The sequence below is a fragment of the Meleagris gallopavo genome, chromosome 22 (genome assembly GCF_000146605.3).
Source record: "Meleagris gallopavo isolate NT-WF06-2002-E0010 breed Aviagen turkey brand Nicholas breeding stock chromosome 22, Turkey_5.1, whole genome shotgun sequence".
Classification (NCBI taxonomy): Eukaryota; Metazoa; Chordata; class Aves; order Galliformes; family Phasianidae; genus Meleagris; species Meleagris gallopavo.
This window is the reverse complement of record NC_015032.2, coordinates 2,341,002-2,403,139: the sequence shown is the minus strand read 5'-3', so window position 1 is coordinate 2,403,139 and position 62,138 is coordinate 2,341,002. Positions and strand designations below refer to the sequence as shown.

The 62,138-nt window shown below is 48.0% G+C and overlaps 1 protein-coding gene across 1 annotated transcript; it reads left to right on the top strand.

Annotated features, from left to right (window-relative positions):
* Positions 1–23,780: 23,780 nt before the first annotated feature.
* LOC100543893 (TOX high mobility group box family member 2-like) lies at positions 23,781–45,841 on the top strand. The gene is given in 7 exon segments (XM_019622074.2): positions 23,781–24,056; positions 27,284–27,317; positions 27,320–27,510; positions 36,077–36,157; positions 37,942–38,343; positions 40,447–40,577; positions 45,514–45,841. Coding segments are annotated over 7 exon segments (1,152 nt in total). The 3' UTR covers positions 45,551–45,841.
* Positions 45,842–62,138: the final 16,297 nt, after the last annotated feature.

Genomic DNA, 62,138 nt, shown 5'->3' with positions numbered 1-62,138 from the left:
AAATAGAAAAAGGCTCCAGAAATATCCTGGAAGTGTTTCATTTCAGTTTGAGCAAAACCAGATCATCTGAAAAATGTTCAAAATCACCAGTGGTGAGAAGCATGTTCACAGTGTAAAAGATGTCAGATTTCTGGTTAGGTCTGGAACCTGATTGCACTGGGTTACTGTCTTTAATTATAATTTCCTGGGTGTTCCCTCCAGGGAGGAGAGGTTAAAGGCAGGAGGAATCAGAGCAGCGAGGACAAATGCAGCTCTGAAATTTCTGGAGTTGGTTGGCTGGCTTTGGGTAGCTTGGCTTTGGAAACCAGACTGCTGTTATCTAGCACTATGGGGCTTTTCTATGGAATAGAAAGAAAGGGAAAATAAGAAAGAAAATAAAACACAAGACCAAGAAAAATTTCAGCTGTAACACACCTACCTGTCTTCATGTGAGAAATGGAAATGAAAAGCAGCCACCTCTCAGAGCCAGGGTTGTGTGCCTGCCTGGGCCACGGGGATGGTGGAGGTCTCCGAGGACAAGCATCTTGCTGGTCACCAGCAGAAGACCCTGAGGAGGTGGTGGAGTCACCATCCCTGGGGGCTTTCAAGAAGAGGTTGGATGTGGCAGTGAGTGGCATTGTTCGGTAGGCAAGGTGGTGATGGGCTGATGGATGGACTTGGTGATCTTAGTGGTGGTCTTTCCAACATTAATGATTCTGCAGTTGTATAACCTGTTCCAGCACTGGCTCCTGCATGCAGGCTGCTGGCTAGAGCATCTCCCTGGCCAGTGCTGTGGGTTTCTCTTCATCTCCCATTCTTCCCATCTTTTTGACTGGAGCCCAAGTCACATGAGGGCAGGAGGATCTCTGTCTGCGTAGCTCCAGCATGGCCTCAGTTGTGGGAACGTGGTGAGGACACTGGGCTGGATACGCACAGAGCTGCAGCTCTGTAGGTGATAGAGATGCTCCAGCAGGCAGTGCTACTTACACGTTGTTGGAAAATACTTCCAGTGCATAAATATTGCAATAATTTTAAATCATTGCCTGGTGAAATAAGTTATTAGAAACAACTCTGTTTCCAGCAATGTCCTGAGCATGGGCTGGCACCATGTCACCATGTCACCGGGAGCAAAGGGTTAGCAGATCCCTGTGCCCTGGCACTCCCATGGTGTGTGCTTCAGGTTTTGACTCATTTGCCTTTCTGCTTACTAACAGTTCAGTATTTAAAAGCTAAACTCCAAACACAAGCCTTGGTGGAAAATAGCAATAACACAGCCGTACGTGAAGGGCTCTTTGTATTAAACAGAGCCCTGTTTGCAATTCCCTGCTAGTGTTTTTCTCAGAGGCAATAAATGAAAGAAATATGTCTTTTTAAATTTTATAAAACTCAGAAAAATGGTTTTAAACAGCTTTTCTTCACCTCCTATAATTATTTATTTTCAAACAGTCCTTCAGGGTAATGTTCCGTTTTCTTATTTCACACTCCTTTTTCTCATAAATGAACCATCACTTCAATAAATCATTATGAAAACAGAGACTAACACAAACCCTGAAAGGTTGAAAGATTTATGTAACACATTTATGTTTTCCATTTTCTCATTCTGGTACTCCACTGCTAAAGCTAAGCTAATAAAAGCTGCTATTAATATTTCTTGTTGCCTAGCAACCGCAGAGAGGGAGTAATAGCTTTAGCTAGAAAAATAGATGACCGATAAGGAAAAATTCAATTCTTTTATTATCTCAAGGGAAAATGGGCTTTTACTGGAACATTATGATGTACGAGTGCAAAGTTGAATACAAAGGATATTTTTTCAGTTGTTTTTCTATTTTTAATGAACGTTATTTTACCTTCGCAAACTTGTTTAAGGCGTTTGCCCCACCTACTCGTGAGCTTAATTTAGCTACTCCCACACATGCTGCTGGCTCTGATGTCTGTTGGCATTTCATTTGAAAGCCCCTTCCCTCCATACTTCCCCCCCCCCCCCAGCCCTATTGCTAGTAACGTTTCGCTCCAGGTCTGACAAGATTCCCAATCAAAGAGCAAATTGTTTGTGTGTGTTTTTAAGAGCAGGAAGGGGCACGGTCTGGTAGTTACTTGGGGAAGTTCTAGCAGCTGTGGCTGAGCCCTGTGTGTTTGCAGAGAGCAGACGTCCTGTTTCTGGCCACGCGTGGTGCTGGGTGCAGAGCTGGTGGTCTCTATGGGGACATACCTCCTCCTTTATGGGAGAGCATCCCTGGGACTTCTCATCCTGAAAACCAGCCTGAGCTCTTTGCTCGCAGCTGCTGCAGCTGCTCCATGATCCAGGCCAGGTGGAGCAGGAGAGCTCCAAATGGTGATGATTGCACCAGGTCCTATCTGTGCCAGTGCTCAGACGGCAGCAGGGCTGGACATGCAGCGAACACGATAAACTGAGCTGCTACTAGGGTGATTGTGTGGTTGGACCTCAAGTTTACCCCTGGGTATCCCATCTCTGTGATAAGAGAAATAAGAGATACGCTGTTGTGGGTATGTTGTGACAGCTGAGAACAAAGCAGATTTGCGTTTTGGTTGGTAATAGGAGATTGACTCCAGGGAGGAGACAAGATGCCACCTTTGCCTGCTGGCTCTGAACACATTGATCTTCTGCTGGGACTGGGGATCTCACATGGAATCTGCTTGGCTTTCCTCCCACAGTTTCCTCCTTGCAGGATCTCTGCTCTCCAGCAGAGCTTATGGTCTGCACATCTCAGCCCCGGATCCCCTTTAAGGTCTCTGTACAGAGGAAGGCTCTGAGACTAGCAATATGCACGCAGTGCTTGATGTTCCCTGGGATCGTAGCCACAGAAGGAATGGCCTTCCTGAGCCTTAGGGCTTCCCCCAGCCAATGCCAGGTTCTTGCCGAGCTGTGACAAACTCTACCTGGCACAGCAAGGGATGAGCTGCGTGGAATGTTGGCATCTGCTCCTAGGTATCACCTAGCAGATTTTCCTGGGTATTCCCTGTAAATTACCTTTGCTATTGTCAGTGTTGTATGCTGTTATAATAACAATAAAATTGCACATCCCTGGGCCAGAGCCACAGGGTACAAAGCCTATGGGAGGAGATACCTCTACCTTGACAAACTCCCTACCCAGCACAGAAGAATATCACTTAGGAGTAAGGTAACAGCCAGAGATGTGCTGGGGGACCTCAGCCTGCAGAAGCACAGTGCTGGTTGCACTCTATCTAGATTTCTTCTTCCCCATCCATCCTTCCTGCCATATGCTAGAGTAACTGCCGCACACTCCTGTCTGTCCTTTTCCTTCTGTCCATAATCAGGGGGTGGAGGAAAGTATTAAGGTGTGCTTCTACCCAAAGCAGGAAGAGGCTCACATTGTGCGTGTGCGTGCCTGCAGCGATGCCTCTTGTCTCCTTTGCTTTTGTTCTGCATACTGTTACCCCATCTCCTCCTGCTCATCACTTGACCAGAGCTGCGGCAGGTCTGATGCCAGTGCTGTAACAGCCATGGTTATAGAATTATAGATTCACAGAATGGCTTGGGTTGGAATGGACCTTGAAGATCATCTAGTTCCAACCCCCTGCCACGCGCAGGGCTGCCAGCCTCTAAATCAGATCAGTCCAGCAGTGCTTCTGCACCACATGGGGAACCTTTTCCCTATCCCATAGCAACACGCCCTGCTCACCTTTCCCTTCTCCCCTCGGCTGCTCAGTTCCATTGGCAGCTCCACCACTTGGAGTCACCCCATCGGCCACCGTGGCCCCATGTGAGCGTTGTCCCCAGACCCTGTGCCTGATGGCAGTCCTCCTGCTCTCCTCACGTTGCACACAGCCGGCCATTAAGCAGTTGCAAAACAATTTGCTTTGCTTTTACGGCCATTTAAAATTTTACTGATTTTTAAATGCGAACTTCTCAGGAACAATCATCAGCGCAGTAAACATGCAGCTTGTGCAACACCACCGAGGAGGCTCGTTGTGAACAGCATGTGTATTAGTAGTGTAATTAAAATATCAATTACGCTGCGCTGACAGGTTGCCAAATAACTGGCTTTTGTGCACAGTAAACTTAATCACTCCTCAATCCACTCGCAAGACCCGCTGCAATCTTGGTGCCAAACCAGCACAACATAAAAACAGCATTTGCTAAAGCGCTGCTTCAATATTACTTTGCGTAATGGTGCTGCACTCCATCGCTGGTATCATGTTCTGAAAATTATCTTTTAATGTACAATTTGTATTGCTGAGAAATGTCACTTACGTCGCAGAACGTCTCGGCGACATAAAATCCGAGATTTATTCCTGTCATTTTTTGTCTCCTCTGCCATGTTGATAATAAGAAGCCTACTTTGTGTGTGCAATGCTCATGTCAGTTTTGAAATTTGGGGTTTCATAAAAGACAGTAGTATAAATAAAACATGATATAAATTAAAAATATAGTGGAAAATAAAATCTGCGAGTTACAGTCGCAGATAAAATAATACGGCGTGAAGGGGGTTTTGAGAACAATACCGAGTAACTGGAAGTGTGCAGGGTAAATATGCTAAAGATGTGGGATGGGCCTTTTTTAAGAACTGATTCTGATCTTAAAATGCGTTCATCTCTGCATACACAGACATGCAGATGTATTCCTGTCGCTTAGCCTGGTTTTACCCCGTGGATTTGGGTTGTCTGTCTCCCAGTGATGACATTTTCCCCCTGGATTTGGAAATTCAGGAGAGGATTTCTTAGGAGTCTGGGATGTGGCTTTAGGAAAAGAGTGCCCAAACATGGCCAATTCTCACCTTCCCTTGGAGGATCTGTCACTTTGGTCCCAGAGAGAGAGCCAGGGATGTGGTTGGAGCCCCATAGGCTGTGCTGTGCTTGGAGACCATCTCTTCTCTCTCCTGCGGTGTTTGAATCATATCTGCCATCTTCTTCCCTCCTACTCCAAAAAGAGTAGGAAATGATGTAAAAAAGTAAATATCAGATAAAAATACAAAGGCTGAACAGTCAGAATATGTCAGATTTACCTTTGCCCGTGCAAATTTAAGCGGGACATTGTAAAGCATCGTGCCTTTAATTGCAGTGTGAGATAAACGGTATCCAATCATCTCTGCTTAAATATTGGTCTTTGGTGTGAAGCTTTCAGGTCCTGCTTGGACCCTGTTGGGAACAAGAAGTAAAATCAGAGCTGTATGTTTCCAGGGGCTCGCTGCTAACCAAGCCCTGTGTTTGGTTACAGTGATTTGGTTGCACCCATTTGATCACACTAATTGAGTTTACTAATTTCCTGCACATGAGCCAATGGCATAGGATATATAAGGACTTGGGCCATGCACAGGTAGATGTGGTGATTTCCAGCAGTGACAATCCCCCAGACACGACTATGCACCCTGTCCTGCATCATGCTCCATCACTTTTGGCAACGTGGGGATGTAAATCAAAGCCAAGCTTTTGCTGTCATCTGCCTGGGTTGGTAGCAATGGCATGACCCAGGGATGTGGCCTTGCCAAAGAGGCATGGCTAGCTCCATCCTAGTGGGTGCTTTACCTGTATTCACCCTGCCTGCTGCCCTTTCTGTGCTGTGCTTTGTGACGTGCAAAAGACCCTGCCTTTTTCATGTTCCCATATGCATCTATAACCCACTTCCCTGTGCAACATAAAGTCACTCTGAAGTGCATCAGGAAGCTGAGAGAAGAATGATTCCTGCCAGCTTTAACCAGCAGCACTTTGGCTGCAGGACAAACCGTGCTGTCAGTTATCCCAGCAAACTAGCATGTCTGTCAGCTCCTTGCACTCCATTCTGAACATTTTGATCAATGTTGCAGCCCCTTTTTAATTACCCTTATCCCCCAGATCCACCATATTTATCTCCTAGCTGTCATTTGCCTCCTCTTTGCACGTTACCGGGTTGCATTATCCTGCTCTGGCAATTACTCATTGCCTCAGATCTTCATTGTCAAAAGAGAGGATTCATGTACCTTTGAGGAGCATTCCCAATCCAAGCTGTGCTATGCTAAGTGGCTCTCAGTATCTGTCCAGAAGTTCCATTCACAAACAACCCTACCCGTTTTGGAGGCTGCTGAGTGCACACCTGGGGCAGGAGAGCACAAAAAGGATGGAAATTTCCACAGCTTTTGTTTCAGACAGAGAAGTTACAGTGACTATTCACTGCTGTAGGTGTGTACACGTTGAGTAAGTCTATTTTATTATTAAAATGGGAGCCATTTTTAGAGGCAAGTAACAGAAAGTGCTTACAATAAAAATAATAGGCTGGAACTGGCTTTGTTGTGCAACAAGATCAAAGAGCTCCACCAGCCACGTGGCTCAGCTCGAGGGAAGGGAGAGGGTTTCTAATTGGTGGTAAGATTTCCTCCACTGGTAAAGGTGTATGGTAGTCCCAAACTTGTATTAGGAGTTCTTTCCACCTGTCAGGTGTGCGGTGATGGTGGAGAACAAGTAACAGGAATGGGAATCTTGAACCAGATTTCCCATTCTCCATCCTGATTCTCAACCAATGGGGTGGGTGTGAATCTGGATGGGTCCAGAAGATGCAGAGGGCTTCTCTGAAAAATGCATCTCCTGGCATCCCTCCCATCTGCCTTGCTGCTGCAGCTGAAACAGTTCTCAACCCCACAGCCCAGGAAAAATCAAAGTTACCATTTAAATGAAGAATACTGCTGGAGAACTGCCTCTGTGAAGAGGTGTGGGATGCAGTGTCAAGAGAAATTATAATGATTGCTACAGATGCAGCTTGTCACAGAAAGAGAAAAATGTTCCTGCATCTGATGCATGGCAGCGAGCCAGTTGGTAATATGTCCGAGTGTTTCACTTTGGCTCTGCTGGCTGGAAAGCATTCTGTAATGCTCTGCCTGGCGGTTCGATTCGTCTCTCAGCTCTGCAGAATCCCATTACAAACTCTCCTTTTACACCGTGGAAATTGTTTGCTCTCTCTGACCGGCTGCGCGAGGGAAGGAGTGTATTGCTGCAATTCCTCAACATCCATGGAAATTGTTGGTGTTATACTTCACACTTATCTCCTTGCAGTGGGCATTTCTCATTATAGATCGAGACGTCCTGTAAGCAGCACGAGGCAGCTGTAAACATTGGAGGATGCTGCGGTGCGTGGAGTGGCTGCTCTGTGCAGTGGCAGAGGCAAAAATGGGTGGATTTGGGGTGAATTGAGGTATTGCATCAAGAAAAGGGAATAGCAAAGAGTGGGGCCAATCAGGGGGTGGCTGGCCTGATCCAGGATGGTTTCTGTAGAGAAGGAGCATGTTTTGCCCAGCTCACCCTGTATGACATTGTTGTCTGGATCAAAGTTGAAAGAAGGAGCTCTTAGGGATCCTTGTGCGCCTTGGTTTGTAGCAGGCTCTCAAAGCATTGCTGTGGCCCTGGATGCATTGGGTTTATGCTTTGTTAGTAACAGTGCTGGATGTAGGCAGTGAGGGACAAAATTTGTGGGTGGCACAAAGGAATGAGACAAATTTGGAACAGGAGAAACAAAGTTTGGAGAGAGTTAGACATAGGAGGAAAGTGGACTGCAGTGTTTCTAAGGGAGCTCAGTATTGTTAACTGCATAGAGATGAGTGTATAGAGTAAGCCTGCCAGAGGAGTTGAATTGGGATCATCTCGTAAGGGAAGAACAAGGAAGCTTCAAAGGAATTGAGATTTGGAAATTAAGAGCAATGGAAAGCAATTTTTTATTTTTTTATTTTTTTCTGTTCAGGTCTATAGAAATTTTGGGACTCCCTGCCTCAAGGAAAATGATGCACCAAAGAGACATTTTTTAAATGCTTGTGGGGATACCAAAACCATGGGGAGTTGCTGTACTAGATGTTAAACTGTGGATGAGTAGAAAAGGAGGAGAAAGTTGTTACATGTGGTAAACCTGAAACTGATGTCTAGCTGGAATTGATCTGAGCTGTGAGAGCACCAAGTCCCATCCAACACATTCTGTGCCTCATGTGGGGAAGGATGGAATTGGCCTGTGTCTGTTCTGGGCTAGACTTAACTCCTACTGATTTGTTGTAAACTGTTGATAAAACTGATGGCTGAAGCAGTGCTAACTGCTTTCCTTTCCTTGGAACACCACCAGGCAGCTCTCTGTTGCTTCCTCTGCATCCAAAGCCTGGGCTCTCTTTATCCTGACGATGTGGGGATGGAGATTTGGGCCTGTTCCCAAATTAAACCTTTGAGGTCTGTCCCACTGCTATCTTCCAGCACGCAGTAGTGCCAGCCCGTGAGGACACACCAGCTTCTGCCAGCCACCTCCTAAAGGTGCATGTTCAGGTTTGCATGTGCAGAAGTGGTCTCTGCAGGGACTGAGCCCCAGCTGTGAGCACAGCATGGATCTCATGTTCTTAACACAAAGCATCCATCTGCCAGCACCAGCCCACCTGCTGTATCACAGAGGTCTTCTGCCCTGTGCTGGAGGCAGTCCTGCACACAGCTCCAAGTTCCTCGCAGGCTGGGCTCTTTCATGGCTTGTTTCCACTTCTCTATCAGTTTTCTATGTCTGTCCTAGAGGCTCTCTGATTATTTCAGCCTGTGTTTTTTAGCAACCGACTGCAGACAGCTGGCCATCTGGTTAGCATTAATCTGAGGGAGGAGGCTGTGCTCTCACCTGCAGGGAAATCACTTTCCTTTCAAGATGAGTTCTCTAACTTCATGTTTATGTTGAGCTGAACTGAGGACATCCAGTTTGGGAGAGAGGGAAGCAGGGGTGAAAACAAGATAGATAGGATGCATTCCTTTCCCATCTCATCCCTTGCAAATCTAAGGGCTTGCTCTGATTTCTCTGTCTTGGTAGACGTGGTGGGATGGAAAGTCCCTGCCCTACCCCAAGAGATGGGGCAAGGCCATGGTCAGCCCCACTGGCGGCTGGGTTAGGTCTCTTGGTAGCATTGGCCAAGTTCACTCAGATGGAAAATCCATTCCTTTTTAAGGTCACATTTCATGATGGGATTTGTACTCCTGGAGGTTACTGCTGCCTCAGTGGCTGCCCATTGCCCAGCCAAATTCAGCCCCTCTGTGATGGGCAGTGGATGCTTGCAGCAGTGGATGCTTTACAGCGTTTATGGAGCATCTAAGCACGACTTGCCCCAAAGATGAATTCCCAACAGTGGAGCCCAGATAGGATGGAAAAGATTTTTTAATCCTTTTACAAATGACTGAACTGTTGGAGTACTGGCTGTGCTGGAACCCATACAGATCGTGTTAGGGAATTTGTAAGGCGGATTACAGAGAACTCTGTCCCACGCGGGGCACAGCAGATTTGGAACTTCCTTCTTTTGTAATTTAGCATCTGTGGTTCTGCCATGCTGTTTTACAAGGCAGAAATCCAATTCCTGAAGGGGTAGAAGCCAAAGTTCAGCACAGAGTATTATGCCCTGATGAGGGTGTTGTATTAATGCCAAGTGGAAGAGCAATATCACTGCTGATTTATGGGATGTGTCCATGTGTGGCTAAGCAGCATGGTTCTGTAAACATTTCCTCTGCTATCCTAGCGAATATTTATTTTGTAGTTTAGAGCTGTATGGACAGGCCGGCTGTGGAAGGCATTTCGTGTGGAGCTGGACAAGGTCTACCAAGGGGCATTTTTAGAATGCATTTTTACTCTGGCTTCTCACAGTCCCAGAGGTGAGATGTGACCTAACAAAACTCTGCTGTGAATTCTCACAGAATTAAGAGGGAAAAAAACTGGATCTGCTGGGATCGCACAGGGCTGCACATCCAAGCTTCATCCTGCAGGAATGGCTTGTGTGAACCTTTCTGCTGTGTGTTAACATCTTTAGGTTTGCACAGAAAAACAACTGCCTACAGAAATCCTGCCTTTTGCTTTTGTGCTTTGGGACAAAAATCCAGGACTACACTGAAGTCCCTTTGAAAATTTGGACTTCATGATCTGTAATGAGTGAGCGAAGCTGGAATTCTCCTGAGTGACAGTTTGCCTCATTCCCTTTTGCCTTACCTTCTCAGTGAAGTAGAAAAAACGTACACAGTACAGTAAATTTAGTTCAGCCAACAGCAGCTCAGCCGTGCTGATTTATTGGAGCCATTCACTGGGAAATGCTGCACTTCTCTGGAAGTGGGAGCGCCCATCAGTTTCACGTGGATTTTTACTCTTGCCCATGAGTGGCCAAAGGATTTGGTTATCACAACCAGATTTTTGCTCTTTTGTCCTCAGCGTGATGCTGCACTCCATCAGCTGTCCTTGCAAGTGTGTGTGGAAGCAGAGGAAACATGAGTAGAGTCCTCGTAGTGGTTTTAAATCATGTCCCATTGTATCTGCATGTTTGTAGTGTTTGTTTGGTATGGGAAGTTGGCCATAGGATGACAATAAAGAGGTGCGAGGAAGTGGCCAGTAATGTTTTAATACCCCTTTGATCACTTGGCACACTTAGATGCCATGTGCACCACAAATAATAATAACTGGACTTCAGTCAGAGCTTACATTTAAGGTTCACAGAGGAAAAATTAGATGAATAACTGCAGTTATTGCTGTGGTAAGATGGCTCCTTTGTAGTAACGTATTCTGCTGTAATTTAAAAAGCATGGATCATTAAAATCAATACATATTGCAACCAGACTTCATGAGCTCCATTCTCACTCTCACAAAGACGTGTCAGTCTTGTCAAGAGCTGAGAACTGAAGTTATGGGAAACAGCATTAGCTCAAGGAAGGCTGGATTTAATATTTCCTCAAATAAACCTTTCTCTAGCTTCTTTCTGGGCAGAAGTGCAAGTATTTAACATGAGCAGAGCAGACTTCCCAGCCTCTCCAAACTGATTATAAAGTAGGGCAGGCAGCAGTGCCATGAAACTGGTGAGATGTGAGCATGTCTTGTTTATGGGCTTATAATCGGCTTCTGGGAAAAAAAGCTTGGTTTATAGCCCCAAGCTGGAACTGGGAGCCTGTCTGGTGGCTCTACCAGGAGGAGCTGGGGCTCAGGGCTCCCATCCAGGGGCTCCTTCATGTCTTGTCTCCCTGAGCCCCTTCCTTTGGGGCCAGGGCTGTGAATTTTTTCTATTTTGGGGCAGTGGGAAGCTGATCCTGCAGCTTGGTGCAGGGGATCTGACGAGGGTGTTATGAAAAGTCTTTAAGAGACAGTAGTTTACAGAGTCCTTTGGATAAAGAAATACATGTATGTGGAAAAAAAAAATCAGCTTTTCTATCTGAAGCCATCAGTATGGTTGCCAGGTACTGGGTAGTGCAGACTTGAGTCATAAGCATAAGAACTACTAAGCGAAGAGCCCAGCCACTTTGTTCAAAACATTGCAAATGTAGACAATGCCAGCTTTGTGGGGTGATAGCCAGGTGGAAGCTGCTCTCCAGGACTGAAGCAGTCACCTGGCTGGCTTTGGCAGGGAAGAGGCAGATGCTCTTCTGCAGTGTGACTCAAAGACCTGTCTGAGCCTTGGGATGGGATGAGCATCTCTGTGGTGTTTCGAGGAGAGCTGGACACTGAGCTCAGATGCATTAGTCCACGTGTCTGCAATTGCACAGATGTTGATTTTTCCAGCTATTTAGCAGAGAGGCCCAGAAGCACATTGAAAGCTGCCAGGGAATTAGAAAAAGTGGAGAACATCTCAGCTGATGTCATCACTGGTGTAAACAGGTCCATGCAAGTGCAGCCATGGGGGAGAAAGGGATGTCTTGCATTTCGCATCAATCCCAGGGACTTGGATCCTCAAAGGATATGTTTGTATTGCCCTGTGAGGCTGGAATCCTGCAGAAGCAAAGGGCTCACTGGGAGCCACCTCTCTGGGTGTGCCACACTAGTGTCCTACTGCGCTCCTCAGGGCTTCGGGGAGAAGCAGCTCCCAGCTGAATGAAACCAAGAGCAGCTTCCAGAGGTGCGAACGCAGATTGCAGAGCTCACACGGGCTCGGCAGTACAGCCCTTCCCAGAGGCAGAACCGGATCCAGGATCAGAAAGGGAGTGAGGCTGAGTCGCACACTGACATCACAGCAGCACATGGCTGGCGTCAGAGCTGAGCTGGCGCAGTTGCATGCATTTGGTATTCCGGGCGAGCTGCCGCAGTGGCAGAGAAAATTATTCACAGATCAAAAAAAGAAAGGCATTAGCAGTACAAAGTGTCATGATTTTCTCTGTTCCACCACGAAGTTGAAACAAGACGCCAGCTGCGGTACATGAGAAACAGCTTGAAGGAACACCAACAGAAATGCACTGATTGCTCCTGAAAGCCCCATGCAGTTCTCACGGAGGGATCGCTCACTAATTCGTGGGGCGGTGCGGCCCTCCGCCGGCTCAGGGGGTGGATCTGGAGCTGAGCATCACAACAGGAGCGTGGCAGTCGTGTGTGTTCTGTCACTGGGAATAAAGGCCGGGGTGAGCAGAGGGCTGCCAGCCACCGCGCCGTAATTGAGAGATGTCAAACCGGCTTTTTGCCGTAGAGAGATAGAAGAAAATAAAAAGGAATATAAAGTTCACAGCGGAGATGCTGGCTGCTGCCATGCGCACAGCGGAATAGAGGAGACAGTCTTCAGAAATCAGATGCAGATACCAAAAGCAAACGCCACAATGAATGCTGGGCCCCATGATGAGGCTGTACTTTTAAAAAAGCGTCAGATATAACACTATGTTGTTGCCTGAAGTCTTTTATCAGGGGCTGATCGGCCCGAGGCGGCAGCTCTCAACAAGGATTTGCCGGTGAGGCCGTGGGCTGCAGGCACCAGTCCTGTCCCCAGCGGCACAGGTCCAAGGATGCAAAGCACTGCAGGTGTCTGTGAGTGCCTTCCATTTGCCTGAAACATGCATAGCTTGCTGTAGGCAGAGGCATGTATGGAAGTGACTGTCCACAACTCTGAGCCTAAAAGCCCCCGAGCCAATTAAAATGCCTTGATCGGTAAGAACTTTAGAGTTACATTGTTTTGCTGTCGAGGTACTGCTAAGCAAGCACACTGGCTTTGCTGTGTCCATGAAGATGGCCTGGCTGCTTGTTTCTCTGGAAGCAGAGCTCTCTAAGATTGGCTGCAGAAGCTGCCTTTCCATTGAGCAGCATGGCTCGGTCTCTGTGCCAAGGAGGTGGGCATCTGCTCTGCCTGGCACAGCACCCTGGTGCGTGCAGCGGGGCTCTGAGGCATTCCAAAACCAAGGATTTGCCCAAGCAAATATTTTGAAGTCCCTAATTGCTGCTACTGCTTCTCTGCTCCCTTCACCTTCACATCACTGACCCTCGTTGGCAGGGCTGGCAGCTGGGGGAAGTATTTTAATTTCCACACCGAGGGAGTGTGGCTTGGTGCCGCTGATGAGCACAGCTGCAGCACCCCACGATGCCATTTTACAGCCTTTCCTCAGAGCAGGACCGTGCTTTGAAATGAAAAAGTTCCGTCTTAAAATAGAAAAACACACTGAATTATACAGCCACTCGATAATTATTTTTTAGTGCTGCTGCTAAAAACACCCCATTGTAAGATGAGAGTGCCATCAGGCTACCGCACACAGGGAGCCTATTTCCAGATGTGTTTTATTTTCTAACTTTGGCCAAGCGTTGGGAGTAAATATTTACATCTCTCTCTCCGTTCCTACCGTCTGTGAGGAGTGCGGCATGGGGCACCCATGGGTGGCACCCATGGTGGGGGGAGATGTGCACGTGGATAGGAATGGCTATGCACCCAGTATTAATGATGAGTTTGGAAGCTTTGCCTAATTGCATTGTCTCTCTTAAGATGATGAGACAAATATTTATGAGTGGGACTTCTTATTCTCATTGTAATCAGCGACATAAATAGGAAACACCTTTATAAAGAGTTAATAAAAATGTGTAAACACGGGCTCGAGCACAAACTATTGAGCAGTGTGCTGTAAAACATTCTGGTGTTTATTGTATTAATTGAATATTCATGAGATGCCAATTTAAATTACAGTTCACAACTGTTGCTGTGTCTAATGAATAATTTAAACAAGTGTGGCCAAAGAGATTTCAACGCCGCATTAGCAAACTGCAAGGGATTAAGCAACAGAGAATTTATAATTAGCTTTGTATATCCTATAATAAATTCATTGGAAAGATGGTTTTAATTATCCCACATGTTAATTCAGAATTCAGTGCATTAATTTTCGATTGAAAAGTAACCCTTTCTTCCCAGATAATGTATTTTGTCTTCGTTCCCTGAATCTCAGGGAATTGCAAGTGTGCTGATGCTCAGTCCCTGAAACTCAGTGCACTGTTGCAGCCCTGCTTCTCCCATCCCGTCCTCCTCATTGCCCTGATGGGTACTTCAGAAATGCTGTCTGTTCCAGGAAAACATGTCTGCAAAAGTGGTAAAAGTTTTTGCTGGTCATCTCCTATACGCAGCCCTAAGTTTTTAAACAAAAATGAAGGTGGGTGTCAGTGGAATCCCAAGGTTGATTTGCTGCATTCTATAGAACAGGAACAAGACGAGTTTGCAGAGTTTGGGAGAAAACCTGCTAAGTAGGCTGGAAACAAAATGCATTGGTCTTGGAAGATTGTAGGAAGGCTTTGGGCCACTGCAAGGCATGGCCCTGCCCATGGCTGGGCTGCAGGAGACAGCAGCGTCCTAATGAACTGTGAGCCCTTGGGAGGGCGCATGCTGTCTGTGCTCTGCCTTCCTCCTGCTTCCCCCCACCTCCCGTCTTTGCTGTGTGGCTCACTTGTTTTTAAAGAACCTGACGGCGGTGTTTGCTGTTGCCCCGTTGTGTCCATCAAACGAGGTCAATGTGATCAGTGCTGAGGAGGAGCTGCTGTGGGGCTGGGTGTCCCAGGCCGCCTTCAGGCCACCCCACGCCTTCGGCTGCTGCTCCGATGCCTCTGCCTTTGGGTGGCTGCAGTTAGTGAAGTTGATGAATGGGCAGCATCGCTGTAATGCAGTGCATTATCGGTGACATTTATTGATCAAACCTCAGGACTCCATCGATCAAGCTCCCCAGTGTCAGCTTGTAATCCCAGTGGAAAAAATTAAGCCTGTAATGGGGTCGTGCGTTGCTTGTGGTTTTAAAACCAGTAGGTTATGTGTTTTGGGAGGGAAGGAAGTGGTTTCAATGGCCCAAATCCCTCCCGTTACCAGGATTAAATGAAGGCTGGAGGTAGGAATCTGTGGTGGTGGCACTGCAGGCTGGGCAGAGCCAAACCCCATGGCATCGTTCACTCCAGCAGTCAGCTCTCTCCATGGTGGAAGGAAAGAAAGGATTCTGTCGGGTGCCTGTTATCCGTCAGGCAGCAGCCCAGCAGGACAGCACGCTGCTGGACGGAGCAGCTCTCTCTAGCCCTTAATGCAGTGCAATAATCCAACAGCACGGACTGCACAGTGCAGGCTGTATGGAAGCACAGGTTAAGGTTGCTGCTGGAGCCTGAATAAACACTCTCCGAAGTTGTATAGCTTTAATTCTGCACTTACGTTGGTTTTTGCACGTCTGCTGTTTGTGCTGGAATAGCATCTGTGGTTCTATTACTAGTGGCAAAATGAGAAGGTCTGCTTCTTGGTGAGGCAGAGCAGGAGTTATCACATCTGGCTCTCGTGGCTGGAGACAATGCTCTCTCGGAGTTGAGTTTCTCTTCTCTGCTCCCTCCTGCAATTAGTTTTATGCATAAAGCATCATTCGAGCTTTTTGCACCTCTTTTAAAAGTGTTCATATTCCCTCTAATTAAAGACAAGCAGATAACAGACGGCGCCTTCTGTTAACAGTTTATGTGATGCAGCAAAGTTGCTGCAAACCTTGCTGCTCCCGGAGTTTCCCCTCTGCAGAGCAGTTCTGTTTTGCTGGTGGGGAGCGGATGGGCAGGGGGTGCCGTCCCTGTCCCACGTTGATCCAGGAGAACTGGATTGACAGACTCACAGAGTTCCCCAACCAATATTCAGTCACAGAAGTATTGTTTTTCCCTGAGTAATGGTGTTCCCCATCATCAGTGACTCTTACAAGACATTTATCACAGACCAGCACAATAATCCCAGCAGTATTTGGGTACTGAGCTGGGGTCAGGCAGTGAGTAGCTCCCTGCAGGTGTGTTGATGTGATGTGGTTTGTGCAGATGTGGGACCAGCACTAGGGGAATCAACTCTTTCTGATGCTGCCAGCTTTTCTTTTCACAGAGTTTGATACCACCAGGATGATCTCTGTTTGTATTCTTCCCACTTTGTGTTCGTGTTCTAAAATTACTTCTTTTTTTCTTCTTCTTCCCCTTCTTTTTTAATGCTCCGTGCAATAAAACATGGAAACCTGTTTTTACTGTTGAGTCTATTGCTTGATGTGAATGCAGTATCTAAAATATCTGCAAAGAATCAGGCGAAACATTAACACAAAGTGAACTGCACCGTGCAGCAAGGCTTCAGTCATCAGCAGGAGCCAGGAAAGGCCATAGGGCAATGGGTCCCAACGCTGCATTTCAGTGCAAGTCTTCTTGATGGTAGAAGGGCCATCTCCTGTACTCCTTTTTCCTTTTCGCTCCTTTTTTTGAATCTCATTTTTTTATTTGTGGGGTATTTTGTTTGTTTTGTTTTGTTTTTGACGTTGTCCTCTGTTATGCAGGCAGTGTAAATGGACGTTGTATCCATTGTGTTTTCTGAGAGGTGACTTCTAGCTGTGTGGCATCCCTACTGCTTCGATAGAAATGCCAGGAGTGCCACAAGGTCTGCAGGAGCAGAGCTCATGGAGAGGACTTCTGTTCATCTCAGCAGTTCAAAATCTTTTAGAAAGGTGACTGAGACTTTCTGTCTGAGTTAAGACATAAAACATGTCGTAACTTCTGTTTATCCCTAAGGCTGTTTGCACAAAACCAGATTGCTGCTTCTAGGGAATCCATCTGCTCTTCCCAAATCCTATGGGACAGCTCTGTGGGGCAAGGGATGGTCCCCCTGCACTGAGCTGCACTGCTGGAGAGCAGCTCCATGGCCAGAGGTGACCTGCAGAGTGTGTCCAGGGCTCCCTGCATACGTGACCCTGGGAAGCATTCAGCAAGCCCTGCTACTCAGTTAATTACTCTCTTAGAAGATTTTAACTGTGGATTATGGCTCAGTCTTCCTATATCATCCTTGGGATTAAAAGGTAAAAACTGAAGCAGAAAGAAAACTCCAGGTCAGGCTGTTGCTTAAATGTGATGATCTTGAATATCTTTTCCAAGCTAAAGGACTCTGTGATTCCATGAAATTTGGATGGATAGCATCACACTGGAGAGACTTCTCCTCTTGATCCCCATGGGATAGCTTTGACTGATACGCACAAGGACTTCATATTCCTGTGCACTGTTTCCACCAGAAGCAGCCTCAGACCTTCTCCATGACTGCCTTGCAGAAGCAGCACCCAAGGGGACCCAGGTGCGGCCATCCCCTTGTTGGCATCCCCAGCAGCGTGGGCCATGGGATGTCACCATGGTATCTTGTGTCTCCATGCTGGAGAGCTCCTTCCAGTTCCTCCCATGGGCTCAGCACCATTCCCACTCCCAGGGCTCTCAGCCCCTCAGCCCACACACCTGCACAGATTCCTTACCCACCCTCCTTGCTGCTTTGCACCAACACACACAAAGGGCACGTGGCAATTTAAGTTCTGTACCCCCTGTGGATGGTATAGATGGTGGGTGGGCAAGAACCTTGTGCTATTGAATATTTTCCCATCACGGGGAAGTTCTGGCCCCTGCTTTGGGGACGTGGTGATGTCATGCCTGGGTGAGCAGTGATTGCCTTCATGTACAAGTGGTTGTTAGAAAATCACTAAATAATGTATTCAGAAAACGTGCTGGAAATTAATGGAACAGATTATTTGCAAACATGTTCTCTGAATTATCAAGCTTGTTCTTTATCCATGAAGTAATGTACTTATAAAAAAAAAAAATGTTTTATTGAATACATTATTTACAGCCTTTTCTGTGACTGAGAGCATGTGAGAAGCACATGGGCAGCCTGGCTGGGCATAGGATGCCCGGATCCTGATCTCACTGTTTGTCTGTGGGACTGCTGGTGGACCCAGGATTTGGTATTTTGGATGAGCAAAACTTGCAAAACTTGGGTTTTCTCCTTAAGAAGCAACTCGGAGCAGGTCTATCATCTGGATGGAACTTCTCGGGGGATCCAGTGATGGACAGCCCTGCAAGTACACAGTAATACTTTTACTGGCAAATGAGCCTGATGGACAGTCATATCACTTAAAACCAGAATTCGGTTTGTGCTGTACTGAACTTTTCCTTTTGGCCGTGCTCCTCCAGCACAGGGAGCGAGGAGAACATTAATGAGAAATATTTCCCGTTTGCCTAGCAGTCTCCATCCTGTTTTGCACCTCTGTTCTCACCCAGAAGTAACAGTAATCTTCATAACGAGGTGTTAATTGTGTTTGGAGGATTCTTTCCCCCAGTAATAGCAGGATGTGGTACCACTAGATCACAGGCTGTCAAAGTGCTGAGCGCAGATTTCAGGCAGGTGCTTTCCAAACCCAGCCCTTGGTCCTGTTTTCTGCCTGCCAGAGAGCTTCTCTTCGGGGAAGAAAAACATGCCGTTGCCTCTCATTTGAGAGGATAACTTGGCAAGTGTCTGAGATATTGCATGTACAGCCTGAACTACCAGGGCACGCTCACTCAAAACGCATCCAGAAATGTGGCTGCTGGTGAGGAACATGGAAATGGGAGGTGATTGAGACTGGAGGAGACGTGGAGCAAGTTCTGCAGTACCAGAAGCAAATGAAAAAAGCCTTCAGGGAAGGATGGATATAAAGACCTCTGAAGCAGGAGGAGCTCCAGGAGCGTGGTCTGGGGTTGGCTGCGTGGCTGTGCAGCAGAGCTCTGTGTTGCAGAGCATTATATTCGAAGCTGCCAATATTAATTAGAAAGGTCGGGGTTTCAAATTAGGTAGCATTTAGAGCAGATTGTAAAACTCTCTTTTCTCAAATATATCTGCACAAATCCTCCTTAAATCAGCAGGCTGAGCTAGCTTGTCTGGCTTGAAATAACAGAGCGAGGAGCACTCAGTACCACTAATGCCGATATTTATTAATTCCTGGAATACTGGGGAGGCTCTGGAGGATGAGAAAAGAGCTAATGTGCAAATATTTAAAAAGGGAAACAGAACAGCCCAGGTAATTACAGCCCTGTCAATCTGCCATCAATTCTCAACAACGTAACGGAGTGGCAGATCCAGGCCTCAATTAATAAAGAATTAAGGGAAGGTAATATAATTAATGCCAATCAACATGGACTGATGGAAAACAAATCTTGTCAAACTAACTTGATATCTTTTTTGATGAGATTACAGGTTTGGGTGCTAAAGGTAACGATGTTAACATAATATACTTAGGCATCTGCAAGACATTTGACTTGGAAGCACGAAGTGAGTTGAGACAAAAGTCGAACAATGCGAAATCAGTGAGATACAAGTTTGATGGATCAGTTTGTCATTCTGCAGTTTGTTGTATTTTTACCATTGAAAGCATTACATAATTACCAGTGGAGTGTGTAGGTGATGCAGCAAGTAGGCAAGTAATGAAGGAGGTGCAGAAGTTTTTGCAGATTCTGGTAAACTAATCACAAAGAGTTAATATGCACTGGGGAACCAACACTGTCCTACCTGAGGGAATAAAAAAGCATTTGGAGATGAGGACCCGGGTGGCTCCAGGAAAGGGATGGGAGGGATGGGAACACCCATGCTTCATTGTGAGTGATGAAGAAAAACTGCAGTTTTGATACAGTTCCCAAAAATGTGTACAACCCCACAAACTGGCACCTGATCCAAGGGGATGCTCAACCCCAGAACCCAGGGCAGCTCAGCCATGGGCAAGACCCCCCCTACATGCACAGAGCCAGGTGAGAGGTGCCCCCAACCCCTGCAGAAGCAAACTGCTCCCTTTGTAAATCCTCTCCTCCCTCCGCTTTCGTATTCATAATGGGATGATCGGTGGAACCAAGGATGTGGCTGTTACTTTAAAGGATAAATTAGTTTGACTCTTAACTCAATAATTAAAACTGTTATGGCTATGAGCCTGCAGGGATAATGTACTATTATTATAGTCATTTGTTTCAATTAAATGCTTACTGATTTTACAATAGCAGCTGGGCACCTGTGTGAGATAGCTATTACTCTGAACAAGACATCTCAAATTCCAGCAGAAATTTGTCACCGCACTAAAGCATTTTACATAGACCATGAAAGTTTATTAGGAGCAGTTACAAATCAGGAGGAGGAGGGGTGGTAATTGGGGATATATTTTCTTATCAGCTTCACTCTCTCCTGCTCTCTCTCTTTTTTAAGTAAATCATCTTTAAGCATTTCAGCTATGGTGATGCGTTTACATTTAAACTTCAATACAGGAAAAAGCCTGCTGGGAAAACTTGGCTCTGAAGCCGCTCAGCCACTAATTTCTCTCCCTGGTTGATGTGATTGTGATGGCTCATTCCCAGGAGCACACCCAGGGATTCCCAAGCCACAGCCCCGACCCACAGACTCCGGTGCCCGTGCTGCCCTGCCCTTCTCCCACAGCAAGGAGCACAGCTTGTGTGTTTGTCAGTCTGTTTCCGTCCTTCAGAAGGATTAGCTGGAGTCTTTTTAGGCTGATCTGCGTATTCATTAAAATAAATAAATAAATAAATACTGTGGGGAAAAAGTTGTCTTTGAGTTAGTGCAGCCTTTGGGAATCTGCTAAGTGAGATGCACTTAATTACTTCAGCTATGGCTGCATCGCATCTCGCTTCTGTTCCCCATGAGATGCAGAGCAGCTTCTGTGGAGGCTGCAGACTTGCCCAGGGTCTGGCAGCATCTCCCAGCAAGCTTGTGGCACTGGGGTTGCATGAGGCAGTGAGATCCAACCTGTCCTGGGAGGTTGTCCTGGTGACAGTGTTAATTACGTTTGTACATAATTACACTGGGCTTATAGCAGGCTCATGGGTTGCTCTGCTTTGCCGTTGTTGCCTCTGCTCCCAGGATGAAAGGTGATGGCCTTAAGTTATGCCCAGGGAGGTTCAGTTTGGATATGAAGAAGCATTTCTTCTCAGAAAGAGTGGCAGTGCAGTGACACATCTGTCCAGGAAGGTGGTGCAGTCACTGTCCCTGGAGGTGTTCAAGAAAGGGTAGATATGGCACTGAGGGATGTGGGCATGGTGGGATGGGTTGAGGTTGGACTCGATGATCTTAGAGGTCTTTTCCAACCTTAATGACATTGTGATCCTATGACTCACCTTCGTTCTCAACCTCAACAAATTCAATTTGGAGAGGACAAATGACCCTCTCCAGTCCTGAGATTATCTGCACTGCAGTGAATGGAGTCGGGGAGGCACGGGCAGGGGTTCCAGGAAGGGGGCAGCTGGCATCTTGCTTTACAAACTCTTACTTTTTATTAAAAAATGGGTAATGGGGAGAAATGTAGTGAGTAGCAATTGTTGGGTCCAGCTGCTGCCCTTCAGCAGAACCCACTGCCCAGAGAGCCTCCAGTCTGGGGAGGCAGAGCCACCAATATTCAGCAGACTTTAAGTAAAAATGCCAGTTTTTAATGATGTACAGCAATAGACAGCTGCTTGTGAGGAGGCTTCAGGGTTCCCAGGAAAAACACCGCTATGGTTGGGATGGTGTCAGCTTCTAGGTGGCTCAGGTTCCCTTTTACCTGTGAATTTTCATAAAAATTTGCAGCATGTGTCCCAGATCCATAATTGCACTCCTGGACTTGTTCTGCTCTGATGCATAAATAACACGCACTGTAGAGAAGAAGTGTATGATTACATATTTAATGGATAAATGGAGCTGTTGTGGTCTATTGGCCACATAATAAAAGTTTCACAAAGATTGTCTTAATACGGTGTTTACCCAAGAGACTGCCATGGCTACAAATGGGAATGGGCTATTTAAATTTCAAAAAATTTTAAGCCACGTTTCATGGCCATCCCTACTTCTGAAACACCCATCTTATATACTCTTCCCTCATTTAAATTTAAAACAAGAACAACCCATTATTTTCCTTAAGAACATCTCCTTGAACATCAAAGGCCTCGTTAAGCAGACAGCATCTGAGCTGAGCATACATTTTCCTCCACCACCACTGCTTGAGGGCCAAGGGCTGCCAGCCCTTCTCCCCCCTTGCAGGCTTCCGATTACTGCCTGTCCCATCATGACTGCAAATCCTACAGCAAGTGCAGAAATCCCCTCCCTGATGCATCCCATGCTACCCAAGTCCGTTGTCCATCCCCACCTTTCTTAGAGTCTTCTTGGTCGGAATTTCTCATGCACTGTATTTTGCAAGGAGAGGCCAGACCTTTGCAACTTGAAGAGTGCAGAACACTTCACATAGTTCAGGAAGTGAGTTTTCTTGGCTGCGTGCCGGAGCAAATCCAGCCCCACTGCCTTTGCAAACACACATTTCCTTGGAAGCAGCAATGCAGCGTGGCTGCCAAGCCAGCCTCAGCCAAACTCCCGCTGCTGTGTAAATGCAAGGCGTGATAAATCCCTGCACTTTGTAATTCATACAACAACGGGGCAAAGCTGGGAAAGTCTGCTCCCCTAATGCATGCTTCTCCACTGATGGAGAATGGGAAGTAAGAGCGGAGCGCGCTGTCTCATGTTGTTCAAAGCTCCTGATTCCTGACCTGCAGCTCTAAAGCTGGTTTTGCATTAGGATTTATTTCCTCTGAAGCCTGCCGAGCCCCTGTAGGTCTTCCCCGGGTTTCTGTCAGTGTGCACTGCTAATGGAGCTGGCAAGCCTCCCCTGGTAATGAGAGATCGCACCTCAGCAGGCTTATCGGAAATGAAGGTTGTTAATAAATAAAGCCTGGGTCTTTAAGCTCATGTTAACATTAATCAGATTAATATAAAAGGGAAAAAACAGTGTTTCCAAGGGGGTCTGCTTTCCCCCCCACCATTCACTGCTCAGCTGGGGCTGGACCTGGTGATGCAAGGAGGCAGCTCAGTGCTGCAAGGATGGAGAGGTGCAGGGAAGAATTGGTTGTGAGCTCAGCACTGGAGCAGTGCCATATTTTTCTTCCAAATCTTCCAAGATTGGTGGCCCAGCAGCCAGTGGCCAGTGCACTGTCCCTGTGTCCCTGCAGCTGCTTGACATTGGCCACTTCAGTCCCATTGGCTGTCCCCTCATTCTTATGGGAACAGAGAAATGGGATTTAGGGATTCATGGGAATTTCAGGGACAGTTCTGCAACAAAGCATCCTTTCTCATCTCTGATCTCTCTGCATACACCTACATCACTTCTGGTCTCTTCTCATTGCAAAATAGTAATGATGACCCAGGAATATCCTTTGTCCTTCTCTGGATGTTATTGTGCTATGCTCATTTTGGGTGAGATCAAAACCAGCGGCAGTATTTAAAATTGAGAGGCATCTCAGGAAGCATTATACCCCTTACTTGGCACTGGTGAGACCTCACCTTGAGTGCTGTTATACAGCATCGGGCCCCCCACTACAAGAAAGGCATCGAGGCCCTGGAGCACGTCCAGAGGGGCTGCAGAGCTGTGAGGGGTTTGGAGCACACGTGTGATGGGGAGCAGCTGAGGGAACTGGGATGGTTCAGTCTGAAGAAGAGGCAGCTCAGGGGAGAACCTCATCATTCCCTACAACTGCCTGAAAGGAGGTGTTGGCAACGCTAGGGCCAGCCTCTTTTCCCAAGTAACAACAATAAGGCAGCCCAACATGGTGGAAATGGGGGCCTGAGACTTCCCTGATGGTTTCTGTGTTTCCCGCTTTTGCCTCTAGATTTAACCCCAGTAGTGCTGGTGACCCAGCAGCTGTGAGATGTTGGTTGTGACACCTTCACAGAGCCCCTGGAGCACTTGACTCAGTTCTTGCACTTGGCTTGCTTGGGAGGGACATGAGGAAGACTTTGTCATCCCTTTGGAGTCAACCAATATGAGTGCATCATAAAATGATCTGACAGCAAATAACCGAATACATGTTTGATTACAAAGTGTTGTTCTTCCTTACACAGATCCAGGAGATGGTCCACTCGGACGCCGCGTCCTACGAGTCCAACCGACAAGTGCCGCTGCTGAACCGTCCCGCCATGCTGGCTGGCCCCATGGGTGCCCTCAGCCAGTCACAGCTCATTTCACAGATGGGGATGCGCAGTGCTGTCACCCATGGCTCCCCATCACCCCCGGGGAGCAAGTCTGCTACACCATCTCCCTCCAGCTCTACTCAGGAAGAGGAGACAGAGTCACACTATAAGGTACGTGCCGTCATAGCTCTTCCATCGGATGGTAGGAGGACATCAGATGATGTTTTCCAATCATGCTAAATAAGAGCATTTTATATCCATTGCTTTTGTATAAACAGCTTCACATATATAGATATTTATACGCACACACAAATATATATGTGTACTTAACCAAAGTTGGGAAAACTGCTTCCAAACCAGGACAAGGTAAACCTGGTAGGTCAGTTCACATTTTGGGTTGGTACAATAAGTTTAGCAAGGAGAACTGGGCTTTTCTCCACAGCTTTCCAGGCATGGAAAATTAGGCCTAAATTAATCAAAAAAACAAAGCCTTTTGTAGAGCTTCTGGAACACCTTGGTCACTGTCCATCCTTGTCAAAATGCACCAGCAGAGCATACTCTTCTGCTGTCCTCTGTGAGTCTGCTCTCTGTCGTTTGTTGTGGACAGCTTGCAGTGATCGCAGGGTCATTATCTCTTCACCTTAAGGTCTCCATACCTTCAGGTCAGCCCCTGCGTTCCCTGTGGGTTTTAATCAAAGCCTCTCATGAAAACCTTCTCCTGGAAGTGCTGATCCAGGGATGATGCCAGAAGCACCAATGTTGTAGCCTCATCCTCTAAAAATATCTAGTTGTGATGGGATGTGAATGTGTAACCAGAGCCAGAAACAGTGAAGGGACTGGAAAAGAAGCAGGAAAATGCCAGGAATTAGCAAAAAGAGCAAATGCTTTTCCATGGAAATGCAGGCAAAATTATTCTCATAATTAATGTAATTTTTTTATCCATTGGCAGCTTTCACTTCAGAGGATTTCAAAGCAGGGAGCACTTGTGTATGCCAAACTGAGTCTGGTGGACTAAAATTATGAAAAGATGTGGTACACGATTGATTATAGATAGAACTTCACACACCCTCTGACCGCATGTCTGGGGATTCTGTAGGATGGGATGTGCCACTGGACACCATGGGCTGCTGTCTAGAGCCTGTATCACACAGCTGTAATCTTTCCTGTCAGTGGAAAATGAGTTTTCATCTTAGTTACACACCAAGTCCTCTCACTGCCTCTTCCAACATTGCTTAGCTCTTCTCCTGGCAGCCCAGTGACATGGTTTGGTGGGTGCATCTCATTGGGCCACTGATGCATGTTGGGGTAAGAGGAATACAGAGATGTCCAAGTTACATGAAGCAGTTTGATTTTTTGTGATCTTAAATGTATACCCCTCATTTTTCTGCCCTGTGAACTGCCCAGCTTGATGGGTGAAACAGGAGTGATGTATTTGATGGAGAAAGGAAAGCAGAAATGTAAAGAAAGCAGAAGAGCTGCTGTGTGCCCTGCAGGTTTCTGTTTGCTTTCTCTATATACACAGCTGTTGGAAACATTCTGAGGGACCCATCGGTCATTTTTTGTATGGCCATTAATGATCCTTGTACAACAGGTCATCAAAGCAATGTCCAGTGAACAGAAATCAATCTTGTGGACAAGGAAGCTGCACATCAAATAAATGGGTCTGATGGCAGAGGGTGGTTCAGGTGCAGCAGGTCCTCAGAGCTAGGGACCCTGTAATTGTAGGAGGTCTCCAAGCTGTAGTGGGGTGTTTAGCTGCTGTGTCGCTCCAGGGATGGAGATGTGATTATACCCAGCTGTCAGATCCCAGCTGGATTAGAGATCTCCATAGTTCTAAATATCATGGTGTCCATAAGGTTCAGCTCTTCGAGGTTTTGACATCTATCAGGGCTGCCAGCACCTCTGAGGACGTCCTGTTTGGCTTTTCCATCAATGCCATTGGCTCTTTTGTGCAGGGCTGACTCCATAGCCATTGTCATGGCCATTGCATTGCAGTGAAAGGAAACCTTCCTGCCCCAAAGTTGTCTGCCGTGTTCTGCCTTCAGGTCAAGTGGTTGACAACCCTGCCCATGGCAGGAGGGCTGGAACTAGATGATCTATAAGGCCCCCTCCAACCTAAGCCATTCTATGATTTTATGGTTCTGTGAAGTCCCCAGCTACTTCCCATGGCCACCAGTTGTGAGGTCAGCCTTCCCTGTGGCACTTGAGTGAATCAGGCAGGACTTTGGTTAGTTACGATGCCATCTTGCTTGCTAATGGACTGAAGCCCTGTTATGAATTTCTGTCTTCCTAATAAGATGACCTTTCACCTCAGTGCCTCTTATTCAAGCCCAATTGGACAATTTTAAATTAAATGCCATTTTTTCAGTCTCTCTGCTCATTCACTAATGGTCACTGTCTCTTTGACAAATGTCACTGCACTGATACTGATCTTAATGACCGGTTGAGCTCTCCTGTACATAGAACACAAGCAGGGTTGTCCTTTCTCCCCTTGCTGACTGTACCAACATACATGAAGCTTCTGAAATCCAAGCCCTCGGTGCTCACAATCAAATTAGCAAAACTATCAGGAGCAAAGATCTTTTGCTCCCAGCACTCACAGGATTTTTGCAGTATCTTAGTGTTTAAGCCAGAGGTACCTTGGGACCTCTGGTGAGCAGTCAAGCGATGCCCAGAGGTTGCATTCCACGGCTTCTACAGCCCCATATGTCCAACAGCCTGTCCTGGCACAAGCTGAGCGATGGGATCTTGTTTCTGTGCTGCCTCCACTGGAAGCATCCCTGCTTGCACCTCACTGGTTGGCTCCCAGCCCTAGGATCCCTTTGGTTCGAGCACCCAGCTTTGTCTGGCAGCACCCAGACAGACTGCAATAAGGGAACAATGCCTGTGAAGCACTTATTGCACAGAGTTTAAAGAGTTGGTTGTTGTGTGTTTGTATGGATAGCAGTACTTGAGAATCAGCAGGGTGAAAAAATATTTGGGCAGCCAATGTGTGCTCTGCTGGGTGGATGCTTATGTCCCCTGCCATGGGCATGGGGAAGTCTAGTCATGCAAAGATGAGGATTGCCAACAGCAGCTCGCAAAGGGGGGCTGTGGGGATGGAGGTCAGCAGGATGAGTCTGCAGAAATTCAAGAGTTGGGAAGCAGTATGTTTGGAGAGGTCCTGGAAGAGGATGGAGAGAGTGATCTTGTGATGCCAGGAAGGGAGGTGACTGAGGGTCAATGTTGAGAGCAGCCCAGCTTTGGAAGGAGGGGCAGAAAAGATCCCTAGGGCATCCTCACCGTGCTGGCAGTCCTCCTGTCCCTGCCTCATGCCATCCCACTCCTGACCAGCTGGAAAAAGACCTATTTCAGACTGCCCACAGCTGCTCACTAAGGGACTCTCTTGGTTTTTGCAGGTCACCGGAGAGAAAAGGCCATCAACAGACCTGGGCAAAAGCCCAAAAGCCAAAAGAAGAAGAAAAAGAAGGATCCCAATGAGCCTCAGAAGCCCGTGTCAGCGTATGCCCTGTTTTTCAGAGACACACAAGCTGCTATCAAAGGGCAAAACCCCAATGCTACCTTTGGAGACGTATCAAAAATTGTTGCATCTATGTGGGACGGCTTGGGAGAAGAACAAAAGCAAGTGAGTTATCTATTTAGTGGTTTTTGTTCAGCTATTAATGTATTTTTCCACTGCAAAGGGTCAGCATCTCCCCAGGATATTCAGGATCACAATCAGGGGCCCTGTAGGATACACAGTGTCTGTTTCACCTCTGCTCTTTTTGTAGAAAAAAAACTATGCTGTTACATGGGGAAGTGCAAATCTTTCTGACAATTAATTGTTCTTGATAAGGACATGCTTTGTAACAACCTCAGTGGTATTTCCCTGGCATGAGTTCTTTTATGGAATATGTTTATGTATTTGCTTACAAAGAGTGACTGGAAACTGGAAAAAAATGGTTAGCTCTCTATCTTACTGGCCAGAAATTGAATGTTCAGGGCTTAAAAGCTTGAGTGGGATACATCTGAAGTGGCCCTGCAGAGGAAACCTTCCTGCCTGAGAGCTGTTGACAACATGCATTCTCGCAGGAGACATGTGAGTCTGGGTTCCACTGCTTTGCTGATGCTGAGTTAGCAATTGCTTGGTGCCTGCTGAGAAAACCCCAGAGAACACTTTCCACAACACATGTGGCTTTTTGTTGGGCAGAGTGAGGTCTGACAGTGTGTGATGCGTCTGTGAGCCCAACCACACTGGGTTGTCCCTACACAGAGCCCTCCTTTCAGTCCAGCTCCAACTATGGTTGGGTGCCCATGGCCTGGACTCAAAGCAGTTGCATTTAGGGTGGGAGCAGCAGCAAGGAAAAATCATTGAAATGGAAGTCATGCTGCTAGGAAATTGTCTTGCTTTCCATCCCACACCTTACAAACAAGGCAGTCTGCCTGGCTGACAGCCATTTTGCTGGTCCATCGAGAGTTCCCGTAGTGGGCAATGTGTTGCATTGATGCTTTGACAACTCTGCCTTTCCCTCTCATGCACCTTCTTCCTGAAATCCATCCAAAGTCCTCTGGCCACCTGGGCTTCCTTTGCAGCCCGTGGGCGCAGTGATTGAGGGCATGGGGCTGTCCCCAGGACTGTGAGACTGTCCCCAGGCTGTGAGGCTGTCTCTGAGGCATGTGGCTGTCTCCCAGGTTCTGCAGTGCAGGGAATGGCTTTGAGCCATGGTGCAGGGGGTCCAGGAGCATGGATAAAACTTGCCCCAGGTTCTTTGTCTCCTCTTGCTGCTGTCTTCCTCCCTCCTGACATCCTGCTCTCCCTTACTCCATCTGGATAGAAATATCTCTGTAGGTTGGGCGCTGAGTTCATCTGCAAATGTGGTTTATGTAGTGGAAGTACTGTGGCAACCCTGACTCAGCACAGTGCAAATGCTCAGATCTTAATTAACAGCAGGGATTTAACCAGTCCGTTTATCTTCCCTGCTAACTCTCCCTTCTTCTCCTCCATGAGATAGCAGCAGCCTCGCTGTCTCTTTACACGCGCTTTCTAAGTGGCTCCATTTCTCCCTCTGTAATTGATTTGATTAAGTCATTTGTTCCTTGTCTGGATGCTTAAATATTAACTTCCTGCTTTTGTCTCCAGCTGTGTGCTCCCCTCCCAGCACAGCTACCTCCAGGCTGGAGGGACGCCGTGCTGCTCTGTGCTGCTCTGTGCGATGGGGCACGTTCACGTGTTGAGCGCCTGGCTGGATGAGAGCCCCTTTAGTCCCTGTTTGCTTTCTCCTGCCAGCAACTCTGTCAGGTTTGTTTGGATTTGTAAGGCAACACAATGGAAAGAAGGAAAGCAAAAAGGAAGAAAGTAGAAAACACATTAGCCAAATGTCTTTAAAATGTAAAAACAAGGATGTCCAGCATGTCCTTTCTCCCAGGGACTGCAAGCGTGATGGGCACGTGTGATGAAGGCAGACAGCCAAGTGCTCTGGGGAGGGGACAGAGACCAAGCAGGACAGCTCAGCAATGATGGCTCAGATCCATCTGAGACCTTTTAGTTCACCTTTGTAACCTCACTGCAGAAGAGGTGCAGAACGCTAAGTCTGGATGTCCTCGCTCAAGTCAGACCAAGGCTTTAGTTAAAGGAAGCTACCCCTGGTCCTGCTGTGAGATTTGGGGCTAGTGGGTGAGATCTGGGGCTGCACTGTAGTCCTGGACTTGGATCCCTCGTACCCCAAAGCACAGGAGGATATTTGGGCTGCGGCATTGCTTCTCTGGCAGGCTGATGTGCAGAGCTCATCCCCACCATGCAGCTCATAGCCTGATGCTTACATTGCTGTAGCTTCTGCTTCAGATGAGGTTTACCCACCTCGTTCTGCTTGCCAGCAGGCTCAATGTTTCACCAGCCCAGAGCATGCTTTGTTCCTACCTGGTCAGGGACAGCATGAGGAAGGACGCTATAAACCGAATTCCCACCATTTCTGCAATAGGAGCTGGGATGCCAACTATGTGCCAGGGAGGACAGGCAGCACAGAGAGGGTTAATCCCTTGCCATTTGGGCTGCTAATGATTATATGCATTGTAATATCAAAGCTGTAGCTATTTATTTGCCATTGAGCAGGTGCTGCTGCTCCCACAAAGCAAATTTGCTTTCTCCTCCTGATGAAACAAGCAAAATAAAGGTTGCTCACGTACCATTTCAGATATGTTTTTTTTTTTCTTCCTTGTGCACGAGCTGAAAGACAAACATTGAGAGGGAATCAGAATGCACATTATGCAAGAAACCATATAATCCAGGAGCATCTTTGATTTGGCTGCTGCTGTCACAGCCATGCATTTCACGGAGGGTTTTTTTTTCCCTCTCTGTCGTTCTCACTGGTTTATCATTTGTGCCTTTGTCATTTTGTTCCTTCTTCTTCTCCTCTTCTCAGCCTCTTCACAATGAATCTTCATTTTCCCTCTGACACACTTGTATCTAAATTTCCTTATTTCCTGCCTTTTTTTATTTATATCTGTTGCCTGGTGATTTGATCATGCTGTGGAATACAGGATTAGCAATCTCCGTGTCCTTGGGTACTGCTCAAGGACACCTGTTCAGCAAGTGGCGGTTTTCTTCCCCACTTTAACCCCTTCCAGCAAGGCTGAGTGTGCCTCACAGCCACAAATAACAATGCCCTGAAATATCCGCAGTGCTGCATTAGCGGGACGTTGTAATCTGCATTCTTCAACAGCTGGTGTGGCCCTTCCTAAGGAGCTTACATGGGAATCTGAAGAATGTGACTCGGGGAAGAAAAAATACTAATACGTACTCTTTGAACTTTACAAATAGTTTAGCAGCTGTTCCTGTAGAGATAGCTTAGACTTCGGTGGAGAGAGAAATGCTAATGCAGCTATTATCATCCAGTGGGGTACGTGGCATTGTAAGCCTCCCGCAGCTCCTGGCCCTGCTCGAGTCTCCAGAATCCCCTGCTCAGTGTTATTTCTATATGACAGCATTGTCCTAAGAGGTTGAAAAGGGCCTGAGGCATGAGAACAGTCTGGGGGCCCACCAAGGGCACAAGGGTTCCAACACATGTGAGCTGACGATGCTCATGCTGGCCCAGCCATGCAGAGCTGCTGCATGGCAAAATGCATACGTGATTTTCCCATCCATATGCACAGCCTTGAGAATAACACAGCATGCAGACTCCAGGGATAAATTACCCAACAGAAGAATTACTTGCTCAGCACAAAATAATAGATCACCCATCTAATCAGCTCCATCTGCTCGTTGAACCTGATCCATCGCCTGGTGACAGGACACTACGTGTATCTAGAGAACAGACAAGTCCAGGGCCAGCTGGAAGGCCGTGTTATGGCAGAGCCATCACAGAGTGGAGGTCCTGTGGGGTTTGAATCCAGCATGGCCAGCAAACTGCCCGCTTCCAGCATTGCTCCGGGGCCATCAGGGCAGGAGCCAGGAGTGCTGCTGGCTGCTTCCCAACGCCTGGCAGGAAGGGGCTGGAAGGAGCCCAGTTACAGCATCTTTTGAGTGCCAAGAAAAGTCGTGTACTGGAGAAGAATGAAAGCACCAATCCCAAATGATGTTAGGAGAGATCTGTGGAGATCAGGGTAGTGATCAGGAAGATGTGAAAAGGCAGAACTGCTTCTGAAAGCAGCTCCAAAAGTGTGAGGAGCAAAATGAGAGCTCGGGAAGGTGTGTATTGTGTGTTTTTCCTCTTCCTTGGAGGTTTAGGGTTGAATTTGTCACCCTCATCCTCCGCTTCATTTTGGAGGCTCTTCTGGAGGAACAGCTAACTTACACCCAGGTGACATGATGGCAGAAGAAAAATAGCAGGAATTGTTTGGGACACTTTATGGTAATTGCTGCTTGGGGATGTGCCTATCCATTCATTCTCCTACGGACTGCTTCACAGCGCTGCTCCACCAGCATAGGGGAGGAGCTCTTCTGAAGCCATGAGAACAGTTCCATAGCAAGAGCCTTCCATGGAGGTGTCCTCAGGGCTGTCACACATTGTAGCTGGCAGAGCCTGGGGACACAGAGCACCTAATTAGCAGCCTCATACTGGTCATCATGGACAGGTGCCTCCCATGGCCAGGCTTGTTGGCATCAGGCTTTAGGAATCCAGAGCACAGCTAGAAGAGCACAGAAGAAGCTGTGTTAATATTTACACAGAAAAGAAAGTGATTCGGGTTAGCGCATTGCTACGGGAGAGGGGTGGGTTAAGTCCATCCCAAGAAGAGAGCAGGAGGGGGATGCAATGACTTGGGGAAGAGCTGGATAGGAATGGGAGTATGGTGTGGCTGTATTTGTTACATGCACTCCCAATGGAGGTGTGAAGGCTGCATGCAAAGCAGATAGGTGGTGGGGTGTAGCAAGGAAGTACTCTTAAGTTATCATATAAATAAGCCATGAATTGTGATAATCACAAGAGATATCTTCAAGGAAAGTATATAATAGTTACAAGAAAAAAAATCTCCAGAATTACAAGCAGAATAAAATCCAAATGTATACGTCTGGGGGGAAAGAGTCATGGAATCATAAAAAGGAGGGCAAGGAGAGTCTTAAGAGGTCATCCAGACCATACTGCTGCCTAAAGTCAGGATCAGCTCTACTTAAGCCATTCTTGATGGATGTGTGCCTAATCTGTTCTTAAACCTTCAGTGGTGCAGATTACACATCTCCCCAGGCAATCTCTTCCAGTGCTTAATTATCCTTACTGCTAGGAATGCTCTGCTCTTGCTTAGCCAATGTTTCCCTTGCTACAGTTTAAGCTCATTGCCTCTTTTCCTATCTGTGGAGTATCGGTCACTGCCTCCTTCTTTGCTGTGTCACATTTGGAGGCTGATGCTTCCTCCTGGTCTTCTAAGTCAGTGGAGTCCTTCATTTAGTTAGGTCACTCTGCTTGTCAGCCTTTCTCTCACCATGGTCTATCAGAGAATCACAGAGCAGCTCAGCTTGGAAAGGACCTTGAGGAACATCGAGCTTCAGCCTCAACCCCTATCTCTTTTTTGATGCAAAATGCCCCAAATTCCACCTGGCATCGCAGCACGGGGCTGCGCACCCAGCATCAGCAGACACTGATAATGTAAAACCAAGGCATTCCCTGCATGGAGGAGGAGGGTGGGTCTGGGCAGAGTGTCCCCCTGGCTCCTCTGCAAGCTTGGAAAGCAGCATTGCTGTTAAATGCCTGGGAACAGAGGTTACTGATAACAGCTCCCGCTGCCACTCTGTGCCTGCACGACACCGAGCTGCTCGTGGGCGTCAGCGGGGTTCGGAATAATTGTCTTCTCTAATTAACTGGTTATCAAACAAGAACATTTCATTACGGTACAATTACTAGCTGCTTTGCTGAGACACAGAGGTGTCAGGATTACGATCCCAACATATGCTTCTTACAGCTCTGATTTCGTGTTTTCATAATCACTAACCATTTCTGCTCCCCCCCCAACCCACCCACTCGCTTAATGACTAATGAATCCTCCCGCTAGCAAGTAGGAAAAATAAGTCAGCAGGCATGGCAGGTTAGAGAGGAAAACATGCAAAATGTTTTGAGGATCCTTAAATCTGATAAATTACTTGGAAATTAAAATCCCTGGGAGAAAATGGGATTTAATTAGAAAGTAACACGGTTTTGTCAATGTTTAAATTAAAATTGTAAAGGTTATAAATACTGCAGTGAAGCTGCTGTTGCACAGAGGATTGGTGAGAAGTTGTGCTCAGGTCTGTGTGACACGGCGGGCTGCATTTTTGCTGTTAAGCATCCTCAATAGAGCAGACTGTGGGTGCAGGAAAGGCTGTGTGCTCGGACAGATGACCCAGCAGGAAGCACATGGGGATGGTCACCACGCTGAGGGACCCCTGGGAACACCCGTGAGATGGACACAGCTGGGTGTAGGAGAGCATCCACAGACACACCATAGGCTTGACCTCCCCTTGCCCTGCCCTGAACCCCATTCATGGGGAAGGGAATAGACCTGGGACTCCGCCATGGGCAAAGATACCAGCACAGTAGGTACCAGTACACAGCCTGTAGACTCGTAGAATCATCAAGGTTGGAAGGACTACTAAGATCATCTAGTGCATCCATCAGCTCATCACCACCACACCACAAAACCTCGACCCTCATTGCCACATCTCCATGGTTCTTGAACACCTCCAGGGATGATGATTCCACCCACTCCCTGGGCAGCTGTGCCATGTGCTGGGAAAGACAGGGTCAGATGAAGAGTGGGGAAAAAAGCACAAAAAGATTAAGTGCCCGAGATGAATGCAGGCACTGAATTGGTTAGTTATCCATTTATTTGCATTTAGGTTAAGGAAGTGTAACAGACCAGCCCTCTCCCTGCCCATGGCCATGAAGTGCAGCTTTTCTTCAGACATGTCTTCCAAATAACTGAGTTATCTGTGTGTAGCTGTGAACACTTTGGTTTCCTCCACTCCGGGTATTTTGCTTTCACAGAGGAAAGAAAAAAAATAAACATTTTCAATTCATCAGCACCACTGTGGCCAACGTTGTAGCAGCCTGAGATGCAGGAATTCATATGTTACTATTGTGCAGCATCAAATGCTGCCCTTAAGAGCATCTGTTTGAAGCAGAGCTGCTGGAAACCCCGCATCTCTGTTTTACAGTAAATGCTGCATTGGGATCTCTGGTTTCACCACGATGGGCAGGGATTGTAGGGAGAAGTAATAGCTTTTATTAGGGTACAGCTTGAAGAAGTAGTTGCTTTTCACAGGCAAACTCTTCTTCAGGCTGACATTTCAAAATGTAATTTTGTTCTGAATGGAGCAAATATAATACTTCCTGAATACCACAAAGCCAAAGACAAACTTAGCAAAACGCTCCTTTTCAGAAAATTGCAGATCTGCAGCATGTCGAGGCAGAACGTTTTATTGCAGAATTCCCCGATTTAGCAGAGAAAATAAGGTTTGCAATCATTTTTTAATATACCTAATCTGCAGTGATTTTAGACAGAAATTCAAGGATCTGGATGGCTTGGCTGCTGGAGCTGGTTCCTCTGTTTGGAGGTTCTTTGCTATTGGAAGAGTGCTGCCATGGCAGGTGGCACGAGAACTACAAAAGTGCAACATGAAAGCAATGCTGAGTCAAACTCCCAAATGGAAAAGGGAATTCTGCTTAATTTGCTCGAACAAATTTCACAAAGACTCTTCTGCTGCAGTAATTTTACTTTTCCTGCTCTTTTGGTTGAAGTCAGCAGGCATCACCCCAACTCCATCACCTCCCAGCACCATCCCAGGGCAGCAGTGCCCGTGCTCAGGGCCTGGCACAACAGCAAGCAAACAGACCTCCTCAGAAATTAGGTATATTTCCCCACCAGTCTTCAGTATGCTGATTGTTCAAGGCTAGTACTGTTTTTAAAGTAGAATGAAATATATGCAAATCTGTCCTAATTGAAATTACCTTCGTTTGTGCCGCTTGAGGAGGGCTTTGAGTTTCAAGCAGAGTAGAGAGCTGACAGATCTTTTTCTAGGGAGTTTCTTCCTTTCGCTTATATTTTTTATTCTATTTTAAAATATTCTTCTTGCTTGTTCAGTTTGATGTGCTTTACCCCACAGGGAGCCATCCTGCCTGGATAACGCCGTTATTTCTCCATGCAATGGGAACCAGACTTGGGGCAGAAAGGAGATCAACTCTGTGATGCTGTGAGGTGGAGAGAGGAGAATAAACACTAATCCACTCTTACAAAGCTTTTTCTCGTTTTACTTGCTGTTTCTCTGCAAGCCCCAGATCACAAAGTCATGAGATTAGGCCAGAATCTCAGCTTTGATACGTCAGGGAAAGGACCTGCCTGCTGCTAGGGCTGCAGAGAAGAGCTGAAGAGTGGGAACTTTAGGCTTAATAACGGGAAAGCCAGGAAAGAGAGGCACTAGTGTAGGATTTCTGAATGTCTCACCATTTTTTTAAGGTAATTCAGGGATTTGGGCTTGCGTTGTTCTACCAAGAGCCTGGATCTCACTCTCCTCCAGCTCCTGTTCAGAAAGCAAACACAGAGATTTCACCCTATAAAAGCCTTCCAGGGCTTTATTTGCTTGATTTGAAGTCAATTCTTCCCTGGCAGAACTGAGATTTTCATGCTGTGTTTCAGAATGCCATCCCTGCTTGGGCCATGCAGGCTTCCGCAGACCAGAGACGGTGCAGCCAACCCAGCAGCACCCCATTCTGCTTCGATCATAATTCTTCATTATTTGGTCCTTGCAGGCATACAAGAGGAAAACAGAAGCTGCCAAGAAGGAGTATCTGAAAGCCCTGGCTGCATACCGGGCCAGCCTGGTCTCCAAGGTACGTTGGTGCATGCTGTCTCTGCACGTGGCAGTGATGAATTCACTGCGACCCATGGGACTTTCTGGGTTTCTGAGTTTGTAAGGAACACTGTGTAATCATGCTGGCAGTGCCAGGACTGAGAGAGGGCACAGAAAAAGGCAGGGGGATGGATCCCCACCTCTCCTGGACCATGAGCTCCAAGAGTGCCAACAGATGGTAGTTCATGTAGCTGCCAGCCCACAAACCTGCTTCTCCTTGCTGCCCACATCTCGACACTGAGAAAGGTGAGGGAGGAGGCTAGACCTGCACTGGTGAAGCCACCTCTACTGGTGTGATGCTCCATCCCCTGCCCACAGGCACCTTGCAGTGGTACTGAACTGCTGACTGCTGCCATGTGTCTTAGGGTGCCTTAGTCCTTCTTTGAACATCTCATGTCTTGGTCCATGCCTTGATCCATCTCTGCTGTGTTTGGCCAGCCACAAGTGCAAAGGCTGACAAAGCTTTTGTGGGCTTTCCAGCAAGCCCACAGCTCCTGGCCCAGCACTGGGAGATGCTCAGGGCACTGTAGGGGGCAGGATAGGGCTGGAGCAGCAAAATGCCTTGTCTACTTCATGCTCCCTGGATACGCTGTGCTAGATGTACTATATGTGCTTGGTTCTGTACCACACCCTCAGTACCTCTTAATCATATTTAGCTGCTACAGGAGATAATGTGATGTCCCAGATCCACCATCGTCTGTGGAATCCATGTGACTGTGGTGTGGGCTGAGCAGGCTCAAAGCTTTGGCACAGACGTGAGCACTGTCACTGTCTTAACTTGTGAACAGAACAGCAGCAGGGACAGATGTCTGAAATGGAGATGGAAATAACTATTTAGGGGTTTAAAAGCTCTTCTTCTGGAAACCTATGAGGGTTTTACCTTGAACATGTATAGCAGTGATGTGGGGTAGGTAGCATGGAGGGCATGGAGTCACCACACTCCATGGATCCATTTTTCTCCAATGACCAATTTTTTGCAGAACAAGTTTATTTTGAGTAAAACAGCACTGTGTTCCCTGCTGATGGGTGAGAAAAGATCTGGAGGATCATTACAGAGCCCATCGCCGGACAAAAACCTCATTGTCCAAGCCAGATAATGTCCTGTTATTCTTCTCTTATTCCTGCAGAAATGAGGCCACCATTGTGTTGTGCATTATAGACCCCACAGAGCTGCAGAAATGCTCAAGATTAAGAAAGGAGTATTTTTACAGTCCCATTTGTGCCTTAATGGAAGCAAAAGTGATCTTGTCACCCACCTATGTGCAGTGAGCAGTGGACAGACAGTTTGCCTCCATGCTGATTAGTGCCCCTCCTGTGCTCCAGGCTCTGCCAAATCACAGTCGTAGAATCGTTTGAGTTTGAAGGCACTCCGAAAGGGAACAGGGATGCCTGCAGACAAATCAGGTGCTCAGAGTCTGGTCCAACCTGACTTTGAACCCCCTCCAGGGATGGAGCATCCATCACTTGTCTGGGCCAGTGCCTCACCAGTCTTACTGTGAAAAACTTTTTCAACACACAGTTGAGCTATTGGACTTAAATTTCTTAGCTCTGGGTACTGTGCCCAGCCACTGGGCTGGAGGTGCATGTGCTAGGTAGGACAGGCGTAGAGTTCAGCAGCATGATCAGTCCAAGCCCCGGGAGGATCTCAGTGCAAATCATGCTTCTGCTTTGGTTCTTCTTGCGTGGTTGGGAAGGACGAGTGCCTTGGGACGGATAACGGTGCTTCCTGCCTCCCTCACCCACTTCCAGTCTGTTTTCCCACAGAGCTCTGCTGACCAGGGGGAGACGAAAAGTGCCCAAACCAACCCACCTTCCAAGATGATCCCACCCAAGCAGACCATGTACCCTATGCCACCGCAGGCTTCGTCGCCCTACCCCGGCCTGGGCTCCTTCCTGTCCCCATCGGACCTCCAGAGCTACCGTGGCCACCCCAGCCTCCCCAGGACCCTGCCCTCCAAGCCCATGCTGCCCAGCATCAGTGCCTCCCCACCACCCGCCTTCCAGATCAGCCCTCCCCTGCACCAGCAGCTCTCCTTGCACCACCCGCAGAGCTCCCTCCTCAGCCAGCCCATCAGCATGCAGCAGGTCCCCCAGCAGCCCCTCCTGTCCCCCCCGATGGCACTACAGGTACAGCCTCCCATGAACTCCTCACCTCCTGGGCAGCAGGTGAGTGCATCACCAGTGATATGCTTGATAAAAGGTGGATGTTTCCTCTTCATTGTGTTGGGTTGGTCGTCGGTTGGTCATTGTGTGGTTTGGGGGTGGAAATATTGTCCCCTCTGGAAGGATTTTGGTGAGTCACCATAGCGTGGAGATCAGCCCCAATGGTGACAGTCAAGGAACCCTCTCCTGGCTCTGTCACATTGCACATCCTCCATCACGCATTTTGGGGTGGTGTTGTCCAAAGTGCTGAGACACCTAGGAGCATCAGTACCCCCACAGACAGGGCAGGGTTGTGCAACTGGAGCAGTGAAGGCTTTGTCCATGGGAAAAGCTGCAGGAGTTGGGTTTGCCCCTGGTAGTACTTCCTTGTGCTTGTGATCCCCTGGCCTTGCCTGGATTCACCGATGGTCATCTGAAGCAATGGGTTCATTGAGATGGGCAGTGAGAATCCCCCTGGTAACATTGTCAAAAGAAGAGCTGGAAGGTCACCAGAGAACAGCAGAGTTGGGTTTCACCAGGATGAAGAGAAAGAGGATGGAGGGAATGCCACAAAAAAAAAAAGAAGACATAACATGAATATTCTTCCAAAAAACTGCCTAGCAATTGGAGGACATCGCTGTTGTGGCAGGAAGCCAAGAGGATGCTTACATGTATTCTTGTGCTAACAGCATAGCAGCAACAGGAATCACACAGACCCATTCTAGGCAGGTGTACAACCTGCTGAAGGAAGCCACCCATAGCCATGCCTGTGGCTGGCAGCGCTGAGCAGCCAGGCTGAGGAGTCACTGCTGCTCCTCTAAACCTGATAAGAACGTGGATCTGGAGGAAAAACTGGCAGCAGCAAGAACCACCCCTCTGTCTCATAGAGAACATGCCAGTATATGGAGAGGGAGATGAGTGGTTTCCAGAGCTTCTCCATCTGGAATATGAACTGGACCAACTATTCATAGTGAAGGACATATGCTCTGAATTCACAGCTGCTACCATTTACTTGATGATACTTTTAACTGTATTATTCACCCAGATGGTTGAGTAATTTGGGTTTCACATGTTTACTAGCTGTATATCACAAAATTCACACAGTACTTTAGCAATGAACAAAGCTTGCTTTCACATAATATGACCGTTCAGTTTGGGACTAGCTTTGTGAAAACAGAAATTGTTCATTTTGGAATAGCTATTGCAGTGGAAGAAAGGAAAAGGAGAGCAGGGATGTGGAAGCACAGTCATTCCTGACCACTGTGAGAAGATGATACATCTGGGAAAGTAAATCCAAGCACAGAATTTTATCTCCAGCTTGCTCAGGGTATCCCACGTAACTTCTCCCACACTTTGGTAGTGTTTTGGCTCTGCATACGCAAATGTAGCCGTGGTATTTCAGGGGATCCTCACAATCACTTTAATTGGGATATTTGTAGTTGCTGAGGGCAGCATTTTGTGAAGCTTCATTCCACGTGTTTGTTAGTAAAAATTTAAACGTAAGGAAAAAAAACAAACTTGCTTCTCTAATTTGGATGTTTCTGATAAAATCATAATCTTGGTCAGGTAACTGCCACAACTCTGCTTTTTCAGACACATTGCCTAATTAAGGAGGCCCCGCAAAATTGGGATCATGATTGGCTTTCAGATCAAACAGCCCCACAGAGCCCTTGTTAAATTGCCAGCAGTGACAGCTGACAGAGACAGCATTGTTTGTGTGGCTGTTCCTTACCTTGTTACCATGCTCTGTGACGGGCTAATGCCTTACTGCAAAGGCAGTTGTACTTCAAGTGGAAAAGTGGGTTTGATTGCCCAAATACTGATGTGAAGGCTTTCCTGGCTGTGCTTCTCCTGCAGCCATGTACCACTCCCTTCAGGACCCAAATAACAGAGGGGCAGAGGGATGGGAGATGTAGCTGCATGGATACATGCTTGCAGCAGCTCATGTTCTGCTCAGCCCCACCATGGAGCTTTGGGTCCTGGGCTGTTTTCCTCATGTAAAGGCTCCACATCCTGCACTGCAGTGCTTTTGGGGCATACAGTCATATTTATGCAATGTTCTTAAATGCTCGGTGTCTCCTGCCTCTGTCCATGCATGTAACCCTTCCTTTTCTCTCCACCCCACAGGACTTCTCACATATCTCCTCTGAGTTTCCAAACAGCGTTGGACCCCGTTCGCCTGGTGCATCAAATCCTCCAGGAAGCACTGAGTGGGACAATGACTACCCCAGCAGAGAGTGTGGCATTAACCACTGCAGGCCAGTAGACAGCAGGGCTTTACTCACATATTTTCTCTCATCTGAACTGTGAACGTATGTTTGTCTGTTGTTCCAAAAGGGAGGGGTGATAAAGAGAGGAAGATGTCATGTTGCACGAAGAATTTGCATTTCTTTGTCACGGTGCTTCCTCCCATAGCTTGAGTCCTAGGCTTGAGTCACTTGAGTTGCTTGAAGTGCCAATAAACTTGGTTTACCCATCACTGAGTTCTGGGAGCAATTTCTGCAGAGGTCTTTCTGCCTCCTGTGAGCAAAATGGGTCAGCACTTTTTAACCACAAAGCAGAGAGTGCATCATGTCTTTGTAAGTGGTTGGAAGTCTGACAGCTTACAACAGCTGGGAACCTACCCCAGAATGGACAGCAAGTTGATAGACTAATTACGGTAAATGGTGCTCAAGGTTTCCTCTTCTCTGTGGGCTCACTGATATGATGCTATGGAGGTAGGTAGCTTAAAAATCACAGATCATATTTTCATTGGATATGAATGGCTTTCTCTTTTTGGAGTTTTTCCATCCCATGAGCAATGGAAGGGTTTGAGACATTTCCTTCCAGAGCAAGACAGGGAAGCCCAGCCCATTACGTGCGTTGAGTTCAGCATGGCCATCACCCAAAGTACAAAAATATCCATGTCCTGTGAGTGTTTGGTGCAATGTGTAGATGTGGTACATAGGGACACGTTGGGCAATACTGTTGGTAGGTGGATGGTTGGACTAGAAGATCTTAGAGGTCTTTTCCAACCATAATGTTTCTATGATTCTATGATTATGCCCTATGATTTTGATTATTGCAGTGTTTGTGGGTTTGCTGCTTGCTTGAGAAGCTTAAACTGAACATGTTGAAGAGCTTCACTTTCTGTGGCTGTGTAGTGTACCCCAGCAGAATCCCAAGGGATGCTGGGGTTGGAGGCCAAATGGATACTGGTGTTGGAGAACATTTGGCCATGTCCATAAGCAGTATCCTGTTTCTCAAGTGATCATTCTTACCACCAAGGCCACAGTCTCCTCTAGATGTCTCTATCCATCCCAGGGTTTAACCACAGAGGGCACAAAGCCTCATCCTCCTTGGAGCTATGTGATACTTCAGTCCTCTGCACCTTGCAGGTGGACTTCTGTCCAGATCTTCCCACTTACCCCCTGAAAGGGCCAGCACAAAGGTCCCTTCAATGCTGCTTGAATTTCCCAATAAATAAAAACATCAGGATCATCTCAAAGCTGGCCAAGAGTGAGGGTGTTAAAGCCATTTCCAAACACAGCCTAATCCAGCTCTCTTGGCTCAGCATTAACAGCTTCAAGCCTGCTCTTGTGCTCCGTCAAACAGGCACGGTGGCTGCTGCTAGAGCAGGTAGGGAAGGAGGTTGGTAGCTTCTGAGTATTGTTTGATTTGCTTGAAGTGCTGGAACACAGTGCTTTCACTGGAGATAATAGCAAGCTCCCAGGCTTTTCAGAGTACGGCTCCCGCCTGTGCCAGCAGTGCACTTACAATTGCTGGGCTGGGCACAGACTGTACAGACGTTTATTTCTTTCAGGGAAATAAATAACTCACCGAGCCATCAGAATAAGGCTGTATCTGCTGTGGAGGGTGCTCAGCTATGGGGATTGTTCTGGGCTCTGCTGGGGAATCTGGCACGCTCCTTAGCAAAGGCACTGCAGACAACCCCAGGAGAGGAAGTTCTTTGGCAGTCGATGATAAAAATCATTTTAGATGCTGCGGGCAAAACACTTGGGGGGTTATTTGTGGAGATGCCGAGCAGAGGTGACTCCCAGACACGGGGGAAATGCTAACACTGTAGGCAGGACTGGGTTTTGTGTTGCTAAAACAAGCCCTTTGCCATCCGGCGGTAGCGCTGTATTGTTAGCACAAGGCCCATGCAATTCATGATCAAAGCTCATGCATTTCATGACTTTGTCACAGCAGAAAGATCGAATTTCATGGGTTTATCACAGCTTCCTGGAAAAAAATCATTTTAAAACCAGACAGATTATGCAGAGACTACCAGATAATTACGAGAGTGGGTTAGAGAAATGAACTCAGATGCATATGGATCAGAGAGCTCTGAGTGCACCAAAAAAATGTCGTCGTCTCTTTTAAGAGACCATCTCCTGCACCAAGACTGACCAGCTTCCCTTCATTTCACTGTGCAGCCTGGTGCACGAGCACTGCCATCACCACCTGCTCCCACCACCCCTAATATTTGCTGCCATAGTGCCCTACCTGCAGATTTTGGAGACAAGGTTAGATGTGGCACTGAGGGACGTGGTGTAGTGCCTGTGGTGGGGATGGGATGGTGGTTGGACTGGATGACCTCAGCGGTCTTTCCAGCCTTAATCATTCCGTGATTCTACGATTCTGTAGCGTCCACTTGTGGTGTCCACATCAGTAGGAACAACCCCCTTCTTACTACTGAATTGCAACCCATGTGCATCTTAAATGTGCTGTCCAGGAAAGTGATAATCCAGATCTCTTCATCTTCTTGCCTTGTGCTGTTTATCCAGTTCTGCACTGATCTGCTAGCTATGCTCAGAGCTTTTGGGCTGCCTCTTGCTGCCTTGCTCTGAGCTGGGCACAGGGTGAGCCACAGCTGCCAGCAGGGCTTATGCAGAGCGGCAAAGGGAACAGACATCTCACTGGGTATGATTCATCAGCACGGCTTTGGGTATCATTGGGAAGCCTCTGGATCATGTTATTGCCCATTTCAACCTCCAAATGCCATTCAGCTTAATTGTAATTTAAGCAAAATCAGCAATAGTCCGGGTGGAAGAGGGATTATTTTCTGTCCTGATTGGCTCAGCTATGGAGCCCCAGGTTCCTGAAAGCAAGGGTCTCATTGACTGTCCCAGCACACCAGCAGTGTGCCTGGCTCTCAGACAAGGATGCTGATTTCATGCCCGCCCTTGGCATTTCTTTAGCTTCTGTGATGTGCTGGCAGGGCTTTAGCTGGGGTAAAACCTCCCAGTCTTGCATTTCCTTTTGTGCTTGTCATCCAGACGTCTGAAGAGCTAATGAGTTGGGCTTTCTCTCTGTCCGTCCCCATCTAATAGATCTCTTTAGGAAGGATTGCTGAAGCTTTTTTTTTTTCCCCCCCAGCCAACTGGTACTAATTATAATGCTATTAAACTTTTCTTCTTCCCTTACACCCCTCAGATTCCAGGATCCTTCAAACAGACACTCTTTAATTCATCAATCAACCATATTAGAGGGAGCTTTAGATGTTTCTTAGCCCATCCTCTCCCCATTTAAAATGAGTTTGTGCTCACTGACTTCCATCCAATTTTTCTAGCTCTTTCTGGGCTCAAGCCCAAGCTAACCCAGCCTGCTAGCAAAGACACGAGCCTCCTTTCTCCATCTCTGCTTAGTGCACGACTATCACTTCCCACAAGCAATTGCAGCATCCAATTTCCTTGCTTTTTGCCATCGTATCACAGACTTACGCAGTCCCCTGTCTCCCCCACCTGACAGCCTTGCTCTCACACTTGCTCATTCCCAGGCACCCACGGAATACCTGCGTTTGCAGTGAGTTTCTCCAGTGCACCAATCTTCCCCTTATCCTGGTTGCGGCTCAGTTTACAAATACTTCCGAATCTTTCAAAATTCCTCCAGGCACCTCGCCATTTTTTTCTTCTCTTTTCATACCAAAGCTGTCTTCAGGGTTTGTTTGCGTTTGTCTCCTACTGTTCAGGTTTGTGATGGCAGCACTGAATGGCAGTCGTCCTCCGACCTCCTTCCTTTCATTAGCAGTAGGTAACTTTATCCTCCAGGTTTCGGGAGATGTTGTTGTTAAGGCCCAGTGTTATCTGGAGATGCTGAGCCACCTGCTCAGTGCTGACCCTGCTTTGCATGGGAACCAGGCAGTTCCAAGGGCTGTGGACACCCAGCAATGTGGCACAGAAGTGTTTAAGCCCAGAAGTGATGGTGCTCCTGCAGTCACATCCAGCCTGATTGCAAAGTGAGGCCTCGCCTCCCCACCCAGATTGGGTTCTTTTGGGGTATCAGCATTCAGCACCTTTTCTCCTCTTTCCCCAACCTCTTTGGGGTTAAGGAGGAGATGATCTCAGGTAAACCTTGTCCATGTACAGCCAGCTGCTCCATCCAGATTCTGGCAGCCTCACCAATCCCTGCTAACCATGAAGCAATTCACTCTTAAGTGGAGGAAATTTCCAAATCAGACACTAAGTGAGCAAACTTTATAAAAAGACGGAGGCAAAACATCACAAATGCACTTAGTTCAGGTTCAATTATTTATGGCAATATGCTGTAATGAACTGGGAAGTGTTCTGTAGCCTATTTTGTAAAATTAATGAAGTTTTAGTATCAGAATACTTCTCTGCTATTCACTGGTATTAAATCTTTGCTGAGTGCAGTAGGGAACACTCTGCATTTAAAATGCAGATTATAAAATGTGGAGATTAGCAAAATGCAGACTTGTCTGTGCTGCACTCTATCAACAAAAGCACTGCTTGTTGGCTCCTGTTTTCCCATTATTCCACTCACAATCACACCCACACCAGAATTTCCCAAAGCTTTGCAGTGTTCTTCTCTACTTTTAAGGCCAAGGTGTCTTTGTGGAGAACGATAGTGCACTGATCAGATCTGTGCAAACGATAAGACCCACTGAAATGAAATGGGCTTCAGAGCAAAACCCACATCGTGCTTTAATGTGGGAGAGGGACCCACTTGTCTCCTGGGGCCACAGCCCTGAGCTGCCAGAGCTGGAGGAGCGTTTGGACACTGCTCTCAGCCATAGGGTTTGGGTGGTGCTGTGTGGAGCCAGAGGTTGGGCTCGATGATCCCCGTTAGTCCCTTCCAACTCGGGATGTTCCGTGATCCCATGGCTGAGCCAGGTGTGCAGATGTGCTCATTTCTGACTCCCAAGGACCGTCCTCCTGCCCATCTCACCTCCTCCTCTCGTTTCCCTTACAGCATGCTGCCAAGGGACAAGGCACTCTACCTCACCTAAGGCTCACCATCTGCCCCAGGAGGCTCAGATGAAGGACACTTGGGAGGGTCTATCTTACAGACAACGTGGCGAGGCTCCGAGCAAGTCGTACTGCCAAGAGAGCAACCTCTGCACCTCGTCGCTGGCTTCGTCCCCAGGCTCTAAGAGCAGTTTTCTCTGATTGCTTTTGAACTCTAAAGTCTACTTTCCGTGGAAGACCAGAACCTCTTTAATCACAAAGAACAACAACAACAAAAAAGAAAATAATATAAAAAAATAAATAAACACAAAACCAACAAAAAAAAAAAAGAATAAGGACACAATTTTTCTGCTTGCCATCAGCTTAGCTACAGACTACTTTCCTAGTGAACTGCTTTTAGATGCAGCATAAGCCCAGGTCTGGTGTCCTCAAGCATTAGGCCAGCTCAGTAGGAGGATGCACTCTTTTGACTTGCTAACAGCACTAAACTTTGTGCAAGAAAAATGTGAAGTTTGTGTGAATATTGTACATGCAAAGGCCTTGGATGTCTGGCAAAAAAAAAATACAAAAAGTAAATAAAAACTATTCTTAGGTAGGTGGGGTGAGAGGAGAAGGCAAAATATGGGAGGGAAAATGTGAAACAGATCATGAAAATATAATTTGTTGGATAGTTGTAAGTAGTTTACTAAGTGTTTTAGAGCTGTGCTAAAGACATCTTTAAGATTTTTTTGTGAAAAAAATTAGTAGTTTACTTTATAGTAAAAGCATTTTATATTAATTGTAGCACATTTTTTAGTTATACATAGAAGGGAGATGTGTATAAAAAAAAAAACAACAAAAAAAAGCCTGCCAAACTTGTTTCTATTATTTGTACAGCAAGAAATGGACAATTTATATCCATGTTGTATGGCATTATTATATTTTTCCTGCCATATGTCCATCTATTTAAAAAATTGCTGACAATGATTTTTGTCTATTTATGAAGAATTAGAGAGCATAATTACGGTTTCTCATAAGGTGCATTTTCTTTATTTTATTTTACTTTTTTATTTTGTTTGACAGTGCTGTGTTCGCAGCACCTGGCACATTCGGTTCACAATGCTTATCTTACCTTTCTTTATAATAAAAGATAAGAAAAATAGAACTGAACCAGTGTCTCCTTATTCTGGGGTTGGCCTTGGCCAACGTGGCCGTGGTGCCCGTGACTTGTCCTTGTCCCATCCCTCCTTGCTCTTCCACCACATCCCCACTTGTTTTCTTTCCTCCCCTTGCTTTGGGCCAACAGAACTTAACTCAAAATGTCTGGGACCACCTCTGGCAATTCAAATGGATCACTGAGCGATGACCACCACAGCAGACAGGTGTTTTTCATTTGCTTTCTTGAAAAACGTCAACCTTACACTCAGCAGAGGGTACTTTGAGCAGCTGCCCAATGCATTTAGCTACAGAAGTGTAGAATCCTGGAATCATTCATAGAATCATAGAATCACCAAGGTTGGGAAAGACTTCCGAGATCATCCAGCCCAACCATCCACCTACCATCAATATTTCCCATTAACTCATGTCTTTTGGTACAACATCTAAACATTTCTTGAACACCTCCAGGGTCGGTGTCTCCATCACCTCCCTGGAGTAAGCCCTGCCCCAGTCCATGGGCCACCAGGTGCCCACGAGAGCCCTTTCCAACTCTTCCTGGGAAACACTGGTGAGAAGGACAAGAACAAATAGAAAGGATGGAAAATGTGAATGGCATAGAAACTAACACGATGTGAAATTTCACACCCCAGGCTGCCTGTCTGGTGGAAACCCCTTAATTAATGTACCATTTTAAGCCTATTTTCAGACGCAGCCTTGGCCATAGGAGTCTCACCATGCTCTGTTCCTAGCACACAGGTTGCAGTCATTTAGATAAGGCCTAATTTCTGCCAGTGTGCATTTCAATGGAAAAATGTGAAGCAGCAGCATGGCTGTGTTTCTCGTGCAATTTGGGGCATCAGGTCATGGTTAGGTCCAAATGTCATAGTTAAGATCCTAGTATTCCCACTGTTACCTGTAAATGACAAAGGTGGCCTTAACATTTATATCCTCCAATGACTTTTTAAGCCTCCAGACCATTCTAACAATTAGAGGGAGCTCACCCTTCGAGCTTAAGGGTTTTTTTTATGGGCTAAATTATATTTTTCATTGCCCAACGGTTTTATATACTCTTTCAAAATGCTGCTGTGCCCTGTGCTTATTGCATGAAGTCCATCTACAGTGCCAAGCTCTGGTCCATCACACAGGGCAAGGAGCTCATGCTGGAGGTCATCCTGCTATGTCCTCTGGTTGACGTGTGCTGCAGAATCCCCTACAACCCGCTGGCACGTCCAAAAGAGCCACCCCAAAATCCCAGTCTTTGCCACCCAGAAGCTGCCCTCTGCCCCCATTGGGGCGGTGAGGAAGATCTCCAGATGGCTCAGGGCACGCTGGGTTTGGGATCAGCCCGCCCTGGATGCTGGGAGAGATGGAGGCGATGGCAACACGGCATGGGATGGCGAGTCCCTGGGACACCAACACCTGCAGTCAGCCTGACAGGAAGGACGTGCTCTCCTGCTCACCCAAGGCCATCACAGCCTTATTGCCAAGCGATTGAGCAGTGCCTCCTCTGCTGAGAATATTTGCTTTCTCTGCATGAGAGTGAGACGTGAAATCAAGACGTGACTGTGTGAATCAGTCATTAGAGCTGTAACATGTTTTAACTCCAACCTTCCTGCTCTCTGAATGGCAGATAGAAAGCACCAAGTGCCTCTTCCTTGTCCCGTTATCCATTTTGATATAAGCACAGCAACCCTTGAGTAGAGCAGAGTGACATCAGCCTTTATTCACTATTAGCTTTAGTAGAAAATACAGTAACTGGGTCTGAAAAGTTACCTGACCTCCCTGTATGCCTGGGGTCAGACCTGCCTGAGCCCTCCCTGTGCACCCAACCTCCCACTGAGAACCTTTCAATTCCAGGCAGTTAACCTAAATCTCTCTCCCTACAAAGCAAATCCCTCACGTTTGAACATCACGGAGGACTCATTGCTCTCCTTGTTGCAGTAATTTTTTCCATGTTTGAAGAAGGATATCAGCTCCCCCTGCTCTCCTCCTGCCTGAGCAGGTGCAATTGCTCCGCACTGCTCACGTTCTGGTGCCAAACTGCCTGCAGAGCTGCTCCTAGACAAGGAGCAACCCCTTATCCTCTTCACCGAGGTTGGAAAAGACCACTGAGATAACCAAGTCCAACCCCAGCCCATCCAAGCCAGACCCAGGCAGGAGTTCCTAATGATGGAGACAAAAGCCAAGGGGCAAAGAGGCACACAGGAAGAAACCTCGCTAATTGAGGCGTAATTAGCAACACAGTGAAATGTAATGGGGAGTTTCCCAGTCTCATCAGCGGGATCTCAGCAGTGTTAACCCTTTGGGACAGGGAGGTGCATGAAGGAAGTTTGCACCCCCTGGTTCATCACCTCAGTATGAGCACTCACACTGCTCAGAGTGCAGCATTCCTCACCCCAGCATATGAGCAGTGCAAAATTATCTCTTTGAACAATGATTTTTTGCAGGAGAGAGATGAGAGGAATAACAGTTCTCCTGGATGAAATGCTGTGCTGTCCAGAAAGGCAATTTAGAGTCTGATTTTAGACCAAATGTTTTATCACCGTATCCTCAACTCTTCTTGACTTTCAACTGCATTGTGGTCAATCAGCATAATACCTGGCATGGTAACTGCTTTAGGCTTTATTCCTAGTGAGGCTACTTTATTACTCTGTGAGCCCATTAGAGAGCTTTCTGTTCATCTGCCAGCATTATTTGTGGGGACAGAAGGTCAACTAATGCAGAACATACAAGGTGGGTGTTTTTGCAGGTGATACTGGGGTGCTGGTTTGCAGTATGAGTGCAGCTAAAGGACTTGGTGCTCAGAGTGCTCCATCTTAGCTGCTCCAGGGCTCCTGCTAGCCTTGCTTTGCCCTTCTGCCCATGCTCATGCCCCTGTGCCTCCAAGGCAGCAAAGGGCTGGGAGCCCATGGCAAGACTCTGCCCAGGATTAGATATAATTTCTTATGGCAGTGCATCACCTATCACTCCTCATTTGCTGGAGTGGGATGGCCAGGTTTCCAAGAGCTAAGGGACGTAGTGGGGGCTGTGTGCCCTCCCCTCGTCAGGCTGGCTCCTGGGGGAGGCTGCTCACCATTCCCAGCCTCCTTCAATGGGAGAGCCTGAGAGGGTGGGATCCTGAATGACCCTGATATGCCCTCATCCTCACCTCCCAGGAGCCACACTCAGCAGGAGCAATGCCAGGAGGTGCTGCAGGGCTGGCCCTTGCTTGTAAAGTCACCTGCACAACTCTGGGTCCTGGCAGCTCTCAGCTTTGGTGGGAGAATAGAATTCCTCGAGCTGGAATCACACTACAGTTTTATTACGAACCGAGCACTTTGCACTGCAAGGAAAGAGGAAAGAGTAATACATCTACTGCTTTTCAGTACATAATCAGTATACGTCTCATTGCTTTCCAGATGAATTTTGGTCACAGAAGACAGTTATGACTATAGAACAGACTACAGAACTGTAGGTCACTGCGATGCTGAGGGGCCCCATGCTGCCCTGCATGGTCCCACAGGGAACACCAGGGCCACCATCTGCACCCAGGGGGACAAGGAGTGATGCTGGGGCTGGCAGGAGCTACATGGGCTTTCTGACCCACCTCCTGCTCCGACAACTCTATGCTGCATCCCTTTGTGGCACACAACAGGAGTCTGGAGGAGATGCTGGGTGCCCAAACACATCCCTTCATCCCCTCGGGGCACTCAGGTAACGTGCACTCATATCTGTTTCCTGGTTAGGAGCCTGTAATGCCTGCCATGAGAGGAGGGCTGGAAGAAATCCCAGGGATTTGGGACTTCTCCAGAAGACAGCATGGCTTGGGGGAAGTTAACAGAGAAACAGGATAGAGGCATTTCAGAACATATTGAACCTTTTTCTTTTTCTGGAACGCAGACATTTGCTAGATGCTGTCTCCGGAAGCACTACACTACAAGTAGATTTATTGGCTTGCAGCACAGTTTATACTAATTTTTTATCCTCCAGCAATTTACACAAAATATTTCTGTAGTTATGCATGGCGTTTTTGTAATTAGATCCTCATTTAAGTGCTTTAATTGTGGCTGGTCTTTTGGCAGAGAGGTTGGGTAGCACCACCCATTATAGGACTTGTGCAATCTCCCACTCACCTGAATCACTGCGGGATACAGAGGGAAAAAAAAGAGCACAAGCATTCCCCACGCTGCCCTGCCAAAAGCTTGGAAATGTCACATGGAGAGGCTCTGCCAGCTTCTAAAGTTATCTGAGGAAGAAGGTGGGACAGGATGGACGTGAAGGCCGCTTCCATCCCCAAAGGCCATCTCCTGGGGGTTCCTCGCATCACCTCAGTCACTGAGCGAGGGTCACAAAGGGCCATGGCCTTGCTGCCTTCCCTAGGGACAGCCAGCCTGGAAAGCCAAGCTGAGTTAATAAAACTCAGAGCACATCACACTAATCACCCTGAGAGTGAGCAAAATGAGTTTCATCCCACCAGGGGTCCCCACTGTGAGCTGAGTGGGCAAGTCCTGGCTCCCTCACTTGGGCTTTGGGGAGATGGTCCCATCCCCACCCCAAGCACCAAACTGTGGGCTCAAAGCACGTGGGGGAAAAACCCTCCTCAGTGTTTGGGAGACCTTCAGCCAAAGCTCCGTGGGCTCTCAGAGCCCCTCTCAGCACTCAGTAGCTGCATTGGGAACACCTTCAGACCAAAGGCTGACTTAGGTTTGGGGCTCCATAAACCATGAGAAGAAATAGTGAATTTCTCACTTTGAATAACTGAAAAGTAATCTAAATTTATGATGCAAAACAAATGCATAGTTTCCATTTGAGAGGTGAGAAAAATCTGGTTTCTCAGAGCCTCTCAGCAATGCAAGACCGCTGGTCAGGTCCCGTGCTTCTATTTGTTGTTTTTCCTTCGGCCCTTCCATACTACTGAATGCATTAAAGCAAGAAACATCCAAGGATTGATTTCCTTTCTTTTCTCTGCACTGGAATAACTCAGCATTTCACTTTTGCCTTTTCAAGTTGCAATTTTTACACAGTTGCAGCATTATTTAATGCTGCAGAGCTGAAAAGACTGGAAAACCTGGAGCAAATGTCTTCTCTTCCCATGAGCATCACCCATCCACTCCTTTGTGTTTTCGAGTTTGGCACAGAGAGAAAAAGACAGAAATAAGAGAGAGAGAGAGGAGGAACTGAAGACATGAATAATTTCTTCTTTCCCAAACCCAAAATGAAAAGAAAATGTGAATACAGAAAGAGACGTAAACTTTAATTTTTGTTCTTTCATCCAGAAGTTTTCCATGAGAACATAAAAACGTGCCTCTACTGCATTCCTTCCAACCTCCTCCAATTGTCCACCTTTGGCTCACTGCACAGTAAGCCCCACTGACTGCATGGGCTTCTCCCCAAAACACAAAACAGCCCTGGTTCAGAATGGGAACAGAGGATCCTGTGGTGCTTTTGGTGGGTTTTAGACCGAGTCTAAATTGATCTAAAGTCACTGTAACTTCGGGGTCTCCACTCAGTTCAGTGCACCATGAAGTGCAGGGTTGGGGTGGGGAATACAAGACTTACCCCCTACATTTAGAACTGGGCAGCACTCCAACAACAGCATGAAGTGGATCAAAATATCATCTGGGTTCCAACTCCCTTGCCACAGACAGCATTGAAGCCTTGTCTTGTCTTATCAGGACTTAAATATTTCCTTTGGTATAACCTCAGAGTACCTCAAGAACAAGTTCATTAAATATTGCCTCCATCCCAGAGGAGCAAGGGAATGGATTAGCAAGTGACAAGCAAGCCTGAGTGAAGGATTTCCTTGAAGCTGAGCAACACTACATGGTCCTCACCTGCAGTGGTTTTGGTATTGTCACAGAATCACAGAATCACAGAATGGCCTGGGTTGGAAGGGACCTCAAGGATCATGAAGCTCCAACCCCCAGCCACATGCAGGGCCACCAACCTCCACATTTAAAGCAGCCCAGGCTGCCCAGGGCCCCATCCAACCCGGCCTTGAACACCTCCAGGGATGGACGGGGCATCCACAGCCTCTCTGGGCAGCTGTTCCAGCACCTCACCGCTCTCTCTGTAAAGAACTTGTGGTGGTCACTGTCCTGCAGTGATGCAGGGATGCAGGGCAGCATAGCCACACTGCACAGGACAGGATGCACCCAGCACCCAGGGCCATGCTCAGCACCCAGCTCCCCACTGCTGCTGCCTAGGGGCTCAGATGTGCCCACCATCCAAAGCCACAATGACTTGGGGTGGCACGGCAGTCAATTCTCAGCTGTCCACTCTGAAGCAGCTGGGCATGGGGACGTTCACTTTGTGTTTCAGATATCTTGAGGGTCTGCAAGACAGACAGCTCCCAGTGCATCCCTATCTCATGGTGTGCCCGTGCTGGGCAGCAGGCTACCAACCTGCTGGCTGGGACCAAGCACCTGAAAAAGCCCTTTGCCCAAATACGTGCTGGTAAGAACCCTTGGAACAGAACACGCCACAAGCCCTAGGCTGCCAAATCCAGCCATCAGGGCCGGCCGAGGTCGTGATGACCACAAGGAAGTGCCAGCTGAGCATCACGGCTTTGCTCCTCGTTATGCAATAGGCAGGACGGAGGTTTCCGGTGGTATTTGCAGCAGGAGGTGGAGCCCACGAGGCGTGAAGGTCCACCTCCCACCACAGACCTTTCCACTCAACGTTTGACGGCGTTTGCTTCTCAGTTTATTATCTTGTGGTTTCAAACAATACAGGAAGGATGTAGGTGTTTGCAAGAAGAAAGAGGAGGAGGAGGAGGGCTGGCAGGCCGCTGCCGGGGGGGCTTCTCGGCGGGTGTTACTTGCTGGAAACCGCTCTCCCACGCGCGTTATTAAAGGTGATGAAATTAATTTGGGGGAGAACAGACCACAGAAGGGTCGTGTTCCCACCAGGGCTGGGCTGGGAGGGGCAAAGGTGCACTCATGAGTGAGAGCAATCCTGCATGGGAAGCTCCCCTTAAAACTCAAAGGGAAGGAAGCCAACAACCCAAGGGGCTGTAGGAGCCCCAGCAACGTGTGGAGACCATGGGCAAAGTTCTTCTTGGAGCCCAGGGTGCTGCAGGTCCTCATGGCTGTGCACACAGAACACCTGATGGCCATAGGGATGGAGCTCCCTAGCTGCAGGCAGGTGTCAGCTCCTGACCTGCCCTGGGCAGCACCTGCACCAAAGCTCAGCACCTTCTAAAACAGCTTCTCCACCCCCACCTTCCCTCCAAGTCACCCATCTGTGCCATTCACTCCTCTCCTACCCGCTGAGTGGGCACAACATCTTTATCTCCAGCAATTTCTTTTCCCTTTGATAGTCTTGAATGAACCATGTACCAGCAGCACGTTCTGTAGAATCACAGAATCATTAAGGTTGGAAAAGACCACTAAGATCATTCAATCCAACCCAACCCATCACACCCCATCTCCATTCAGCACATGGCCATCACAGCATAACATCCAGGAAGCATCTCCAGCAGAGGTGGATATGCTGGGATTGGAGTCACTCCAGCATGGAAATGAGCCTGGGTTGTGCATATCTACCTTGTGCAATGTGGGATTAGGAAAGACAACAAGGAAAAGGAGGTTGGGATGCTGCTTGGGTGATCCAATGGGTTCCACCTTCAACACAGCCTGCAAGGTACTCCCAGTGAGTTATTTCTGCCCCGCACTGAGCAGTCAGGGGTAAAAGATTTGGAAGATTCAGGTTGGATGTGGAAGATTTAGGTTGGATGTGAGGGGGAAGTTCTTTACAGAGGGAGCGGTGAGGTTCCTCTCTGGGAACAGCTGCCCAGAGAGGCTGTGGATGCCCCGTCCATCCCTGGAGGTGTTCAAGGCCAGGTTGGATGGGGCCCTGGGCAGCCTGGGCTGGTATTAAATGTGGAGGTTGGTGGCCCTGCATGTGGCGTGGGGGTTGGAGCTTCATGATCCTTGAGGTCCCTTCCAACCCAGGCCATTCTGTGATTCTGTGAAAAGCCAGTGATCTCCAAGCCTTGGGAACCTCACATGGGAGTGGCTGGGCATGAGTTTGCCCCAACTCTAGAGCAGGAACGGCACTGCATCATAGAATCACAGAATTGTTTGAGTTGGAAGGGACCATTAAAGGATCCAACTCCCCTGCAGTGAGCACCTACAGCTCCATCAGTCTGCCATGAGACATGAGATATGGGACGTGGCTCGGCCCTGACACCAGTGTCCCCTTCCCACAGGGACATGGCCACTGGGAAGGCGCTGGCAGCTCCCTATGGCTGTGAAAGGTGTATTGCTGCAGCAGTGACAGGGAAGCTGTGCTCTTGAGTGGTGCTATCTCATCTATTTTGCAAATACAAATGTGATAGAAATCTGCAAAATAAGGAATATGCATTAACTTCTGAAAAGTTTTGACTACATATCATTATCCGTAATTTTGCTGCTTTGATTTGCATATTCATAAAAGAAACATACAGCACGGATGTGTCAAAGGCTTTCAGATGAGCACGAACAAAACCAGCAGACTTGCAATCTCAGTTCTGAAGTAATTGCTAGGAAGATTTTGCTTTCCCTGATGTTTGTTTAATGGTTTGTCCCTGAGCTTGTGAAGCTGGGAGCTGGAGCATCCCAAGGCATGAGCATCCTGGGGTAGGAGCATCCTGGGGGCAGGAGCAAGCCCTTGGGTTGTGTGTGCACAGGAGTGACCCATCCTGCAGCACACGTGATACACCAGCACCAGCAGGACATCTTGGTGGCATTCCAACCAGGCGTGGTTGTGTTGGGCTGTCCAAGCCCCAACAGCACTGAGCATCCTGCAAAGAGCAAGGTGAGCCGATGCACTGCATGCATCGAGCTGTAGGAGCTGTGCACGCCCTACCAAGATCCATCAGCATGCACTACAGGTGCTGCTCAGCCCTTATTTTGCAGCTGTGGGACTCAAGCTTATAGACCTGAGGCGGTGGCAACGCCTGCAGCACGGCTGATGCCAAAGTGATAAAGAGCACAAGAAACGTTGCTTTTAACTTATTTCCATTCTTTCAAGCTGTGGAATAGGTGAAGCAGCAGCAGCTGCTGCTCACAGTGTTATTCCAGTGCTACAGTTCTTGTGGTTTGTATTGCAGTCTCCCCTTCCTCATAGCACAGCCGTGCCAAACTCCAAGCAAACTGCAGCTTTTTTAGATATCCACCCAACAGGTGCCACGAATGATGGGTCTTGAACACTGGGTGTTGTTCAGCATCCACCCGCCACTGCTGATTACTGGGGCTGGAGGGCACGTTGGTCACCAGCACCAGGAGATGTGGTCCTTACGATGCTCTGCCACCATGGCCAGGGGACAGACACACAGACCTTTTATGGCCAGGGCAGAGTGAGATGTGCAGATAAGCAGGAGCAGGTGTGCACTGAGCTTCTCAGAAAGCTCACCTGGGAATTGCCCTTTCTCACGGTGAGCAGCAGCCCAGGAGGGGCTGGGGCACTGGGCTGAGCAGCAATGGGGCTGAGCAGCACTGGTCTGAGCAGCAATAGGGGCTGCAAGGTTTGGGTCTGCAGCTAAAGCCCCTGAGTGCAGCCAGGAGGTCCTCTGTGGAGAAGGCAGCAAAAGGCAGCCATCCACATAGCAGGTGTGCCATGTGCTCCCCTCCACCCCCAGTCCCTCCCAGCTCCCATTCCTGGCTCTCACTCCACATCAAGGTCCCTCCTTGCAAGCTGCTGATGGACGTGGTGAGGGTAGATGTGCTCACTGGATCACCCACCCCAAAGCCATCCCAGCACAACACTCCTCTCCATCTGGTATCTCATGGTCCCATTTGGACCTCTTCCCTACTCAACAGGACAGGCTGTTGAGACCAGGTTAGTGTTCACCCTTTTCTCTCCTTCCTATGCTCATTCCTATCCAACTCACCTCCATCCTTCACCTTCCTTTTGCTCTTCCCATAAGCATCCCATAATAACTCCTGGGCTGGGACAGGTATTTCTGGCCAGGGCTGTAGCTCCTGCAGCAGAAGGAAGAAGTCCAGCTGACAATGAGAACGAACAGAATTATTGTTTTACAAACAATTCTCAATTTATTCACTTCTCCATGCAACTCAGATGGGAGCTAAATTGATTTTTTACACTGCCTCATGTAACACACAAAGCCATTTCTCTCACTGGAAGGAACCTAAGGCAATCAGTTAAACCAACACATCTGTGCTCAGAGCCCTGGGAGTGGGAGACCAGAGTAGCGTGGACCTCCCACCTGCCAGAATACCACATCTGGAGGAAGACGTGTAGATTGGGGCCTCACACTGGGACATGAGCTGGGCGTCAGCCAAGGACATCATAGCAGTGAGCAGCCTGGTCTTCTGCTTCAGATGGTGCATGCATGGCACCAGCGCAGCCACCCCATATCAGCACATCTAAAAATGTCACCGAGCATCCTGCATGGCCTTTTCTATCACACCATCCAGCAACTGGAGATCGTCTCTGCCTCCCTTACCATCACCCCACAGTCTTTCTGCTAAGCTTTCTGGGGATGGACAGAGTTAGGTGGCAAGCTCAAGCAGCAGCGTGATGCCCAGAAAGGTAGGTTAGTCCTTGCAGGGGGGATCCTTAAGGGGATGGGAAACAAGTGCTGGGCAGAAGGTGCACACACAGTAGAGGTTGGGATTTCCCTAAAACTACCCTTTTGGTGAGATATTTCACCCCAGAAGAATGAAACAGCATGGAGAGCATTGCTAGGAGCATGCTGCTGAGCGAGCCAGAGAGCCCTCCATGCACAGCCTCGCCATGTCACCATGATGGAGCATCACAAGCAGGGCTGCTGCCCAAGAGAGGGGAGCTACGGGGAGCCCAGAGCCAGCGGGGTTTTCCCCCATCCCATAGCACAGGAGCAAGGTGAGCAGGACAGGATGGCTGACAGGTCCAAGCAAAAGCCCAGCATGCGAGGCAGCACCGTGGTGATGAAGTGGAGCTGGAGCCAACCCTTGGAGTCAAAACCCAGGTGAGGATCAGGCTCAGCACCTGCCAGAAAGGTCTCTATTGGGGACACAGGGTCAAAGCCAAGAAGTCAATCTTTATGTTGACACCAACCAAGGAAAAGATGGCACAGGCATGGACATGAGATCACCACCCCATTAGCACAGCCCAGATGTAAAGGCCAAAAGCTGAAACGGAGTTCCTTGGGGTGGGGGGTGGATGGAGGCACCAGGTGAGGCTGACCAGAGCCATCAGGGCATTCTGGGACCTGATCATCACCTTGGGAAAAGGGCAGTGCATTGAGCTGCTCCTGTTTGCCTGAGGAACCATTTCAGCCTAAGTTCTGTGCACCTTCACCTTGTCTTGGGGATGGAGGTGCACAAGGACCACGCGGGTTCCATCACCACGGATGGAAATGCACCCATGGGTTTGTCAACCTGGGCCTCAGTGAGTCATGCACGCAATGGCAGATGGTTCAGAAAGAGCTTGGAAGATCACAACACTTCTCCTCCGGTGCTTATTGTCTGTCCAGAACATAAATATCTGTTGGAGGGGTAAGGCACTCCTGCAGGTATGTACCTAATGGATCTCAAGGAGACCTTCAATGGTGGTTTATAGAGAAGCTCACCTATTCAGCCATCGGAGAAACATGAACAGAGCCTTCATCAAGGCATATTTCCAATACACAAAAAATTAATGAATTTGTACAGCTCCCTGCCTACAAGATGCATTCATTTAGACAGACAGCACTCAAGGCTCTAAGAGCCGGTGCTGCAGGAGATGGACGGAACGAAAGCAAAGGAGAGTAAACAGAGAAGAGATTTCTAAGTGCCCGTGACATTTGTTCAAATACTTTATTTCAATCAGCTTAAAAGGGAAACATAAAGCTCAGGTTGTTCATAGCAAAGGGGAGGAAATTGAAAACTGAGTAATGCACTAAGAGCAATTCAAAGGGAGCGGAGCCCGGCTGCTGCTCTTCTGGTGGGCTTTTTGTGTCCAAACGCTGTCTCACACTGTCTCAAGAGAAGCCACTCCAAAAAAAAAAGGGTGTCTGAATGACACTGAGAGAGTTCCACTCACACAGAGCCAATAATTCCACGTTTATTTTGCCAAGGAGCCCAAACAGTTGGGGTGGGGATCCAGGCTGGGTGGGAAAGCTCCTCAGGGCGACATCAGCATTTAAAGCTCATGTTCAACGCAGCTTAGAGACACCAGGAATGGTGGCAGGAAAGAAAAAAAAGCAGAACCTGAAATATCATCTCAGAGAAGGTGTGAATTTTCACTGCAGTGCTAAAAAGCCTGGATTTTTTTTCCCCCCTTTAGGATAAGGAAAGGCAGCAAGCTGAAGGAGAAGGGAAGCTCTTTCTGACGCAGCAGCAGAGTGTGCAGTAAAACATGTATTTGTTCAGAGCTGTAACTTACTTCTGGTAACAGAAGAATAGAGTGAGGTTGCTGGTTTATCATTATTTTATATTTGTTTTCTTCTTTTTCACCTCCACGATCTCACAGTGTTTCTTTCATCCTGGAGCTGTCTCCGATGGCATTTCTATATTTCATTTAGCATTCCTATAAATATGTAAATGTAAGATCTGTATGTGTAAACACACACACGCATAAATAAGACGGTAATGATGCGTACATCTATGTTTGTGTGTATATAAAAGCTAAATTACCTCCAATTTATCCAGTGTCCTTTATCTCTTCTATGCATCCTAAGCCAAGCATTGTGTTCCTCACGGTCTTCATATTTATATGAGAATGGCACCTAGGAGGGACAGATGCAGGACTAACAAGCATCTGTGATGGAAAAGTAAGTGCAAATTCCTTAATTTCTTTCCATGTGCCTCCCAGAGCCAGAGGGGAGGGCCTGCACACTGAGGTTTGTGCCCCCGGAGCAGGGCACTGTGTTCCACCCAGCACCAAATCTGGAACAGGGGTTGGTCATATCACCATAGAACCATTTGAGTTGGAAGGGACCCTTCGAGGCCATCTGGTCCAACCCCCCTGCAGTGCACAGGGACACCCACAGCTCCATCAGTGCTCAGAGCCCCATCCAGCCTGACCTCCGGCTGTCTGCAGGGATGGGGCACCACCGCCTCTCTGAGCAGCTCCGTTCTCCCGGGGACGGCTGGCACCCCGTCCCGTGACGCTGCTCCACGGCAGCAGCTGCTAACAGGCCGAGAGCTGCCTGTGTTCTGCTCGCCGCACTCCCAGCACAGCACCCCGCTCTCCATACGGGCGCAATCCATCCCCGTTCAAGTTGATCGCTAGAAAACACCGCGGGTGGAACGAATGCAAGGAGGTGGGAAACCATGGGATGGACGTCAGCCCAGTGCGTCCTCTGGGAAGCCGAGGAGCGCGGTGCGATGCGGTGCGGAGCGGAGCGGTGCGGAGCGCAGCGGCTGCTGCTCGGCGGAGCCGCCTGGGAGCGCACGGAGCTGCGGCTGCGGCACTGCGAGAGCTCCCCCTGCAGAGACCGAACTGAGCGGCCTCGGGATTCGAGAGCTGCTGACCTCCGGGGCACGGAGCTGCCGGCGTTGCCCGTCTCGGGCTTCTGAAGCGCGGTTGGATGGCGGCGCAGCGGCCGAACTCCGCTGTCCGACCGTCTGTTCGATCGCCGGGAGGTGAAGCGCCCCGAGGTCTCTGAAAGGATGGATGCCCGCGGGGGTTCTGCCGCTGGTGCAGCCCCGCGTTTCACCCCCTTATTAGCACCCGCAGGTACAGCTCCCTTCCCTCTGCGCCCGCAGGGGTTCAGAGGTTTCCCAGTGCTTTGCCGGGATCGGAGCCGCCAACAGGAGGTGTGGATGTTACCCCGCGCAGAGCTCTGGCTGCTGGGTCTCAGCGGGACTCCCCAGACCTCCTGCTTGTCCCTGGGCTCCCCTTAGCTGCGGTAGGAAGGACAGCGGGGTGAAATGCCAGCGCTGGCAGGGCAGGAGCCCCGGCTGGCAGGGTACGGGCTCGGGAGACCCTGGGTTGGCTGCTTGTAAAGCACTGAGCTCCGCTGCCAGTGGGATCGAGGCGGGCAGAGCCCTACCTGTGGAACCAGCACGGGGGAGGAGGACCAACAGCAGGAACATCCCTGTCTGGCTGCCATCATCCACCCGATCCCCTGGAATGAGAGGATCAGCCTGGAGACCTGGGGACATCGCTGAGCTCCCACACCAGCCTGGCACAGGGCTGCTCCCATTTGCCCATCCACTTCTGGGCCCATTTTCCAGAGAGCTCCTGCAGCTCACAGCCAGCCGGGCCGTATCACACCGTGGGACAGTCACCCATCACAACATGCAGGACGCTGCTGCTGCTCCACAACTCCCAGCATTTGCCATCCACACTGTGTTGTCCCAGGGTGGACATCCTGAGTGGGGCCATTTGCACCCCCAGCCCCCGGCTCCCCATCACCTCTCCCTGCCTGCCATGTGCTGAAGAACAGCCAAGACAGCTTCCCAGGCTCCTCCACCTCGTTCCTCAATCCACCACCCAATATTTCATCACCCACCTCAGTGAAATGTATATTTCCCTTTTAAGAACTCTCCTAGAATAATATATTTTTTTATTATCGTGACAGTGAGGGCTCCCGTTGCCATGGTTACGTGGCCTTTGCTAGAGCAAGAGCTTTCTGGGTGTTTGAAATTCTGGTATTTCTCCTGACCTAAGAGGTTTGATTCTTTTTTAATTTGGTATTTATTCCCATTATCATCATTTGAAACAACAGGTCATTTATATTGCATATGGATATGTCACCACCACGGTGAAGGGCTCAGAAATAAGCTTCTGTATGAAAAGGGACGTTTTTTGGTAGGGGGGATCTACTTTGCAGCACTGATAATACACAGTACAACAAAAACACAGAAACTCTGATAGGATCTCAGCTGTGTCTCTCCACATTACACATCAAATCCCATCCCTGGCTGGAGAGCAAACCTCTGCCTTCTGGCTGTCAGCTCCCCAGCCTCCCGAGTCCTGATCTGATCTAGAACACACTTCTCTAGAGAGAAGTTAAGTGCATATATTAAATAGGGATAGACAGATAGATATAGAGACGGACGGACGGATGGATGGATGGATGGATGGATGGATGGATAGACAGATACATAGATGGGTAGATAGACATACATAGACAGATGGATAAATAGATGAAAAGATAGGTATACAGACAGATATATGGACAGATGGATAAAGAGATAGATAGACAGATAGACATTGATTGCTTGATAGACATGGATAGAAAGGTAGATAGGTAGATTGACAGATGGATAGATGGATACACAGATGATAGATGGATAGATAAATAGATGGATAGATGGACAGATAGATGGATAGACTGATAGATGATAGATAGATAGATAGATAGATAGATAGATAAGTTGTAAAGCTGGGATAAAAACATCTGGATTTCCTTGGCCTTTTGATGGTTTTTCCCCAGTTGTTTTAATGGTAGCATCCATACCAGCTGCTTCATTCTGGGGTGAGGAGAACAGAGGTGTTACCTGTGGGCTTGGTTCCTTCTGTATCACTTGGGCCAGACATGCAGCATTAGCCCCATTTGCTTTCCTTTGTTTTAACTGAAAACCCTGAGATAAGGGA